The sequence below is a fragment of the Salmo trutta genome, chromosome 15 (genome assembly GCF_901001165.1).
Source record: "Salmo trutta chromosome 15, fSalTru1.1, whole genome shotgun sequence".
Classification (NCBI taxonomy): Eukaryota; Metazoa; Chordata; class Actinopteri; order Salmoniformes; family Salmonidae; genus Salmo; species Salmo trutta.
In genome coordinates this window covers 32,768,389-32,840,477 of record NC_042971.1, presented here as the reverse complement: position 1 = coordinate 32,840,477, position 72,089 = coordinate 32,768,389, and the positions used below count along the sequence as shown (strand labels likewise).

Genomic DNA, 72,089 nt, shown 5'->3' with positions numbered 1-72,089 from the left:
CGTTTCAACAACAGATTCTCCTCTTCACAAGAAAATATATTTAATTATTGAAGTAGCTGCAACTGAGAAAATTGCCAAATCTTTGGAGAAGGCATTCGTTGTAAATGCAGTTATCAACTGATAGGGACTCCATGATTCTTGTCACCTGGAATAACCTTGTCTTATCTGGCTATGATCTGGTGGTCATTAGGTCCTACCATCTATATCAAGCTGATGTCAATGGTTAGAGACAAACTGTCAAATTCCATTTTCACCTTTGGCGGTTTTGAGCACTCTGGGCAATAACAAATGAATGTCTGCATCCAATTCCCGGGAGATTAGAATTCATTTGCATATAACTTAAGTATATCTGGAGGATTGATTTCCATAAATCAGAGGAGCTTAGGGGGCAAGGCTTCAGGCCTTAACTGGGCTTGTAATACCCAAATAAAAAATGTATTTAATGGAAGAGCTAATTTAGGTGAAGAAAATTACTCCGACAAGTTAGATGGTGTTGGCACATTGAATTTAATGGAAGCAGGGCATATAGGAATACTAAGTATGAGAAGTGGTTTGTGTATACAGCTGAGTGTGAGTGCTGGATAAGGAAGCTCTAGCCATGCAGTTGTCCATAAGGATTTATCCTGAATTGTAGTTGCATCAGACCGTATCAGACACATCAGCCTTACATCCCAATAATTTCACACTAGAGTAAACCCAATGTGGAAGCATGAGACAAAATAATAATAAAATCATATGATCATACTTTGGGCCCTATACATTCCCACATGTTCCCACGGGCATGGCTATATTGAGTATTTATGTAATTACACTATTTGATATTTTCCTTCTTACTTTTCACTCTGTTGACTTGGTTATCTAAAGCTGAGGGATAAGTATTCCCAAGCCATTCCAAGAAATCAAATAAAATCTTTCTTTTTTCGAAACAAATTACCCAATACTGCCGTTCCGAATCCTCGAATCAGTAAGGATTTTTACCATTGTAACAAACAAATATTCCATAATCCGAACTGTGGGATGATCCATTGCAGAGTTTATATTGTTTGATGTGGGCATTATACAGAATGTCAGGTATGAAAGTTATGCACTTGATTTCGATGCATAATCACATTTACATTGTTAAATACTTGTAAAAACACAATGACGGACAGCATCCATAAAAGCAGCTTTAACAATGTAACCAGTAAATGCAGCTGCATTACTCTATTTAATTGACAGGGGAGGAGGCCCCTTTCTCGTATTTGCATCACAAACATTTCTAATCAGACCAGAGTCAAATCAAATCAAATCAAATTTATTTATATAGCCCTTCGTACATCAGCTGAAATCTCAAAGTGCTGTACAGAAACCCAGCCTAAAACCCCAAACAGCAAGCAATGCATGTGAAAGAAGCACGGTGGCTGGGAAAAACTCCCTAGGAAAAACTCCTGAGAAAGGCCAAAAACCTAGGAAGAAACCTAGAGAGGAACCAGGCTATGAGGGGTGGCCAGTCCTCTTCTGGCTGTGCCGGGTGGATATTATAACAGAACATGGTCAAGATGTTAAAATGTTCGTAAATGACCAGCATGGTCAAATAATAATAATCATAGTAATTGTCGAGGGTGCAACAAGCACGTCCGGTGAACAGGTCAGGGTTCCGTAGCCGCAGGCAGAACAGTTGAAACTGGAGCAGCAGCATGGCCAGGTGGACTGGGGACAGCAAGGAGTCATCATGCCAGGTAGTCCTAGGGCTCAGGTCCTCCGAGAGAAAGAAAGAAAGAAAGAAAGAGAGAATTAGAGAGAGCATATTTACATTCACACAGGACACCGGATAAGACAAGAGAATACTCCAGATGTAACAGACTGACCCTAGCCCCCCGACACATAAACTACTGCAGCATAAATACTGGAGGCTGAGACAGGAGGGATCAGAAGACACTGTGGCCCCATCCGATGATACCCCCGGACAGGGCCAAACAGGCAGGATATATCCCCACCCACTTTGCCAAAGCACAGCCCCCACACCACCAGAGAATGGCATGAGCGGCATTGTCACGTCCTGACCATGGTAAGCTGTTATTTTCTATGGTAGAGTAGGTCAGGGCGTGACAGGGGGGTTTATTCTATGTGTTCTATTTATATGTTGTTAGGTTCTAGTTTTTGTATTTCTATGTTGGTTTGTTTGGGATGATCTCCAATTAGAGGCAGCTGGTCCTCGTCGTCTCTAATTGGAGATCATACTTAAGTAGGGGTTTTTCTACCTGGGGTTTGTGGGTGATTATTTTCAGTAGTGTTTGTTTCACCTCTGTGTCACGGTTTGTTGTTTTTGTTTATTCAGTTTATTTATGTATTGCATAGTTTCACAGAGTAAATAAAATGTGGAACGACACACACGCTGCACCTTGGTCCTCTCATTCCTACGACAGGCATTACATAAACTACACACGGGATAGTAGGTTCATAATCTCAGCCAGCAAATTCAATTACTTGAAATCATGTTTCTTCCCTGAGGACCCTGACACACGTGTGACACAATCAGTCACAAACCCAGGGAGAGGGTGGTGGCTGAATTTCCACCTCATCCGATACCCACTGCTTCCTATCCCAAGGCTCCCCTAGGGGTATAGCCTAGAGAGTGCCAATCCTTCCTGCTCCCTTCATCACTTCTACTTCATGTACCACTAAGGACAGCTTGACAATGATTAAAGTCATGAGGACAGAGTATTCATGAGGAGAGTGCTGGTGGTAGTGGTGATGGTGGTTGAAAACAGTGACCTTCAGAGAGAAGGGCAGATCAGAAAGCAATGACATCTGGCACAAACATCACGACAGGATTTTACATCAAAACGGTGCACTACGCAGGTCAACTTTGAAATCTAATCGACTTTGTATAAATGTCGGTCTCTAAAGATGTAAACAGTCTAACATGATGGTAGCAGTGGCACTGCCATAGCTATAATCAGATGAATGTGTTTTGATACACTTACATATTCCTCACAAAATACATCAAACGAAGCCAAACGCAAATGTTTGTGTGAAATGTATGATTCATACATCAGTAGACGAGAAGCAACGAAGATGAAGCTCCTCTCTCATGGCTGGTGAATGATATCACATAAAGCTTTTGCTAAAGCATATTATACAGTGCCTTCAGAAAGTATTCCCACCCCTTGACATTTTCCACATGTTGCTGTGTTACAGCCTGAAATTAAAATGTATTAAATTTAGATTTTTTGGTTACTGGCCTACACACAATACCTCATAATGTAAAAGTAGAATTGTGTTTTTTTCTAAATTTGTACAAATTAATAAAATAAAATAAAACATCTGAAATGTCTTGAGTCAATAAGTATTCAACCTCTTTGTTATGGCAAGCCTAAATAAGTTCAAGAGTAAAAATGTGCTTAACAAGTCACATAATAAGTTGCATGGACTCACTCTGTGCGCAATAATAGTGTTTAACATGATTTTCTAATGACTACCTCATCTCTGTACCCCACAGATACAATTATCTGTAAGGTCCCTCAGTCGAGCAGTGAATGTCAAACACAGATTCAACCACAAAGACCAGGGAGGTTTTCCAATGCCTCGCAAAGAAGGGCTCCTATTGGTAAATGGGTATAAAGGAAAAAAGCAGACATTGAATATCCCTTTGAGCATGGTGAAGTTATTAATTACACTTTGGATTGTGTATCAATGCACCCAGTCACTACAAAGATACAGGCATCCTTCCTAACTATGTTGCCTGAGAGGAAGGAAACCACTCAAATATTTCACCATGAGGCCAATGGTGACTTTAAAACGGTTACAGTTTAAATGCTGTGGTAGGAGACAACTGAGGATGGATCAACAACATTGTGTTTCTCCACAATAGGCAAATGTAGGACAATCCAGGTGTGGAAAGCTCTTAGAGACTTACCCAAAAGGTTTGCTAAAATTTGTAAAAGCATGTTTTCACTTTGTCATTATGGGGTATTGTGTGTCGATGGGTGAGAAAAAACATATATTTAATCCATTTTGAATTCAGGCTGTAACAAAACAAAATGTGGAATAAATGGAATAAGTATGAATACTTTCTGAAGGCAATGTAAATACCTTCATCATCCTGTTTCAATGTCATGTTCAACATTGTACCCAAAAGCACAGTAACACTACTGAAAGATCAGTAAGAGACAGGAAATAGGATGTTACCGACTCACTGATACTATTACAGTTTCCCCCTGAGGCTCGGACGGATGGCCAGGACATCCATGCTGATAGGGACCGTATGGACTGAATGAAGTTGCAGCATGAGAATGACTTGGTATTAATTCCATGTCATTAACTCACAGGTCAGTGATTGTCCACAGTCATGGTGGGATGGTTGAGGAGTTGTCACGAGGCAGGGCGCTAGCGTATGGGTGATGTAATGTAGAGCTGATCCAGACATAGGGAAGGAATAGAAGAGTTACAGTGTGTGGCAATGGTAAAAATATATATTACAATTGAAAGATAAGTTTAAAGTGATATTTCCTCTCCAAAAAGCAACAGGTGGTGGTATTTGGCTTGATGCTAACTGAGCAAATGCAAAATCACACTTGTGTTTGTGTAGGTAAACTACCAATTCAAACCTTAAGGAAGCTGAAATGGTGAATTATACTTTATTACTTGAAGCACTTGAAGATCCGTTTTCATCCAACGTTTTCCATTAATCGAATCTCAAATCATGGGTTGGCCTAGCTGTTCTCAAATCGAATTGGTTTGCAGCTCACAATACTGTGTTGTTACTGTCTTAACCTGCAGTGAGCAGACATCAAAGAGTTCCTTGCAGATGAGGGTTAGACAGTTGTTATAGGCGAGGCAAGGGTTGGTAGTGATGGTAGGGGGGCCTTTGTTTACACAAGCCGATATTCCCTTGTGGAGATTTTTCTTGGATAAAAGCCTGGAGGATGTGCTTTCTGAAAACCCATTGCACAGAGGCATTCTCAATGAATGTACTGCTGAACTCTCGTGTTTGTCTGCAGCTGAATCCAATTCCAGGACTAAACGATAAAACAAAGCGTTATGACAGATGAAATGGTGGACTCATCCTTGCCAAGACCCATTTGATTTCCACGATTGATTCTCCACTCACCCTTATTTGGGGGTAATTGGTGCTCTGAGGCAAGAGAATGCTTTTTGTAAAAGGACATCAGCCAACCCTCTCAGTAATCTGCTACAGATGGACTGGTGTTTCTATATGTTGAGTGGAGTTTTGGAGATTTTCCACAAAAATGTAATTATCCTTGTCTTTCTTATTGTTTTGACATCAAGCAACAGAGAAAGTGGATCCCATCATACACACTTGACACCAAGAGACATGCATTAAGTCATCACATTAACAGTCAACTTCATTCATACACTACCATTCAAAAGTTTGTGGTCACTTATAAATGTCCTTGTTTTTGAAAGAAAAACACTTTTTTTGTCCACTAAAATAACATCAAATTGATCAGAAATACAGTGTAGACATTGTTCATTTTGGAAATGACTATTGTAGCTGGAAACGACAGATTTTTTATGGAATATCTACATAGGCGTACAGAGGCCCATTATCAGCAACCATCACTCCTGTGTTCCAATGGCACGTTGTGTTAGCTAATCTAAGTTTATCATTTTAAAAGGCTAATTGATCATTAGAAAACCCTTTTGTAATTATGTTAGCACAGCTGAAAACTGTTGTCCTGAATAAAGAAGCAATAAAACGGTCCTTCTTTAGACAAGTTGAGTATCTGGAGCATCAGCATTTTTGGGTTCGATTACAGGCTCAAAATGTCCAGAATCAAGGAACTTTCTTCTGAAACTCATCAGTCTATTCTTGTTCTGAGAAATGAAGGCAATTCCATGCGAGAAATTGCCAAGAAACTGAAGATCTGGTACAACGCTGTGTACTACTCCCTTCACAGAACAGCGCTAACTGGCTGTAACCACAATAGAAAGAGGAGTGGGAGGACCTGGTGCACCACTGAGCAAGAGGACAAGTACATTAGAGTGTCTAGTTTGAGAAACAGACGCTTCACAAGTCCTCAACTGGCAGCTTCATTAGCATCCCGGAGTCACCTCTTCACTGTTGAGGTTGAGACTGGTGTTTTGTGGGTACTATTTAATTAAGCTGCCAGTTGAGGACTTATGAGGCGTCTTTCTCACATGGAATAGCCTTCCGGAGCCGACAGAGATGGCCGCCTCGCTTCGCGTTCCTAGGAAACTATGCAGTATTTTGTTTTTTTATGTGTTATTTCTTACATTGTTACCCCAGGAAATCTTAAGTTTTATTACATACAGCCGGGAGGAACTATTGGATATAAGAGCAACGTCAACTCACCAACATTACGACCAGGAATATGACTTTCCCGAAGCGGATCCTCTGTTTGGTCCACCACCCAGGACAATGGATCGGATCCCAGCCGGCGACCCAAAACAAAGGTGCCGCAGAAGGGGCAGACGGAGGGGTCTTCTGGTCAGGCTCCGTAGACGGGCACAACGTGCACCGCTCCCGAGCATACTACTTGCCAATGTCCAGTCTCTTGACAACAAGGTAGACAAAATCCGAGCAAGGGTTGCCTTCCAGAGAGACATCAGAGATTGTAACGTTCTCTGTTTCACGGAAACATGGCTCACTCGGGATACGTTATCAGAGTCGGTACAGCCACCTGGTTTCTTCACGCATCGCGCCGATAGAAACAAACATCTCTCTAGTAAGAAGAAGGGTGGGGGTGTATGCCTTATGATTAACGAGACGTGGTGTGATCATAACAACATACAGGAACTCAAGTCCTTTTGTTCACCTGACCTAGCATTCCTTACAATCAAACGCCGACCGCATTATCTACCAAGAGAATTCTCTTCGATCATAATCACAGTCGTGTATATCCCCCCCAAGCAGACACCTCGACGGCCCTGAAAGAACTTCATTGGACTCTATGTAAACTGGAAACCACATATCCTGAGGCTGCATTTATTGTAGCTGGGGATTTTAACAAGGCTAATGTGAAAACATTAAACTACTAAAGTTGATTCAGCTGTGGGATCGGGGCACCACCAGTACAGAGCATGCTCAGGAATGGCAGCAGGCAGGTGAAGTGCATCTGCACGCACAGTGAGGTGAAGACTTTTGGAGGATAGCCTGGTGTCAAGAAGGGCAGCAAAGAAGCCACTTCTCTCCAGGAAAAACATCAGGGACAGACTGATATTCTGCAAAAGGTACAGGGATTGGACTGCTGAGGACTGGGGTAAAGTCATTTTCTCTGATAAATCCCCTTCCTGTTTCCGGTCACAACTTGCAGACTTGTTTACGTGCTGCTGTGCGTTTTTGTTGCCAATCTTACTTTGCTAACTGACTACTTCACGGTTTTTACTTTTTTATTACAGTATATTTTTAGTTTTTCCCTCACTCAACTTTTTTCATTCAACTTATTCACCCCGGAGGTTTTATCTGGAAATGGTTCGTCAGGACTTCAAACAGCCGAAGCTAAGTAACATTAACATGATGTCTTCTAATTGCAGTCGTTGTACTTATAACATACAGGAGAACGATCGCCTTACGGCGAGGATAGCTGTGCTGCAAGCCCAGCTTCAGACGCAATCGTTAGGCAAGGGCAATTTCAGTGTAGGAAAGGATGAAACAGCGTCTGTGCCACCAGTAAGTACAGATAGTAACGTTAGTATAAACCCCCTCGCACGGTCCCCGCAGCCGGACAACTTTCTCATGGCTTCTGGAGGGAAACGCTGTAGGAATGCTCAATCGGTGTCAGCCTTATTCAGCCGACAAAAACTTTCAACCGGTTCTCCCCATTAAGCGAGTCGGAGTCAGAGGCCGAGACTTCTCTGGTCTCTACTCCTCCCGTTGTGGGGTGAGAGGCCGAAGCCTCCCACCATTAGCTCTGACAAATTGAAAACCCTAGTCACTGGCGACTCCATTACCCGCAGTATTAGACTTAAAACGAATCATCCAGCGATCATACACTGTTTACCAGGGGGCAGGGCTACCGACGTTAAGGCTAATCTAAAGACGGTGCTGGCTAAAGCTAAAACTGGCGAGTGTAGAGAGTATAGAGATATTGTTATCCACGTCGGCACCAACAATGTTAGGATGAAACAGTCAGAGGTCACCAAGCGCAACATAGCTTCAGCGTGTAAATCGGCTAGAAAGATGTGTCGGTATCGATTAATTGTCTCTGGCCCCCTCCCAGTTAGGGGGAGTGATGAGCTCTACAGCAGTCTCACAACTCAATTGCTGGTTGAAAACTGTTTTCTGCCCCTCCCAAAAGATAGAATTTGTAGATGATTGGCCCTCTTTCTGGGACTCACCCACAAACAGGACCAAGCCTGGCCTGTTGAGGAGTGACGGACTCCATCCTAGCTGGAGGGGTGCTCTCATCTTATCTACGAACATAGACAGGGCTCTAACTCCTCTAGCTCCACAATGAAATAGGGTGCAGGCCAGGCAGCAGGCTGTTAGCCAGCCTGCCAGCTTAGTGGAGTCTGCCACTAGCACAGTCAGTGTAGTCAGCTCAGCTATCCCCATTGAGACCGTGTCTGTGCCTCGACCTAGGTTGGGCAAAATTAAAGATGGCGGTGTTCGCCTTAGCAATCTCACTAGTATAAAGACTCCTCCATCCCTACCATTTTTGAAAGAGATTGTGATACCTCACATCTCAAAATAGGACTACTTAATGTTAGATCCCTCACTTCAAAGGCAGTTATAGTCAATGAACTAATCACTGATCATAATCTTGATGTGATTGGCCTGACTGAAACATGGCTTAAGCCTGATGAATTTACTGTGTTAAATGAGGCCTCACCCCCTGGTTACACTAGTGACCATATCCCCCGCGCATCCCGCAAAGGCGGAGGTGTTGCTAACATTTACGATAGCAAATTTCAATTTACAAAAAAAACCCAATAACAACGTTTTCGTCTTTTGAGCTTCTAGTCATGAAATCTATGCAGCCTACTCAGTCACTTTTTATAGCTACTGTTTACAGGCCTCCTGGGCCATATGCAGCGTTCCTCACTGAGTTCCCTGAATTCCTATCGGACCTTGTAGTCATCGCAGATAATATTCACATTTTTGGTGACTTTAATATTCACATGGAAAAGTCCACAGACCCACTCCAAAAGGCTTTCGGAGCCATCATCGACTCAGTGGGTTTTGTCCAACATGTCTCTGGACCTACTCACTGCCACAGTCATACTCTGGACCTAGTTTTGTCCCATGGAATAAATGTTGTGGATCTTAATGTTTTTCCTCATAATCCTGGACTATCGGACCACCATTTTATTACGTTTGCAATCGCAACAAATAATCTGCTCAGACCCCAACCAAGAAGCATTAAAAGTCATGCTATAAATTCTCAGACAACCCAAAGATTCCTTGTTGCCCTTCCAGACTCCCTCTGCCTGCCCAAGGACGTCAGAGGACAAGAATCAGTTAACCACCTAACTGAGGAACTCAATTTAACCTTGCGCAATACCCTAGATGCAGTTGCACCCCTAAAAACTAAAAACATTTGTCATAAGAAACTAGCTCCCTGGTATACAGAAAATACACAAGCTCTGAAGCAAGCTTCCAGAAAATTGGAACGGAAATGGCGCCACACCAAACTGGAAGTCTTCCGACTAGCTTGGAAAGACAGTACCGTGCAGTATCGAAGAGCCCTCACTGCTGCTCGATCATCCTATTTTTCCAACTTAATTGAGGAAAATAAGAACAATCCGAAATTGCTTTTTGATACTGTCGCAAAGCTAACTAAAAAGCAGCATTCCTGTCACGTCCTGACCAGCAGATGGAGCTATTGTTTTAGTTTTGGGGTCAGGACGTGGCAGTTTTGTGTATGGGAATGTTTGTATTGTTGATTGGGACTTCCAATTGAAGGCAGGTGTGTTGAGTTGCCTTTGATTGGAAGTCCTATATAGGTGTGTGTGTTTTTCTTTGGGGTTGTGGGTGGTTGTTTTGCACTGCGTTTGTTAGCCTGCAAACTGTTGCTGTCGTATTATTGTTTCCTGTGGATGCTTTACTCCTTTTTGGGTAATTAAATATGAGTATTCACCAACCTGCTGCGCCTTGGTTCATTTCTGAAGACAGCCGTTACAATTCCCCAAGAGAGGATGGCTCTCACTTCAGCAGTAATGAATTCATGAACTTCTTTGAGGAAAAGATCATGATCATTAGAAAGCAAATTACGGACTCCTCTTTAAATCTGCGTATCCCTCCAAAGCTCCGTTGTCCTGAGTCTGCACAACCCTGCCAGGACCTAGGATCAAGGGAGACACTAAAGTGTTTTAGTACTATATCTCTTGACACAATGATGAAAATAATCATGGCCTCTATACCTTCAAGCTGCATACTGGACCCTATTCCAACTAAACTACTGAAAGAGCTGCTTTCTGTGCTTGGCCCTCCTATGTTGAACATAATAAACGGCTCTCTATCCACCGGATGTGTACCAAACTCACTAAAAGTGGCAGTAATAAAGCCTCTCTTGAAAAAGCCAAATCTTGACCCAGAAATTATTAAAAAAACTATCGGCCTATATCGAATCTTCCATTCCTCTCAAAAATGTTAGAAAAGGCTGTTGCGCAGCAACTCACTGCCTTCCTGAAGACAAACAATGTATACGAAACGCTTCAGTCTGGTTTTAGACCCCATCATAGCACTGAGACTGCACTTGTGAAGGTGGTAAATGACCTTTTAATGACATCAGACCGAGGCTCTGCGTCTGTCCTCGTGCTCCTAGATCTTAGTGCTGCTTTTGATACCATCGATCACCACATTCTTTTGGAGAGATTGGAAACCCAAATTGGTCTACATGGACAAGTTCTGGCCTGGTTTAGATCTTATCTGTCGGAAAGATATCAGTTTGTCTCTGTGAATGGTTTGTCCTCTGACAAATCAACTGTAAATTACGGTGTTCCTCAAGGTTCTGTTTTAGGACCACTATTGTTTTCACTATATATTTTACCTCTTGGGGATGTCATTCGAAAACATAATGTTACATTTCACTGCTATGCGGATGACACACAGCTGTACATTTCAATGAAACATGGTGAAGCCCCAAATTGCCCTCGGTAGAAGCCTGTGTCTCAGACATAAGGAAGTGGATGGCTGCAAACTTTCTACTTTTAAACTCGGACAAAACAGAGATGCTTGTTCTAGGTCCCAAGAAAAAAAGAGATCTTCTGTTGAATCTGACAATTAATCTGGATGGTTGTACAGTCGTCTCAAATTAAACTGTGAAGGACCTCGGCGTTACTCTGGACCCTGAACTCTCTTTTGAAGAACATATCAAGACTGTTTCAAGGACAGCTTTTTTCCATCTACGTAACATTGCAAAAATCAGAAAATTTCTGTCCAAAAATTACGCAGAAAAATGAATCCATGCCTTTGTTACTTCTAGGTTGGACTACTGCAATGCTCTACTTTCCGGCTACCCAGATAAAGCACTAAATAAACTTCAGTTAGTGCTAAATATGGCTGCTAGAATCCTGACTAGAACCAAAAAATGTGATCATATTACTCCAGTGCTAGCCTCCCTACAATGGCTTCCTGTTAAGGCAAGGGCTGATTTCAAGGTTTTACTGCTAACCTACAAAGCATTACATGGGCTTGCTCCAATCTTTCCGATTTGGTCCTGCCGTACATACCTACACGTACGCTACGGTGACAAGACGCGGGCCTCCTAATTGTTCCTATAATTTCTAAGCAAACAGCTGGAGGCAGGGCTTTCTCCTATAGAGCTCAATTTTTATGGAATAGTCTGCCTACCCATGTGAGAGACGCAGACTCAGTCTCAACTTTTAAGTCTTTACTGAAGACACATCTCTTCAGTAGGCCCTATGATTAAGTGTAGTCTGGCCCAGGGGTGTGAAGGTGAACGGAAAGGCTGGAGAAACGAACCGCCCTTGCTGTCTCTGCCTGGCCGGTTTCCCCTCTTTCCACTGGGATTCTCTGCCTCTACCCCTATTACAGGGGCTGAGTCACTGGCTTACTGGTGTTCTTCCATGCCGTCCCTGGGAGGGGTGCGTCACTTGAGTGGGTTGAGTCACTGACGTGGTCTTTCTGTCTGGGTTGGCACCCCCCCTTGGGTTGTGCCGTGGCGGAGATCTTTGTGGGCTATACTCGGCCTTGTCTCGGGATGGTATGTTGGTGGTTGGAGATATCCCTCCAGTGGTGTGGGGGCTGTGCTTTGGCAAAGTGGGTGGGGTTATATCCTACCTGTTTGGCCCTGTCCAGGGGTTTCATCGGATGGGGCCACAGTGTCTCCTGACCCCTCCTGTCTCAGCCTCCAGTATTTATGCTGCAGTAGTTTATGTGTCGGGGGGCTAGGGTCAGTCTGTCACATCTGGAGTATTTCTCTTGTCTTTTCCGGTGTCCTGTGTGAATTTAAATATGCTCTCTCTAATTCTCTCTTTTTCTCTTTCTTTCTTTCTTTCTTTCTTTCTCTCTTTCTCTCTCTCTCTCTCTCGGAGGACCTGAGCCCTAGGACCATGCCTCAGGACTACCTGGCTTGATGACTCCTTGCTGTCCCCAGTTCACCTGGCCGTGCTGCTGCTCCAGTTCCAACTGTTCTGCCTGCGGCTATGGAACCCTGACCTGTTCACCGGACTTGCTACCTGTCCCAGACCTGCTGTCCCAGACCTGCTGGAACCCTGACCTGTTCACCGGACGTGCTACCTGTCCCAGACCTGCTGTTTTCAACTCTCTAGAGACAGCAGGAGCAGTAGAGATACTCTCAAAGATCGGCTATGAAAAAGCCAACTGACACTTACTCTTGTGTTACTGACTTGTTGCACCCTCGACAACTACTATGATTATTATTATTTGACTATGCTGGTCATTTATGAACATTTGAACATCTTGGCCATGTGCTGTTATAATCTCCACCCGGCACAGCCAGAAGAGGACTGGCCACCCCTCATAGCCTGGTTCCTCTCTAAGTTTCTTCCTAGGTTTTGGCCTTTCTAGGGAGTTTTTCCTAGCCACCGTGCTTCTACACCTGCATTGCTTGCTGTTTGGGGTTTTAGGCTGGGTTTCTGTACAGCATTTTGATATATCAGCTGATGTAAGAAGGGCTATATAAATACATTTGATTTGATTTGATTTCCGATTGTTTGGGGCATCCGGAAAAAAGCTTGTCCGGAGAAGACAAGGTGAGTGCTACCATCATTCCTGTGTCATGCCAACAGTAAAGCATCCTGAGACCATTCATGTGTGTGGTTGCTTCTCAGCCAAGGGAGTGGGCTCACTCACAATTTTGCCGTAGAACACAGCCATGAATAAAGAATGGTACCAACACATCCTCCGAGAGCAACTTCTCCCAACCATCCAGGAACAGTTTGGTGATGAACAATGCCTTTTCCAGCATTATGGAGCACCTTGCCATAAGGCAAAAGTGATAACTAAGTGGCTCGGGGAACAAAACATAGATATTTGGGTCCATGGCCAGGAAACTCCCCAGACCTTAATCCCATTGAGAACTTGTGGTCAATCCTCAAGAGGCAGGTGGACAAACAAAAACCCACAAATTCTGACAAACTCCAAGCATTGATTATGCAAGAATGGGCTGCCATCAGTCAGGATGTGGCCCAGAAGTTAATTGACAGCATGCCAAGGCGGATTGCAGAGGTCTTGAAAAAGAAGGGTCAACACTGCAAATATTGACTCTTTGCATCAACTTTATGTAATTGTCAATAAAAGCCTCTGACACTTATGTAAGGCTTGTAATTATACTTCAGTATTCCATAGTAACATCTGACAAAAATATCTAAAGACACTGAGGCAGCAGACTTTGTGAAAATTAATATTTGTCACTCTCAAAACTTTTGGCCACGACTGTATATACTGTACTCTATACCATCTACTGCATCTTGCCTATGCCGTTCGGCCATCGGTCATCCATGTATTTTTTAGAGGTCGACCGATTATGATTTTTCAACGCCGATACTGATTGTTGGAGGACCAAAAAAAGCCGCTACCGATTAATTGGTCGATTTTATTTATTTATTTATTTGTAATAATGACAATTACAACAATACTGAATTAACACTTATTTTAACTTAATATAATACATCAATAAAATCAATTTAGGCTCAAATAAATAATGAAACATGTTCAATTTGGTTTAAATAATGCAAAAACAAAGTGTTGGAGAAGAAAGTAAAAATGCATTATGTGCCATGTAAGAAAGCTAACGTTTAAGTTCCTTGCTCAGAACATATGAAAGCTGGTGGTTCCTTTTAACATGAGTCCTCAATATTCCCAGGTAAGAAGTTTTAGGTTGTAGTTATTATAGGAATTATAGGACTATTTCTCTTTATACGATTTGTATTTCATATACCTTTGACTATTGGATGTTCTTATAGGCACTTTAGTATTGCCAGTGTAACAGTATAGCTTCCGTCCCTCTCCTCGCTCCTACCTAGGCTTGAACCAGGAACACATCGACAACAGCCACCCTCGAAGCAGCGTTACCCATGCAGAGCAAGGGGAACAACCACTCCAAGTCTCAGAGCGAGTGACGTTTGAAACGCTATTAGCGCGCACCCGGCTAACTAGCTAGCCATTTCACATCGGTTACTCCAGCCTAATCTTGGGAGTTGATAGGCTTGAAGTCATAAACAGCGCAATGCATTGCGAAGGGCTGCTGGCAAAACGCACGAAAGTGCTGTTTTGAATGAATGCTTACGAGCCTGTTGCTGCCTACCACCGCTCAGTCAGACTGCTCTATCAAATCATAGACTTAATTATAACATAATAACACACAGAAATACGGGCCTTAGGTCATTAATATGGTCGAATCCGGAAACTATCATCTCGAAAACAAAACGTTTTTCCTGTCAGTGAAATATGGAACCATTCCGTATTTTATCTAATGGGTGGCATCCCTAAGTCTAAATATTCCTGTTACATTGCCCAACCTTCAATGTTATGTCATAATTACGTAAAATTCTGGCAAATTAGTTCGCAACGAGCCAGGCGGCCCAAACTGTTGCATATACCCTGACTGCGTGCAATGAACGCTAGAGATGTGACACAATTTCATGTTAGCAGGCAATATTAACTAAATATGCAGGTTTAAAAATATATACTTGTTTATTGATTTTAAAGAAAGGCGTTGATGTTTATGGTTAGGTACATTGGTGCAACAACAGTGCTTTTTTCGCAAATGCGCTTGTTAAATCAACACCGTTTGGCGAAGTAGGCTATGATTCAATTATAAATTAACAGGCACCGCAACGATTATATGCAACGCAGGACACGTTAGATAAACTAGTAATATCATCAACCATGTGTAGTTAACTAGTGATTATGTAAAGATTGATCGTTTTTTATAAGATAAGTTTAATGCTAGCTTGCAACTTACCTTGGCTTCTTGCTGCCTTCGTGTAAAAGGTAGTCAGCCTGCCATGCAGGCTCCTCGTGGAGTGCAATGTAAGGCAGGTGGTTAGAGCGTTGGACTAGTAATCGGAAGGTTGCAAAAACGAATCCCCGAATCCCCCCTGAACAAGGCAGTTAACCCCCGTTCCTAGGCCGTCATTGAAAATAAGAATGTGTTCTTAATCTGACTTGCCTAGTTAAATAAAGGTGTAAAAAAATTAAATAATAATACAAATTTAAAATTGAAAAAAATCGGCAAATCGGTGGCCAAAAATACCGATTACCGATTGTTATGAAAACTTGAAATCGGCCCTAATTAATCGGCCATTCCGATGAATCGGTCGACCTCTAGTATTTTTATGTACATATTCTTATTCATTCCTTTACACTTGTGTGTATAAGGTAGTTGTTGTGAAATTGTTAGATTACTTGTTAGATATTACTGCATGGTCGGAACTAGAAGCACAAGCATTTTGCTACACTCGCATTAACATCTGCTAACCATGTGTATGTGACAAATAAAATTTGATTTCTCAGAACTAGAATAGACTGACGAGTTTCAGAAGAAAGTCTTTGTTTCTGGCCATTTTGAGCCTGTAATCGAACCCACAAATGCTGATGCTCCAGATACTCAACTGGTCTAAAGAAGGCCTGTTTTATTGCTTCTTTAATCTGCACAACAGTTTTCAGCTGTGCTAACATAATTTCAAAATGTTTTTCTAATGATCAATTAGCCTTTTAAAATGATAAACTTGGATTAGCTAACACAACGTGCCATTGGAACACAGGAGTGATGATTACTGATAATGGGCCTCTGTACGCCTATGTAGATATTCCATTTAAAACATCTGCCATTTTCAGCTACAATAGTCATTTCCAACATTAACAATGACTACACTGTATTTCTGATCAATTTGATGTTATTTTAATGGACAAAAAAGGTGCTTTTCTTTCAAAAACAAGGACATTTCTAAGTGACCCCAAACTTTTGAACGGTAGTCTAAGTGTGTACCACTCCAGGGACACAGCACACTGCCACACTCAAGTACACTTAGACATGGACTCTTGAGGAATGAGAAACTCAAATGATGTGCAAAAAGGATTTTGAGGAAGCACACTTTCTTTTTGCTCTCTGGCCTCTTTAATTTTCAAACCCTGTCTTCATGTTCCACTCATCTCCATCTTCTCTGTGTGAGTCCTGTGAAGGCTCACAGTGCTGCCTTGTTGTGGAGTGCTGCCTACTTCTACAGATGCTTCAGCTGTGGTGCTGCTGAGTGCATTTCAAGTCACCGATCAAGTGCAACAGTGTTTTTCTCTATTTCACATAATAAACACACTCGTATGTGCATGTATGCACACATACGTGATTGCATTTTCACACACATACACACACGAGCACTCACGTGTGCACATAGTACATGTGAACGCGTGCACTCATGCGCACACACACACACACACACACACACACACACACACACACACACACAGAGAGAGAGAGAGATCTGCATTCTCCCTGGCTGTTGTCTTTTGGCCTTGCTCTGTTTTCCTCTCCATCCCTCCCACTCTGTGCAGTCACAAATACTTAAGGTTCGGTGCATAAAGGAATGAGTTGTTGTTGCCTTATTTGTTTTGTCCTCTCCCTGTGCTGCTGTAGAAAGGAATGGGAAAGCCTTTGATGCTCCGTTGCCTAGCAGATGCTTTCAGTTTGCTTACTGAATCTCTATACTGAGCCCTCTCATTCTCCTTGGCATGACATGGGCTATTGACTGCCACTGCAGATGGGATAACAGGGGCCTGTGCATCCAAATACCGTTAGAGGATGTAAATAACTTCGACATTCCACACACATACTGCACGTGATGCAACAGAGGGGCCACTCCAAGACCCAGTTCAACAGCACCAAAAAAAACAAGTCTTGGAAATCTCACAGAGACAGAGAATGAAAGAAACTTGCAGTTTAGTTAGTGGATATATTTGGCTCTTTGCCAACCAGGGTGAATATTTTGCATGTCATTTGGCATGGCATGGAACAAAAGAATGCAATTACCACGCGACTTTGGGAAACAGACACTTTGGCTAACCTAAAAATGATTCTGATATACAATGGACTCCTTAAGTGCTATTGTTGTTGAATTTGTGCTGTAAATGGGGCATGCAGAAATAGAATATATTTGAAGTGGATCTAGTGAACACTGAACTGTACTGCTAATGTTATAACTGGCTAAGAAATGTGTCACTCTTTCACATAACAGACTTAACATCTTCTACCTGCCTCCGACAACAAGATGGAGGAAGCAACTGATCAATAAATCTTTCATGAGTTTCATTACTGCATATTTCATAGGGAGCCTGTCACTCTATAAATCAGCAAAGACAGCCCAATTCATCTTTGAAGTTCAGAGCTAAAAAGTGGAGCAGTGCAGTCAGACCAACTCATCTAGCATATTATCTTATTGCAACTAAGAGAGCCCAGTTATTACTATAAGCAAAATCAAAACACCAGTAGAATCTTGTTAGCTTATCTATTGTGGTGTGAAATTCACTTTTAAAGCTATTGGAAGACGGAACAACAGGAACAATAGATAACAGCTCAAGAATATCAGTGAATTAAATTGGGTTATGATAAATCGCAGAGAATAGTTAGTGAAACACACTTGCCTTATAACTCCTGTGAATCGTCAGAATGTCATGAAACTGAAAATATACTACAATCAACAAAATTGTAAGCATGTCTTTGATAGCTTGATGAATACGGTTGCTTCGTTACTATGCCGTTGTTTTCTTGTATGCAGTTACTATTGACATGGAGAAAGGACGCCCTATGTTGAATACAGTAAATGTCACTTGCACCACTAAAAATGGTACATGAACACAGTGACCATACCAGAGGTGCGTTCAACAAGGCTTCCGTTTGCAAACAGTCGTAGCGAACTATTTTTGTTTTCAACAGTTTGTTGATCGTTTTTTTAACACAAACATTCCATTCTGTTAGTTTTAGCTACTATTTCTGGTAAAACGATGGATAGACCATGTCAAATGTTGATTTTAGCTGCAGCTTCTGCAATAATCAATTACTTTTTAGACCCTGGTACTGATGTCATGGAGTGGGGACCAATTTTAAAGTGTGTATCGACAAGAAAAAGTGAGCAGCCGATTGGAAGAGATTCGAGTGTTATGTGGAGGAGGAAGTCGTCCCTCGTTACAACGACTTTGCCTTTTTCGCTCATTTTAGGATGAGCTGAGAAACCTTTCAGGTAATTTGCATGTCTATACGGTCTCTGTGTTTTGATTAAAGTAACCTAAATAAATAAATTCCCAATGATGTAGCTGGCTAACGTTATCTATAAGGAAGCACGAATGCAACCCAACCACTTAGTTAATTGACCAACCAGACAGCTGGGTGGGTGGGGTGTACAGTCAACCAACCAGACAGCTGGGGTGTGACAGCTGATATAATCAATCAAACGTTTATGTACATTAAGTATTTTATTTATAAGGCCCCTTATCTATCAACAGTTGCACAAAGGGCAAATACCCTAATTCAAATGTAAAAATGTTCAAGTACAATGTAAAAACAAAAGTACAATGTAGCCTACATTGTGAACAGAAAGCCTATAATGAACAATACACCATTGTATCATTGCTAATTGCCTCTGTCTTACACACAGAACAAAGGCAGGATAAAACTCGTAAGATGACAAAATCAAATTTTGCTTTGTTTTTTAGATATTGTGTGAGGAACTCAACTCTCTGGTTCCATACAGAGGAGAACTACTGGATTACTGGATTGGCTTCCATTCTATTAGTCTTACTCTGACTTACACGGCCTGGTGTGATAACATGCGTCTTATCTCTTGGCTGGTACATATGACTATAATGCTTCTATTAGGCTGGTTCAGTCGTGTGCTAATACGCTGCTCTTTATCGTGACCTATTTTTGCAAATACAGTATATTCCAGATAAGAGTTAGATAAAAGCCATCGCAGGGGGAAAAAAGGGAGTTTTTTTCAATCATGGCAGGATTCAATTTAATTTATTTTGGTTAATTTCAGTTTCAGGCTCATATCTCTTTTTCCCTTTCATGCTGTCTGATGTTCATATCTCATATAATCCAGAGAATTGGGAGCAATTTGCAGACAGAAACTAGTGTAGGCAAAGTGCATAATGTTTTAGAAATGGCTGTGAGGTCAGTCACCCCACACAAAACCGACTGTTTCAAATGGATTGACAGCTGGACTGGTCCAGGCCAAACCGTTTTAAAGATTTTGTTGAAGCTGTTCAAGGCTCAGATGTCAGAGTTCATTGGGAGGAAAGAAATTGCTTCAGGGCTATTTCTACTCACGTCTCTTTCTCAAAACATCTCTTTCTCAAAACCTAAGCAGTTAATATCAACATATGAGATTATTATCTATTCCATCTGCTGAAGTCAGAGGATTTTCATTCCATTCCTGCCACCCGTACCCAGAATAATCACTAGATTATATATTATTGCATTGTTCTGTGCCTGAATAAATAACACATGGGTAAAGTACTGCTGGTGTTCATTTCAATGATGCTGGCAGCCAATCTTTACTCAGAAGTTTCTGTGATTTGCAAAGGAAGTAAAAAAATATCTGTTTTTAGACATATTTATTACTATTTTTAAACACTTAATTTGTGAGCTCTGCAAGTTAGACTTCAAGGTCTACAATTCCAAACATTAAAAAGCAGGTTATAATGAGTTGGCACCCAATGTTTTCACCCTGATAATAATCAATTGTTTTGGACTGGGCCAATGAATCACTGTAGGTAAACACACAAACACACACAAGCACACACCTTTGGACCAACAGCAGTGAGAAATTGAGCTAATCTTCCACTGTTGAAGTGCATTTGTTCAAAGTTCTTCAGTAAGATAAGAGTGCCAGAGAAGCACTACTCATTCAGCCAACTCATAATTTGTTCTATACTTGAGGCTGATGAAGGAATTAAGTCATTAGCATATTACCCATCTTTGGTCAAATTCAATGAATCAGCCCTCAAAACACACACTGAAGAAAGAAGAGGTAGGAAGAGCATCACACTGTGCCTGTCCCTGTACTAGTTTGTCCTGTACTAGTTTGTCCCCCATTTGTCCCCTGTTTACTTCACTGAAGCCAAGTAAGTTACAGTCTGACTGCCATTTAACCTGAATATATTCAAATTTAATTTTAACAATGTATAGTAATTTCTAGAATACAAACCTGTTTCACAGGTAGGCAAGTAGGAATCATGTATGTAGAGCACATGCCATTAGGTGTGACTCATGAGAAATAATGAGATGTTTATTTAACCTTAGTATCAACTGGCCCTATAGTTATCCAATATAACCTTTAAACTGACAAAGTAGTATTTTTCTTGTTCCACCTCAGAGACCAAACAGTTGGCTCTGTAAAGGTTGTGCAACACCCCCACCAACTGGAAAGATAGCAGAATTACACCAAGTGGTGGAAAAAGTACCCAATTGTCATACTTGAGTAAATGATACCTTAATTGAAAGACACAAGTAAAAGTGAAAGTCACCCAGTCAAATCCTACTTGAATAAAAGTCTAAAAGTATTTGGTTTTAAAAATACTTAAGTATCAAAAGTACATGTTATTGCTAAAATATACTTGAGAATAAAAAGTATAAATCATTTCAAATTCCTTATATTAAGTTAACCAGAAAGCACCATTTCCTTGTTTTTTTTAATTTACAGATAGCTAGGTGCAAGCACCAACACTCAAGACATAATTTACAAATGAAGCATGTGTTTTGTGAGTCTGCCAGATCAGAGACAGTAGGGATGACCAGGTATGCTCTCTTGATAAGTGTGTGAATTAGACCGTTTTCCTGTCCTGCTAAGAATTCAAAACGTAATGAGTACTTTTGGGTGTCAGGGAAAACATATGGAGTAAAAAGTACATAATTTTCTTTAGGAATGAAGTAAAAGTAAAAGTTTTCAAAAGTATAAATAGTAAAGTATAGATACCCCCAAAAAACGACTTAAGTAGTACTTTAAGCATTTTTTACTTAAGTACTTTATACCACTGATTACACCCATTACCCCGAGTCAAATTCTACTTAATTTGCTAGATTGCCTTGTGCAACCCATATTCCAAGTGATTTTAAACAGAGATTACAACATGTTATTTGTTAAGATAAAAAATTCAAAAAGGCACTCGCACATCTAAGCCATCTCTGTTGCAGGTGCATGGTTGAATAAGATGAGAAAAATAAGAAACCCACACACTACTCATTAGCATCACTGCTCTTTATTAAGCTTTACATATCGGCCTCAAGGCCTTCGTCAGAGCTTTTTGAAGAAAAAATACGTAAAACTTAATAAAGAGCAGCGATACTAGCAAGAGCAGTGTGCAGGTTTCTACCTTTTTCAAATTTGTTAAGATACAACCACACAAGCAAACAACCAAATCAAGCCTTCCTTTAAACTGAGGCAAGTAGTGAAGTAAATAAAGATGTAAAAACCGAACACAATCCTCTCCTCACCTCCCACCATTGTTATCAAATACCACTGCTATCAGGTAGGGAAGTAACCACAAGGCCTATCTCATCTCTGAAACATCTTTAGGTTTCATCCAGTGTATTTTCTCTATGAAATAGAGGCAGTAGCATACTAGACACAAAATACCTCAACTCCCACCATCTGTGGTTGCCATCTGAGCAGCCCTTTGGTTTAGACCTCTCAACTAACTGGAAAATATTAGTTGTAAAGACCTGACTGGCACGACTAAATGTGACTTTCATAAGCCACACTCCCACTGGAGCATGGCCCCAGCATGGGTACAGACACCTCATCCCCTTCAGCCCACTTCTCATCCTCACACTTGGACATAGGGTGGACAGACACCTCAATGTCCAGGCTGTTTTCAATGGTACCATCAACACCATCACCATCCTCTCTGCGATGTGCTGCTGGGCCCTGCTGCTCCGCTGACATCTGGACCTCACAGGTTTTACCTTTCCCCTCTGGGTTGGCTGGCTCTATAGCTTTCTGGAGGCTTGTCGCCCCCACCGAGGTGTGCACCGTCTCCATAATCTCCTCCACAAAGGCCCTGCAACTGAGGATGGTCTGGGGAAGTGGCACACTGCGGGCCAGCTCCTCCATGTGGCGGGCAAACTCCATGGTCTTGAGCTGGGTGACCTTGGCCCACTCCATGGTCTTGGCTGAGGTGATGATGGGGATGCGCTTGGCTATCTCGTAGGCCTTCTGGAGCTTCTCAGCTCCCTCGGTGCGGAAGAACTCGTTGATGGCCTTCTCCGTCTTCTTCAGGTGACTGCTGACCATGCAGAGGCGCGTGACATTGAGGATCATGGTGATGGTGAAGGCGATGAGACACACGATGACGTAGTACAGGCCCAGGCCGCTGTGGATGTAGGCCACCCGTAAGGTGATGGTGTAGTTGGAGGTCCCTGCCGAGCTGGAGGCTATGCAGGTGTACCGGCCTCGGTCTTCAAAACTGACCGTTGTGATATTTAAAACGCCCTTGTCCTGAATCAGCCATTTCCCACCTTTCGGAAAGAAATCAAAAGTAAGTTAAACGTGCTTTTAATAATACAATGTAAAACAATTAATCAGATGTTGTAAAGGTTTCAGGTAACTAGAAGTTGATAGAGTTGGCTGTATGCATTACCTCCCTCTTCCGGATCCAGAACGTGCCCTTTGGAATTGTACCACTGAATGTCATCTGGCTTTCCAGTGACATTGCACTCAATTAGAGTGCTGGCTCCCTCTTTCACTACGATATCCCGGAGAGTAGGTAAACTGGCAAGGTGGTGGATGGATACCAGAGAACGGTTCTGTGTTCCATCTTTAGTGATCTCTTCTGCATGTCCAGAGGCAAAGAGTAGTGTGATGACCATGCACGCACACTTTGTAATCAGTGTGTATCTGTGTGCTTGTGTATGTGGCATGTTGGGGAGCAGTACTATCTTCAGTTCACATCAAGGGAAAGTTCTCTAAAACCTGTAGAACAGGAGTGGGGGGGGGGGGGGGGGGGGGAGGAACAGGTAGCAAGGTAAAAGCTATTGCAGCTAGGTCAACATTTCAATCACAGCCAACCAAAAATATATACATACACTGAGTATACAAAACATTAGGAACACCTGCTCTTTCCATGACAGACTGACCAGGTGAAAGCTATGATCACTTATCGATGTCACTTGTTAAATCCACTTCAATCAGTGTAGATTGCGGGGAGGAGACAGATTAAATAAGGATTTTTAAGCCTTGAGACAATTAAGAAATGGATTGTGTATGTGTCCCATTCAGAGGGTGAATGGGCATTACAAAATATTGAAGTGCCTTTGTTTGGTATACTTAGTGTAGTGGATCTACATCATAGCCAATTATGGATCATAAATTTTTAAAAACAGTGCAAGAAAATAAAACGAGCAAATATGCATAAAGTAATCAACAACTATGATACCTGTAAGGTACGTCAGCAGGTAGCTAACTAGCTAGCAAATGTCAGCTACACCTGTTGTTCAGTTAGCAAGCAAAAAATGCCCTGATGGAGAATAATAACAGAACACTAGATACCACAAAACATCTTAGATAAAATAATAAAAGTCATAACTACACCAGCCAACAAAAATAAAATGAACAATAGCCTTAGATTTGTTCTTTATCTACCTTCATGCACACAAACAGCAGCAACTGGTGACTTCCGCATTCAGCAGTGGGCGTGGTCAGAATCTGAAGAAACCAACGTTGCGCCAAAGATGTTCTCGTCTATCTGTGGTTGCGCTCTCTTCTTCAATGAGGTTTAACGGCGGTTGGTATCCATTAAATGTTGCATTACTGCCATCTATTAGACTGGAGTACAACTCCCTTATACTTTGCTTGAACAAAATAAATAAACAAATACCCTACCATCTTACACTACACTCACAAAAAAATAAAACCCTATAATAATAAAAAGTAACACCACCTGCTATTTATAATCCGCTATTTAAATCTATTTAGTCCTACCTCAGGCCAACAACCTGAAAGGATGGGACACCACCACTTAAAGTATTTCTTTTTAAAACACTCTTCTGATGTCAAGTCTCGCACACCCAAATACCTCTCTGCAGCTGCCACCACAACAATTTTCTATGACTTACGTTCCATCCCTGCAGTACAGTTAATAACCATTGCTATAAATGCTAAAAATCCAATCTGAATGAAACATATCACTTGTTGCCGTATCCCTGTTTACTGGTACAGATCTACTACTCACACCACTCCTCTGAGATAAAAGGAAAGGATCTCAGGATCCATCCCCCTTGACCCATCTTCCTCTACTTTCTTCACTGCCTCAGCATATGACAACTTCTGCACTACTCTAACCCTGGAAACCTCAACCTGCCTCTCTTGCACCGGACATTTCTGATCCCCAGCCCCGGTGGCACCCTTACAATTACCACCTACCACTACTTTCCCCAATGCTACACATTCCTTTGTCTCATGCCCTTCTGCACACCTAGGAACATCCCTCATACACACTGCTGCCACAAGCCTATAAGCTTGTTACCTGTAACAATGTAATGTATTCAGCACAACATCTCGTACAGGATAACTTATATATCCTAACATCACTTTGTCGGGCAAAGACTCAACATCAAAACTCAAAAGAACAAACAATGACTGTTTCACCACTCACGCCACCCTGTCTGTGCCGCACCAAACGACGAGCATCACAAACACTGGGACTCTTCCCCTTCAGTTGGTCAACTTTTACTGCTACCCAGTAATCACTCCTTTCAATGGCATTCTTGAGAGTAAAACAATTCACAACTCTTGTCCCCATTCATTTAACATGGAGCGCCTGCTCCCTTTGACCAGCAAAAACACAAACAATTATCACAAGACCACTTCTGCTTACCCTCACCAATTCCACAGCACCCAACTATGTTTTCACCCACGTGAAACCACAAATGGATCAGCCAAAAGGCAAGGGTCCACTTTTCCCAAAACCTTCACTATTACTGTCGCAGACTCATCTTTATCCTGACCCTCAGTGCAAGGCTCGGGCTCCGAGAACGTCACCATACCTACCACCTCAGATACTTTGCCCTCATTCACTTCAATTTCTCCTCCTGTCTTTAGCTCACTCTGCTTACACTTCCTACCATTCTTTTTTAACAAACTATCCTTTTTTGCCACAATTTTTAACCGACTAAAGGTCACCCTCCTCCTCTCTCTCTCCCTCTATTAGACCTCCTCTACCTCTCTTTTTCCCTCCATTCCTCCTCCGTATTCCAAGTATACGTCTCCTTATGATAATACTGCACTTCTCCTAACATACATCTTGTTCTTACCTTCTCCAGGGATGCCATTTAACCGGCTGTCACAATCTCCATACAATCAGCATTGTATCTCTCTCCAGCAATAATCTTCTTCTTCTTCTTCTTTAAGTTTTATTGGCGAATCACAACCAACCGACAGGTGCATACACCACCACCTACTGTACTGGAGTGTGAGGCCAGTCATGACCTATCTACAGTGTATTCTCTTAACCTGTCAAGGTGTAGGGGGCAGTATTTTCACGGCCGGATGAAAAACATACCCAAATTAAACTGGTTACTACTCTGGCCCAGAAACTAGAATATGCATATTATTAGTAGATTTAGATAGAAAACACTCCGAAGTTTCTAAAACTGTTTGAATGATGCGTATGAGTATAAAAGAACTCATATGGCAGGCAAAAACCTGAGAAAAATCCAACCAGGAAGTGGGAGATCTGAGAATTGTAGTTCTTCTTTTGAATCCCTATCGAAAATACAGTGTCTGTGGGGTCAAGTTTCACTTCCTAAGGCTTCCATTGGCTGTCAAAAGCCTTCAGAAAGTTTTTTCATCATTCTCCTGTAACCGGGCAGAGAATAGGAGCTCAGTCAATGAGTGGACTGCCTATGGACAAAGGACTTGGTGATGTGCGAGCCCGACAGCGCGCCCCTCCTTCTTTTTCTTCTGGAATGAATACGCTATTGTCCAGTTGGAATATTATCGCATTTTTACATTACAAATACCATAAAGATTGATTGTAAACAATGTTTGACATGCTTCTACGAACGGTAATGGAACATTTTTACTTTTCGTGTCTCGAATTATGCTCGCACATTTGGATAATGACCTGAACGCACAAACAAAACGGAGGTATTTGGACATAAATATGGATTATTTTGAACAAAAACAACATTTCTTGTGGAAGTAGCAGTCCTGGGAGTGCATTCTGATGAAGATCAGCAAAGGTAAGAGAATATTTATAATACTATTTCTGAGTTTAGGTGACCCCAGAACTTGGCGGGTGTCTGTATAGCTTGCTTTGATGGCGAGCTATGTACTCAGAATATTGAAAAATGTTCTTTCGCCGAAAGCTATTTTAAAATCTGACACAGCGGTTGCATAAAGGAGTACTGTATCTATAATTCTTAAAATAATTGTTATGTATTTTGTCAACGTTTATGATGAGTATTTTTGTAAATTGATGTGCTCATTCACCGGAAGTTTTTGGTGGGAATACATTTTCTAAACATCATGCGCCAATGTAAAATGCTGTTTTTGGATATAAATATGAACTTTATCGAACAAAACATACATGTATTGTGTAACATGATGTCATAGGAGTGTCATCTGATGAAGATCAAAGGTTAGTGCTTCATTTAGCTGTGTTTTGGGTTTTATTGACACATCTCCTTGCTTGGAAAATGGCTGTGTGGTTATTTTTGTCTATGTACTCTCCTAACATAATCTAATGTTTTGCTTTCGCTGTAAAGCCTTTTTGAAATCGGACAATGTGGTTACATTAAGGAGAAGTGTATCTTTAAAATGGTGTAAAATAGTCGTATGTTTGAGAAATTGAAATTATGATAATTCTGCTTTTTTGTATTTCACGCCATGCTATTTCACTGGCTGTTGAATAGTGTGGGATGGTCACGTCCCACCTAGCCCAGAGAAGTTAACTAACCCTAAATAAATAATTCCCTACGAACCTCAGAACTCCCATCACCCCCACCGAAAATACCATCCACTCCCATTCCGTCCAACCTCTCTGACTCTGTCAAACAACCTGTCCCTTTCTACGTCAATAATTTCACAAAATAATTATACATGTTCAACCATTACACATTCCAGTACCATGTTTCCCTATCAATTTCAAAGATAAATTAAATCCAGTAAACCCTAATCTCATCCTACACAACATAACCTCCTCCCTTCTGTTCCCATTATATGACACTATCTCCCGTACAGATTTCCTTATACTATAAAAATGTCTGCACTTACTTCTTTCATCCCATTGTCTCCGCTAGCAATCTAACCAATTTTCCAAATCAATGTTTCAATTTCCCCTATACCCAACAACAAATGTATATCCACAATATCATTTTTCACTGCTCTTTCTGCTATTATCCAGAACGCCGCAGCCCGTCTGGTGTTCAACCTTCCCAAGTTCTCTCACGTCACCCCGCTCCTCCGCTCTCTCCACTGGCTTCCAGTTGAAGCTCGCATCCGCTACAAGACCATGGTGCTTGCCTACGGAGCTGTGAGGGGAACGGCACCTCCATACCTTCAGGCTCTGATCAGGCCCTACACCCAAACAAGGGCACTGCGTTCATCCACCTCTGGCCTGCTGGCCCCCCTACCTCTGAGGAAGCACGGTTCCCGCTCAGCCCAGTCCAAACTGTTCGCTGCTCTGGCACCCAAATGGTGGAACAAGCTCCCTCACGACGCCAGGACAGCGGAGTCAATCACCACCTTCCGGAGACACCTGAAACCCCACCTCTTTAAGGAATACCTGGGATAGGATAAAGTAATCCTTCTAACCCCCCCCCCCTTAAAAGATTTAGATGCACTATTGTAAAGTGGTTGTTCCACTGGATATCATAAGGTGAATGCACCAATTTGTAAGTTGCTCTGGATAAGAGCGTCTGCTAAATAACTTAAATGTAAATGTAATTATATCTACTGTATCATTTCCATAAACATCTGTATGAGCCAGAATCCAACATAACTGAATTTCAATACCTGTCACGTCCTGACCATGGTAAGCTGTTATTTTCTATGGTAGAGTAGGTCAGGGCGTGACAGGGGGGGTTTCTAGTTTAGTTTTTCTATGTTGTTATGTTCAAGTTTTGTATTTCTGTGTTGGGTTGTTCTAGTTTTTGTATTTCTATGTTGGGCTTTGTTTGAGATGATCTCCAATTAGAGGCAGCTGGTCATCGGTGTCTCTAATTGTAGGTCATATTTAAGTTGGTGTTTGTGCCACCTGGGTATGTGGGAGATTAGTTTTGAGTAGTGTCTGTTTCACGTTTTTTTTTTTTTGGTCATTCAAGTTTATTTATGTATTGCATAGCTTCACAGTATAAATTTACATTTACATTTTACATTTACATTTAAGTCATTTAGCAGACGCTCTTATCCAGAGCGACTTACAAATTGGTGCATTCACCTATAATATCCAAATAAAATGTGGAACGACACACACGCTGCACTTTGGTCCTCTTCTCCTTTCGACAACCGTGACAATACCATTTCTTTGTAACCCCAACAGCAGCATCATTATTTCTAACCATAAATCCTCACATTCTGACTTTCCAGATCTTAAACTACACAAAATTAATGCAGAGTCCGAACATATTACTGCTCTTCTTGGTTGCACCTCCTCTATCCAACAATTATCACGACCATTTCTGATGAATATACAGATAAATAATTTGTTAGTCTCTTGCATAGATTCTTCACATCACTGTTTATTTTCTTCTATCAGGCTAAGATCAACATGTGGTCTTGTATAAAACCACAGTGGCACATTTCCTATTGTCACAAATGGCCCTATAACAATATCTCTGAGTCCATATTCATCAACCCTTTTTCCAATCTCTGGGCCAAAACCACTCTTTTGATATTGTTCATATTCCCAGCAGTCTTCCAATATTGTCAGTGTAGGATGATCTACCTTACTACCCTACAGTCTTGCCCAGTATGCCAGGGCTGGCTTAACTATTCTAAGGGATAGCGGCCTTTCCCCAGTATCTACTTGCACATCATGAGTGTCTTCACTTGCATCCTATCAAGGCGCAACAGTGATGTCACCGGCTTCATCAATAAGTGCATTGATGACATTGTCCCCACAGTGACCATAAGTACATACCCCAACCAGAAGCCATGGATTACAGGCAACATCCACACTGAGCTAAAGGGTAGAGCTGCTGCTTTCAAGGAGTGGGACTCTAACGCTTATAAGAAATCCCGCTATGCCCTTTAGACTAACCATCAAACAGGCAAATCGACAATACAGGACTAAGATGGAATCCTACTCCACCGGCTCCGATGCTCGTTGGATGTGGCAAGGCTTGCAAACTACTACGGACTACAAAGGGAAGCCCAGCCATGAGGAGCCCAGTGACACAAGCCTCCCAGATGAGCTAAACGACTTCTATGCGCGCTTCGAGGCAAGCAACACTGAAGCATGCATGTGAGCACCAGCTGTTCTGGAAAACTGTGTGATCACGCTTGCTGTAGCCGATGTGAGTAAGACCTTTAAACAGGTCAACATTTACAAGGTCGCAGGGCCAGACAGATTACGAGGATGTGTACTCCGAGCATGCGCTGACCAACTGGCGAGTGTCTTCACTGAAATTTCCAACCTGTACCTGGCCGAGTCTAATATATACAGTACATGTTTCAAGCAGACCACCATAGTCCCTGTGCCCAAGAACACCAAGGTAACCTGCCTAAATGACTACCGACCCGTAGCACTCACTTCTATAGCCATGAAGTGCTTTGAAAGGTTGATCATGGCTCACATCAACACCATCATCCCAGAAACCCTAGACCCACTCCAATTTGCATACCACCCCAACAGATCCACAGATGATTCAATCCCACCTGGACAAAATAAACACCTATGTGAGAATGCTGTTCATTGACTACAGCTCAGCATTTTAAACCATAGTACCCTCAAAGCTCATCACTAAGCTAAGGACCCTGGGACTAAACACCTCCCTCTGCAACTGGATCCTTGACTTCCTGACGGGCCGCCCGCAGGTGGTAAGGGTACACATCTCCACGTTGATCCTCAACACGGGGGCCCCTCAGGGGTGCGTGCTCAGTCCCCTGCTGTACTCCCTTTTCACCTATGACTGCGTGGCCAAGCACAACTCCAACACCATTATTAAGTTTGCTGACGACACAACAGTGGTAGGCCTGATCACTGACAATGATGAGACAGCCTATAGGGAGGAGGTCAGAGACCTGGCAGTGTGGTGCCAGGACAACAACCTCTCCCTCAACGTGATCAAGACAAAGGAGATGATCGTGGACGACGGTGCTGTAGTGGAGCAGATTGAGAGCTTCAAGTTCCTTGGTGTCCACATAACCAACAAATTATCATGGTTCAAACACACCAGGACAGTCATGAAGAGGGCACAACAATGCCTATTCCCCCTCAGGAGACTGAAAAACTTCTACAGCTGCACCATTGTGAGCATCCTGACTGGTTACATCACCGCTTGGTATGGCAACTGCTTGGCCTCCGACCGCAAGGCGCTACAGAGGCTAGTGCGTACGGCCCAGTACTTCACTTGGGCCAAACTTCCTGCCATCCAGGACCTCTATGCCAGGTGGTGTCAGAGGTGATGATGTCATAAATTTTTTTAAAGGAAATACTGTAACTTGGAAAGTACACACACTGCATAGCTGAAGTTTCCACACTATGGGTTGTGCGTATAATATGAACAATTATGAAAGTGTTTTAGTTACAAGAGGGATGTGATTTGAGATGTTATAAGATGTTCCATAACTTTGCAGAGTGAGTAATCACCGCCCAGGAGTGAGGTCAGGGAGCGTGCCAGCCTCCAGGAACCGTTCCTTTCGAGCAAAAGGTATAAATGATGTGTTAAGAAAAAAAAAACACATTGGACCAGAAAAAGCGTGAAGCGTCAGCTACACGTTTAAAATGGTTTTAACTTTGACAAAAAATTCACCTCCCTGACAGTCAGTGGTACAGCTGATTAGCTGTCCTAAGTAAAGTATCTTCGAAAGCTAATTTAAGTAGGACCATCCTGTTACTCTGCTCAAACCATCGTATTACACTACTCTCATCACCCACTGGGGAACTATCAATACGGCTGGCTAGCCTATCAAATAAGTATCTTCAAGAGCGAATGGAAGGAAGATCAACTCCGTAGTTCTGTTCAGAGCAACACGACAAGTCACCGGATACCGGACAACTACGAAGAAGGACAATAGTAGAAGAGTTGTTGGAACCATTTCGGACAAGCCGAGCCTTACAAGCGTCCGAGCCTTACAAGGCCCAACACTCTTTCCAAAGATGCCCCGTTCACCGAGAGATTCCCGGCGAGCCCAGGCATTTCACGTCAATACATTCATGACTTCTTGCTCAAAGCAGGCGGCAGTTCGTGTGCAAAGTATTTGGTTATTGTAGGTGAGAGTAGTTTCTGAATGTGGCAATGTTAAGTGTCTCTGTCCTTCTCTTCTTTAACAAGCATCCATGTTGTTGTCATTCAGCTAGGGATCTGTTTTCCGCGTATTACGTCTCCGGTCAATAACCGGTGCAAAGTGTGTGTTTATCCTGTGTTCCCATTTAATTAGCAATTAAATAAATCATTAAACCAATTTGTGTAGCACTGAATCATAAGTAAGGCTCTGGTTTTTGCAGATGCAAGGTTGCAAATGTTCCGAATTATATGATACGAGGTTATGATTAATAAGTTGACTGTTTATAGATGTGATAGGTAAAAACCTTTAACAGTTTAATTCGGGAGATGGTAACTCTTTAAAGAACCGCTCTCGTGATGCCCCAGATCCTAGTGATGAGTTCATTTTTATATGATTAATTTAATTGAAAACCTGTTGTTTTGCAATCATGTTGTACCTTGCAATCATGACGCAATATGCGCCTACACATGCAGACCATACTTGCTAAAAGTTACAGAAAGCTAAACCAACAACCACACAAAATGAAATTGGATACATTGTAAACAGACTTCGAGCTAGCAATGATTTGTTTTTGCAGAGATATACATTTGGAGCATCAGATGATGACCTATCTGTCACGCCTGCTCCCGCTCTTCCTCCCCCTGGCGCCAGGATCCCCAGCATTACGCACTCAAGCCACCATCAGTACGCACATCTGCCTTCCCCCCATCACGCGCATTATCGATCATTGGACTCAATTACTTGTGTCATTACCTTCCCTATATCTGTCTGTACCCTGCTTCGGGATTAATTGTCTCATGTCCGTGTTACGACGCTGTTCCTGTCTTGTTTCCTTGTCTGTTCCCGAATAAATGTCTGACTCCCCGTACCTGCGGCGGCCTTTAGACTATCGTGGTGATTACTGTTGCATTAAAGACGCGGGTGGCGCTATGCTGTCAAATCCTCCCACGTTTCTAGTTTGTCCAGATGTTTTCAGCAACAGGTATTTGTTTTTCTTCGGTTGTCATATTGGCAGGTTTGCTAGCAACAAACTATTTAGCTAGCTTCTAGACTAGTGTTTGATATGCAATGCAATCTCCTTGTAATTAAGTCAGTGTTGACGAGTGTACTGACGAGAAGGCAAACTTTTCTAGTTGTGCCAGGCAAAATCAGGCATTATCAGCTCATTGTTATGGATTTATCCAAATGAATAATGTCAATAGAAAATAGCTACTTTGCTGTTAATCTGGCTGCAGAGATTGTGACTGTGGTAGCCGTAGCTAGCTGGCTAGCTAGCATGCAAGGGATAGGAACATTGCCAGCGAGCAGAGATATTGAACTAAATCGAACGAACGAATGGGTCGCGTCGATAGCAACCAAAATATGAAAAAGTATGAATTTAATATAACTGGAAATAAACGAAAAACACATTTCTACCGATAAATCCAAAAGGCTTCTTAACAGCTACAAACAAGCCATAAGACTCTAGAACAGCTAATCAAATAACTCCCCGGACTATTTGCATTGACCCACTCCCCCCACCCCCTCTCTATCTATGCATATTCACTTTACCTCTACCTGCATGTAACGAGTGTCGTGTGTGTGGAGGACCAAGACGCAACAGGGAAGTGTATACTCATCTTCTCTTTTTAATATATAAGGAGAAACAAAATAAACACGTATACAATTAACAAAAACGACACTAACAGTTATGTCATGTGACAAGCACAAAACAGAATACAACTACCCACAATACAAACAAACCCTTAATTATAGGACCTTCAATCAGAAGCAACGAGGAGCCGCTGCTTCCAATTGAAGGTCCAGAACAAAACTGCACATAGAAACAGAGTGACTAGAATAAACATAGAACATATACCAAAACTCTAGACCACTCAAATCAAACACTTCTTGTCTATACACATAGACTAACAATCCCCGAAACAATTAAACAAAATACCCCCTGCCACGTCCTGACCATACTAAACACTAACAAATAACACCTTACAGGTCAGAACGTGACACTACATGTACACATTACCTCAATTACCTCGACTAACCGTATTTTTATTTTTATTTTTTTCAGTTCATTTTAGTAAATACTTATTTCTTAAAACTGCATTGTTGGTTAAGGGCTTGTAAGTAAATAAGCATTTCACTATAAGGTCTACACCTGTTGTATTCTGCGCATGTGACAAATAACATTTGATTTAAATGTGTGCTTTCATATTGTTTTCTTTGGCAACTGTGGTATAAGTGGGATAAACGCTTACTTAGAATTTATCTGCCCTGTATAGCTAGCCCGACAGTTTTAGAGGAATGATTGCATTATTTTTTTTAAATTAGCTGCCAATATGCTAACACTCCATTTGAACTATGCAGTCAATCCGAAGCCATACACTGGTTGAAATCAGTTGATAGTAGGACTTAGACAAGTTGTAAATGCAACAAGTACTAATATTGTATCATATAATAGCCCTCACAGCTTTCAGAGAAAACAAAAATGTAGACATTTATGGTCTGTTAACATATATTTTAGAAGCTATTTATACAGAAAATTGGTACTAACCCCGTATAAACTGTATTCATTATTATATTACAATATTTTAGGTTGACAATAATTCTATTAAAATATTTTGATTGTTACATGGCTTACTTTTATTTTCCTGCATAAGTAAAATCATGAGTATGCCTCTACTGCTGGTTTGGATTTCTCCCTGACCAATATGCTTGCCAATTTCATTCCATTCTGAAACTTTGAGGGTTTATGATAGCCCTTCTAGAAATCAAATAGGATCTCTATGCGTCAAACAACCTTGTGAACAATGATCATATCTGAATTGCAGAGGAGAGTGGTGCGGGAGGAGCTATATGAGGACGGGCTCATTGTAATGGCTGGAATGGAATAAATGGAATGGTATCAAACATATATAAACCACATGTTTGACTCCGTTCCATGAATTATATTCCAGCATTTACAATGAGCCCTTCCTCCTATAGTTCCTCCCACCAGCCTCCTCTGCTGAAATGTCATAGATACACTTCAAAATTAAGAAACATGACTGCAAGAACAGGTCACTCTGGAGTCAGATGTTAACAGATTTAATGATGCATTGTTCGTGAACAGCTCATTTTGAACAGGTCTTTTTGGTGAACATCGGGAACCGACTCACATCTGAGAAAGAGCCGTTCATTTAGGGTCATTCCATGAAAAGAGTGCGTGCCTTTTGAGTAGAATTTGTGCACCAATATTGCATTTTAAAAGCCTTCTATATTAAATGTAGTGCCCTATAATATAGGCCATTACGGGAATTCAATAAATCAATTTTTTTATATGACTAAAGATTTGCTAAAGTGCCAAAATTCTGCATTTTGACATGTCCCTCAGTGCACCTTCTGTGAATTATAGGAAGATTTTAACCCACCCCAACATTTCTTCAGGTTTTCACCATTATTGTAAAGCCATAGTCATGTTGCTTTGACAAAGTCATTTCTGAAGATCATTATTTATTTCATGTGATTAGTGATTAATTTACATCTGTCCCTTATTTTAAGGCCAACCCTGTTACATTAACTGAACTCTTGTTTTAATATGATTTCACTATTCCTTTTGAAAAATACATTTGCAAAAGAAACAATGAACATCAAATAGTCAAATCATAGTGTAAACGCAGGTGAGCTGGTTCTACTCTTTTTGACAATTTTCTGGTGTTATGTGTTGGAAAACTGAGCGGTTTGAGCATAACACGTCACATTGTCACGACTTTCGCCGAAGTCGGTCCCTCTCCTTGTTCGGGCGGCATTTGACATCACCGGTCTTCTAGCCATCGCCGATCCACCTTTTATTTTCCATTTGTTTTGTCTTGTCTTCCCACACACCTGGTTTCAATTCCATCATTACATGTTGTGTATTTAACCCTCTGTTCCCCCCATGTCCTTGTCCGGAATTGTTTATTGTAAGTGCTTGTGCACGTTATGTCTGGTGGGCGACAGGTTTTGTACCCATTTATTGATTGGTCTGTTTTCCGGTGGTTTTTACTATTAAACTGCGCCGTTGTACAACAGTTTTGCTCTCCTGCGCCTGACTTCTCTGTCGCCAGTACGCACCTCTTACACACATACACATGTTTAACAGATGTTATTGCCAGTGTAGCATAACTCTGTTACCCATAGACAGGCAAGAAATGTTTTAACAATTGACAATTTTTTGTGAAGCTTGCATTCAATTGCCATTCCCTGTTGGACACAACAACCTTCCATTCCCCGTGTCACAAGGGGATTTATGGCTGATTTAAGATGAAATTGTCAACCTTTAACGGCTGTCAAATAGAGTAGACCAAGGCGCAGCGTGTTTAGTGCTCATCTTGATAATTTTAATGAAGAAATAGAACACTTACAAAAGAAACAAAATGACAGCCAACTGTTCCGTCAGGATTCCAAACTACTAAACGGAAAACAACCACCCACAAAACCCAAAGGAAAACAGGCTGCCTAAGTATGGCTCCCAATCAGAGACAACGATATACAGCTGTCCCTGATTGAGAACCATACCCGGCCAAAACAAAGAAATACAAAACATAGAAAAAGGACATAGAATGCCCACCCTAGTCACACCCTGGCCTAACCAAAATGGAGAATAAAAACCTCTCTATGGCCAGGGAGTGACACAACCCTGTTATGGTCAACCCTGCTACTTTATTTGCCACTTAATAGGCACTTACTATAGTAATTTTTTTTTACCTCTTGAGATGGGAAACATGTTTTTATTTAGTTGAACATTGCTCTTTATGACAGAATGTTAGAATTAGGTGAAATCAAACGTTTTATTTGACCAACTTTCACTTGAATTATTCAATTATTTTCATTTTTTTTGCAGGACATCTAATAATTCAGTCAAGTAAAATGTAATTGAACTTTCATGAAAATATCTGACATAATGGTAGCCACATTTTCAGGTTTTACATTTACATTTTAGTCATTTAGGAGACACACTTATCCAGAGCAACTCTAATTATTTTCTACACTGAGAAAATTTCAGGTCTGCTAAGCGCAAACTTGAACCAAATTGTGTGCAACTGAGCATTTACTGTGAACACTGAGGCTGTGCCTTAACCTGTTTGGGATAGGGGGCAGTATTTTCACGGCCGGAAAGAAAACGTACCCGATTTAATCTGGTTACTACTCCTGCCCAGAAACTAGAATATGCATATAATTAGTAGATTTGGATAGTAAACACTCTAAAGTTTCTAAAACTGTTTGAATGGTGTCTGTGAGTATAACAGAACTCATATGGCAGGCCAATACCTGAGAAGATTCCATACAGGAAGTGCCCTGTCTGACAATTTGTTCTCCTTCTGTGACATCTCTGTCGAAAATACAGCATCTGTGCTGTAACATGACATTTTCTAAGGCTTCCATTGGCTCTCAGAAGCCGCCAGAAAGTGTAATGGGGTGTCTGCAGTCTCTGGGCGAAAAACAGCAGGAGTTTTTGTGAGTGGTCAGGCTGGGAACAGTGACACTGGAGATGCGCGTCCACGAGACGACTCCATTTTTTTCTTTCAGCCTTTGAATGAATACATCGTCGCCCGGTTGGAATATTATCGCTATTTTACGAGAAAAATAGCATAAAAATTGATTTTAAACAGCGTTTGACATGCTTCTAAGTACGGTAATGGAATATTTAGAATTTTTTGCCACCCTTCGGATAGTGACCTGAACGCACGAACAAAACGGAGGTATTTGAATATAACTATGGATTATTTGGAACCAAAACAACATTTGTTGTTGAAGTAGAAGTCCTGGGAGTGCATTCTGACGAAGAACAGCAAAGGTAATCCAATTTTTCTTATAGTAAATCTGAGTTTGGTGAAGCCAAACTTGGTGGGTGTCAAATTAGCTAGCCATGATGGCCGGGCTATGTACTCAGAATATTGCAAAATGTGCTTTCGCCGAAAAGCTATTTTAAAATCTGACACCGCGATTGCATAAAGGAGGTCTGTATCTATAAATAAATAATTATAATTATAAAATAATTATGTTTTTTGTCAACGTTTATCGTGAGTAATTTAGTAAATTCCCCCGGAAGTTTGCGGTGGGTATGCTAGTTCTGAACATCACATGCTAATGTAAAAAGCTGGTTTTTGATATAAATATGAACTTGATTGAACAAAACATGCATGTATTGTATAACATAATGTCCTAGGAGTGTCATCTGATGAAGATCATCAAAGGTTAGTGCTGCATTTAGCTGTGGTTTTGGTTTTTGTGACATATATGCTTGCTTTGAAAATGGATGTGTGATTATTTTTGGCAGGTTACTCTCCTGACATAATCTAATGTTTTGCTTTCGCTGTAAAGCCTTTTTGAAATCGGACAATGCGGTTAGATTAACGAGAGTCTTTAAAATGGTGTAAAATAGTCATATGTTTGAGGAATTGAAGTTATAGCATTTTTTAGGTATTTGTATTTCGCGCCACGCTTTACCATTGGATATTGGTGAGGTGTTCCGCTAGCTTAAATTACAGTTCCAGACAGTGGTCAAGTAGGCTACTGTGGCTAATGTAGGACTACCAGAGTGGCCAACAATTAAAGAACAATGGAGAAAATGCATTCCATAATATTTTAGCATGGAAATACTGTAGCAGTTCTATCATTCAGCCTACAGTAGCAGCCAATGTGTGTTCAATGTAGACCTACATTCCATGGGACTTTTGAAAAAAACATGCAGGGCTTGACATTAAGTAACCTCCGCTTCCATGTAGGTACTGTTAAGTGTACTACTCCAGTGGTCATGCCACCCTGGACTTTCTCTCACAGCTCATCTCTCTCTTATCTTTTCCAGGGACCATCCCTTACCTCCCTCATCAACACCACTGACATAAAAAATGACAGGTATTCTTTATTTTCTGTCTGCAATTAACATTATTGCATGTTTAATCAAACATTTAAATTCAATAATTCAATAACTGTATTTTTATGTACCTGATCAACCTGTACCCTGTGTGTTTGTTTACGTCTGTCTCCTACCCTGTTCCCTTTACTCTGCTCCTGTTCTCCAGGACCTAGGGGTTCTGCCTAACTCTCAGACATGGATCCACCTGATGTCCTCCATTACCAACCGCCCTCCAACATTTCATTACATCATCTACAGCTACTGTTATTGTCATGTTGTCATTATCTGCTAAGAAAGAGCAAGAAAACTATCATAATGGGCACATAATGTGAGATACACAGATTAGTTAAAAACACTAGCACTGCAAACACTCAGAACAAAGAGAGCAGCAGTGCCTGGACTTTGTAGTCACCCTCTTCGAGTCCCCCTTCCCGAGACTGACTGCCTGTTGAGAACAAGTGACAGGCAGAACCTCCCATCCACACAGCACGCACCTCCTCTCTACTCCACACGCTAGAATTCAGTATTTGTCTATGATTGCCATGTGAGACCGTTATATTTTCTAAGGCTAAGCAAACAAGGGTGGCATATTCTTTTTGCCCATCTCTATAACAAGGGTTAGACCTATATCCTCACATACCACCTCAATTCAAGCCCTGCTTTTAACCATAAGACATCTCCACAGAAATGTATAGCCTAAGGATTGCATGGTGATAGTGAATGTGTCTGTTAAACCGGCAAACTGGGAACTCTGGCGAAAAACCGAGGACGAATCAAAAACCGTGGAAGACTGAAGTCTGAAGTGGAAGTCAGAGATTGCAGAGTTCCGAGTTGTTTTGAATGTGCCACTAGAGACCTAGGCTACCTCTTATTACTGAATAGGGCTACCTCCAACAAAGAAGCCCTTGTGTCCATATTGATTTGAGAAAGAGGCATACATACACAGTAATGGTGGCTGGCTGCAAATAAACAAGCCTAATAATTTTTGTTTGAGGTGATATGACTATTTTAGCTAAATCGACAAATGATTACTCTGGCAATTAAAAATATGTTTTACAAAATCATATACATGTAGACGTTTCTAAGGCATTCATGGTGAGATCTTTAATAATAAACTAAAGAAACACTTAAACTAACATGTGAAAGTGTAAGGAGAGGGAGCTGAAGACAGGAGGAGAAATGGAAGTGAATGAGGGTGAAGTATCGCAGGTGGTAGATATGGTGAAGTTTTCGGAGACTGAGGTATGCACCGAGGATCAGAAATAAGATGAGTCTGTGATAGTAGGAGCGAAGTTTATGGAAAAAGTGGACTCTTGCCTTTTGGCTGATCCATTTGTGGTTTCACGTGGGTGTAAAAAGAGTTGGGTAATGTGGAATCGGTGAGGGTAACCAGAAGTGGTCTATTGATAATTGTTTGTGTTTCTGTTGGTCAGAGGGAGAATGCGCTCGGGGGGGTAAAACGAATGGGGGCAACAAAAGTGTATTGTTTCGCACTCAAGAAAAGGGCACCAATGAAAGGAGTGATTACTGGGGAAGCGGTAATATAAAAGTTGACCAGCTGAGGGGAACGATTCCCGGTGTATGTGATGCTCGTCGTTTGATGCGACACAGACAGGGTGGCGAGAGTAGGGAGTTTTGATGTTGATTCTTTGCCCGTCAAAGTGAAGTTAGAATATATAAGTTATCCTGTACGAGCGTATGTGCCGAATACATTACGACGTTACAGGTGTCAAGCTTATGGACGTGTGGCAGCAGTGTGTAGGAGGGAGGGTCCAAGGTGTGAAAAATGTGCAGAAGGGCATGAGACAAAGGAATGTGTAGTATTGGGGAAAGTAGTGGAACGTGTTAATTGTAAGGGTGCCAATGGAGCTGGGGATCAGAAATGTCCCGTGCGAGAGAGGCAGGTTGAGGTTTCCAGGGTTAGAATAGTGCAGAAGTTGTCATATGCTGAGGCAGTGAAGAAAGTAGAGGAAGATGGGTTGAGGGGGAGGAGTGGTGAGAGTACTAGAGATATACCAGTACAGAGGGATAGGCCAAAAAGTGATCTACGTTTCAGTAAGATTGGATTTTTAGCATTTATAGAAATGGTTATCAACTGTACTGCAGGGATGGAAGGGAGGGTGCAGAAAATTGAGGTTGTGGTGACAGCTTTGGAGAGGTATTTGGGTGTGCAAGACTTGACATCAGAAGAGTTACAGGGTGTGTTAAATGGTGACGTCCCATACTTTCATGATGATGGCACGAGATAGGAATAAATATATTTAATTAGTGGAGTAGGGTGGTGTTAATTTTATATAATTTAGAAATTAGTGAGTGTAGTGTTAGATGGTAGGGTATTTATTTAGTACATTTTTATTTTTCAAGCAAAGTATAAGGGAGTTGTACTCCAGTCTAGTAGGTGGTAGTAATGCAACAAATTGGATGTCATTGGCCGGTAAACGTCATATAAGAAGAAGAAGACAGTCCATGTTAATTCATGGCTGTATTTTATGGCGATAGGAACACATTAGGTGACTTGGTGATAGGTATCAGTAGTTTCATGAGGCTTAATTCTGGCACGAATCACCTCCCATACTACACGATCTACAGCCGACAGTGATGCTGAGCGGGCATGTGACCGTGCAGCGCGCATGCATTTCGACCTATCACACTCACAGCCGCCTACACGCCTACGTTCTATATGGAACACGATCTACTAACGACATACCGCTGTTAAGCCGACGTCGGTGAGGTGTACAGTATGTGTGAGCAGTAGAACTACTCCAACAATGGTTTTGGACCTAAAAGCAACTGGGAACTAATGTTAGTGTAATGTTCACTCCAGGTCAGCAGGTGGCGTTGTGTACTGTTTTTACCACTATAAGTACATGTTTATGCAGTAGAAGAAGAGATCCCTCACCGTAACAAATTATCGTGTGACGTGGCTAATCGGGGGTTTTGTAGCTATACCTTGCAAGATAACGAAGAAAATCAAGACTATTACACGAAATCTGGGATACAATTGGTTAGTAACGTCAGTAGATGGCATCAAAACCATGTGGCTTCTTTCTTAGACATTTGTCTATCACCTAGAAGACTTGGGAGCAATGACTTTAGCATAGCAAGCTAACAGCTAGTTAAGGGAAAGTGCAACAATGTCTAGCCATTGATGTGCTGTCACGGATGTTTTTTGGACACAGTTACGTTTGGCTCAGACAACTGTTATTTTAGCTAAACACTAACTATGAAAGTCTGAGTATCAGTCTCTAATCTCTGTAATTTAGTTTATCTAGGTAGCTAGATTTCATCTGCAAGAATAGCCTGTCACTGGACTTCTCTTGCCCCAGGGTGCGACCGGACTCAATTTGAGTAACGCCTGGGGCAATGTGAACTTCTATTGTACATCCCACTTGTTTTGACTTATTGATTGGATATAAATTATTTTAAAAGCTGTTTATGGTTTCAATGAAACATTACACAAGAAATTCTTATTTTCTTTTAATCCAATAACAACAGGTATGTGTTAAGATGTCAGACAGCGAAGCCCCTGGTGACCCTGCTGGGAGTTCAGAGGTCGCAGAGACAGAGGCCCCACCACTGCAGACCCCCACTGTGACGCCACCAGACAGTGCTCTACAGGCACAACCTGGAGAGAGCACCACATATAACTCCACAGATGTCCCCCCAACCAGGAACGGAAGGAAGACCAGGAAGAGACCAGATCCAAAACCTCCAGTTGAAGTCCACAAGACTCAGGAGGAGAAACCTAAAGTAGATGGAGAGCCAGCCAAGGTAAGACATGCATGGATACAGCAGAGTGAAAGATTCAACAAGCTTAACTTCTAACCTTGGGGCCTGGATATGGTTTAGTTTTTTTTTTATAGCAGTATAGGGTACAAATGGTAGTTAGGTACAAATGTTTTCTCCCTCCATCTCTCTCTCTCCTCCAGACATCCAGTGAGTCAACAGTAGTCCAGGGAGGATGGGGCTACTGGGGGAGCTGGGGAAAGTCCATAATGTCAACGGCCTCAGCCACTGTGGCCACTGTAGGTGAGGAGAACCAAAAATTGTGTGTTCTGTTTGTGGCCATTTTGTGTTCTCATTATGGTGTTATGTTAAACAATATGTTTGCCCTTTCAGTGAGCATATGTAAACTTAAAAATATCTAAAAATACATTTTATTATGTTTGTTTCATTCTAAGGTCAAGGGATCACCCAGGCTATTGAGAAGGCAGAGACTTCTCTGGGAATCCCCAGCCCCACAGAGCTGTCTGCACAGATTGGAGAGGAGGACAAACAAGAGGGTAATGATGGCATACATTGGTCATCAACATGATCAACACATGAGTCATCACTCTAGATTTAGCATCAGCCGTGATAAGCCTTAGTATATTTAGGATGTGTTTGTTGTGGAGATGTAAAGTGCTTCACTGTTGTAGCTATGCACATTAAGTTGATGTCTGAGATGTACAGTGGGGTCTGAAATTATTGACACCCTTGATTAAGATGAGCAAAAATGACTATAAAATATTAAATAGCTATATTGTATGCTACATTTTTTTTGTAAATATGTAATTGTATACTAATACAATTTCTCAGAAAGAGATTTTGACCTCTAACAAAGTTAGAGGTCAAAATGTACATCCCTGTTTTCAATATCCTTCAATAGCTCACCTTGCGAGGATAATGGCACTGAGCCTTTTTCTTAAATGTTTCATGAGTTGGAGAACGCATTGTGAGGGATCTTTGACCATTCCTCCATATAGAATCCTTTTAGATCCTTGATATCCTTTGACTGCACTTATGCGCTGCCCTCTTCAATTCAATCCACAAGTTTTCAATGGGTTTCAAGTCTGGAGACTGAGATGGCCATTGCAAAATGTAGATTTTTGTGGCCAATTAACAATTTCTTTGTGGATTTTGGTGTGCTTAGGTTTATTGTCTTGCTGGAAGATCCACTTGCGACCAAGTTTCAGCCTCATTGCAGAGGCAACCAGGACATTTTAGCCAAGACAATAACCCCAAGCACACATCAAAATCCAAAAGGAAATGATTATTTGGCCAGAAAATCAACATTTGCACTGGCCATCTCAGTCTCTGGACTTGAAACCCATTGAAAACCTGTGGTTTGAACTGAAGAATGTAGTTCATAAGCACAGACGAAATATATCAAGGATCTGGAAGGATTCTGTATGTAGGAATGGTCTAAGATCCCTCCAAATGTGTTCTCCAACTCATGAAACATTTTACAAAAAGGCTGTGCTGTTACCCTCGCAAGATGAAGTATTGAAAACAGGAGTGTCGATAATTTTGACCCATAACTTTTTGAGAAGGAAAAAAAGTATTACTTCTTAAACATAATCTCTTCCTCTGAGCAATTGTATTAGTATCAAATAATATAATTTCAGCAACAAAAAAATTGCAAAGAGTATAGCTGAGTATTTGAAATATTTACTTTATACAGACTTTTTGCTCATCTTTATCAAAGGTGTCAATTATTTTGGACCCACTGTATTTTTACTTCTAGGTGAACCCAGTAATGAGACTGCTAAAGGGGAAGGAGATGGTGCATTGGCTATGGGAAGCGCCATTGGAATGTTCTCATCCCTCAGCAGTGTTGTTCAAAGCACCGTAAGAAACAATGCTTCTTTGCTTTTTTTGGTGATTACCATCATATGTTGTTTATGGGCAAAAGTGACTTGGTTACTGACTAAATTAATATCTATATTTCAGGGTAAAACGGTCCTAATAGGGGGTTTAGATGCCTTGGAGTTCATAGGCAAGAAGACCATGGATGTCATAGCAGAGGGAGATCCAGGGTACAAGAAAACAAAGGGTCTGATGAACAGGACTAACACTCTTTCTCAGGTGAATATTGTTGAATGGATGTCAGAGAAGCCACCCCCAGTGTTGGGCTTACACCTTATTGGTGTTGGAAAGATTCAATTCAAGGTTTTTGTTTTGGCTGAAGGTCTTACGGGAGGCTAAGGAGAGAGAGGAGCAGGAAACAGCCAAGGAGATGTCCTCCGACACAGAAAATAAGGCCCATTACGGAATGCTGTTCGATGAATTCCAGGGCCTATCCCATCTGGAAGCTCTGGAGATTCTCTCCAGGGAGAGTGAGTCAAAGGTAATAATGAGCAAGTTCCACATTTTACTTTGTACAAAGAAACAAGTAAACAGCCTCTCAAAACATGATTGATTGTACACCGTGCACAGCCTACCATTGAAATCAGTACAACTTTTTGCTAGCTTTTAACGAAGGCCGATAAGTAAGCTTATTAAATATCAGTGATACTATCAAGAGCAGTGTGCGGTTTCCTTTTTCCTTCAACCTCTTGAGATATAAAAATGGATCCATGCCACTTTAAAATCCTCCTGGCTCCTTTTAGTAGATCCTATCTATGACTGAATCAGTTGTCTGTTGTGTGGTGTAGGTAAAGTCTGTTCTGACCACTCTGTCTGGAGAGGAGCTGGACCAACTTAAAGAGGACCTGGAGCTCATAAAGGAACCCTTCTCTCTGGTGGAGTTTGATGAGGAGGAGGTGAATGAAAAGAAAGGTAGCCTATCGTCACAGAACTGTCACACAAAGTCTACTATCACAATGTTACATTTACGTTCTTTTAGTACTCACAACAGAAACAAAATACTTTTGGTTTATGCTTTTCTTCTGTGGGTGATAAGCCAACTGAAAAACATCCAATGTGTTATCTTGTTTTTGTGATAATACAATGAACAAAATCAATACATTTTCTTTATTCATATTTATTTTCAGATGAAGATGGCGCTGAGTTTCTGAGGGAATTAACAGGGGCCCTGGATGGACTACACATATCCACAAAAGCTGACAAACTTGGCAAGGTTGGCACAATACATTTCCCTTTTGATTTCATTTAAAGCCAGAGATCTTTCTGTCTCATGCTAGTGGTCCAATATTATAGCAGTGTTTGTTGCTATCTTCTGAAGAGTTTTGGTAGAACTGAGTTTTAAATGGACTGAGTTCACTACTCGTCTTTGCGTTTTCTGCGTATTTGTGCCTGCAGCAATTTTTATATTCTATATATTTCTGCATTCATTGCAATTCAGGCAGCAGCTCTTCTCCAGTTGATAGATCACTAATCTCTAACCTATTTTCTCTCTGCAAACCACTTATCAGGTGAGTAAGAATGCATGTGACCAGATTGCCCAAATGACCAAACTCATAAAGGAAGAAGGGAATGAAGAGGAAGTGGCAAAAACCTATACTGTTGAGGTATGAAAAAATAAAATAAAAATGTGTATCAAGGTCATTATCTGACTGTGACTATTGGAATGGAGCTTTACTCCTTTCTGTTGTAACTACTGATGTGAGAGTTGTTGATTCCTCTCAGGATGTCCACTCGTCGGCCATCAGAAACCTGGCTGAGCTCACAGCCAGATCCATAGAGCAGTTCCACAAAGTGGCCGAGATGATCCTGTTCTGTACCAGCCAGGAGGTCACCACTCTGGAGCAGGCCAAAATCCTCTCGCAGTAAGTTCCAACACACGATCAGCCATCTACAGTGTTACATTACGAGTCATAGATACAGCCTTCAGAAAGTATTCACACCCCTTGACTTTTTCAGCCGGAATTTAAAATTGATTAACCTATTGAGGACAGACGTTCTGCTAGCGGAACCCCGTTTTGCTAGCGGAACCCCGTTCCGCCAGCGGAACCCCGTTCCGCTAGCAGCCAATCCCATCGCACGGTGCGAAATACAAAACCAACTAAAATACCACAATTCAATTTTCTCAAACAATCAACTATTTTACACCATTTTAAAGATAAGACTCTCGTTAATCTAACCACATTGCCCGATTTCAAAAAGGCTTTACAGCGAAAGCAAAACATTAGATTATGTTAAGGGAGTACATAGACACAAATAATCACACAGCCATTTTCCAAGCAAGCATATATGTCACATAAACCCAAACCACAGCTAAATGCAGCACTAACCTTTGATGATCTTCATCAGATGACACTCCTAGGACATTATGTTATACAATACATGCATGTTTTGTTCAATCAAGTTCATATTTATATCAAAAAACAGCTTTTTACATTAGCATGTGATGTTCAGAACTAGCATACCCACCACAAACTTCCGGTGAATTGACTAAATTACTCATGATAAACGTTCACAAAATACATCATTATTTGAAGAATTATAGATACAGAACTCCTTTATGCAATCGCGGTGTCAGATTTTAAAATAGCTTTTCGGCGAAAGCACGAGTACATAGCTCGGCCATCACAGGCTAGCTAATTTGACACCCACCAAGTGTGGGGCTCACTAAACTCAGAATTACTAGTAGAAAAATTGGATTACCTTTGCTGTTCTTCGTCAGAATGCACTCCCAGGACTTCTACTTCAACAACAAATGTTGTTTTGGTTCCAAATAATCCATAGTTATATTCAAATAGCTCCGTTTTGTTCGTGAGTTCAGGTCACTATCCGAAGGGTGACGCGCGAGCGCATTTCGTGACAAAAATGTTCAAAATATTCCATTACCGTACTTAGAAGCATTTCAAACGCTGTTTAAAATCAATTTTTATGCAATTTTTCTCGTAAAATAGCGATAATATTCCAACCGGGCAACGTTGTATTCATTCAAAGACTGAAAGAAAAAAAATTGAGTAGTCTCGTGAACGCGCATCTGTCTCACTGTCCTCAGGCTGACCACTTACAAATTCTGCTGCTGTTCTTTGCCCAGAGACAGCAGACACCCCATTCCACTTTCTGGCGGCTTTAGAGAGCCAATGGAAGCCTTAGAAAATGTCACGTTACAGCACAGATGCTGTATTTTCGATAGAGATGCCACAGAAGGACAACAAATTGTCAGACAGGGCACTTCCTGTATGGAATCTTCTCAGGTTTTGGCCTGCCATATGAGTTCTGTTATACTCAGACACCATTCAAACAGTTTTAGAAACTTTGGAGTGTTTTCTATCCAAATCTACTAATTATATGCATATTCTCATTTGTGGGCAGGAGTAGTAACCAGATTAAATCGGGTACATTTTCTATCCGGCCGTGAAAATACTGCCCCCTATCCCAAATAAGTTACATTTTGATGTTGTCACTGGCCTACACACAATATCCCATAATGTCAAAGTGAAATTATGTTTTTAGAAATGTTTACAAATTAATTAAACGTTATCATCTGAAATGTCTTGTGTCAATAAGGATTCAATCCCTTTTTTATGGAAAGCCTAAATAAATTCAGGAGTTAAAATGTGCTTAACCAGTCACATAAGTTGCATGGACTCACACGGTGTACAATAATAGTGTTTAACATGATTTTTAAATGACTACCTTATCTCTTTACCCCACACATACAATTATCTGTAAGGTCACTCAGTTGAGCAGTGAATTTCCAACAGATTCAACCACAAAGACCAGAGCGGTTTTCCATTGCCTCGCAAATAAGGGCACCTATTGGTAGATGGGTAAAAATAAAACAAAGCAGACATTGAATATCCCTTTGAGCATGGTGAAGTTATTAATTACACTTTGGATGGTGTATCAATACACCCAGTCACTACAAAGATACAGGCATCCTTCCTAACTCAGTTGTCGGAGAGGAAGGAAACCGCTCAGGGATTTCACCATGAGGCCAATGGTAACTTTAAAACAGTTAAAGAATATAATGGCTATGATGGGAGAAAGTTACTCTACAATACTAACCTAAATGACCGAGTGAAAAGAAGTAAGCCTGTACAGAATAAAAATATTCCAAAAAAAGCAACACGTTTCCAGGCATTAAAGTAATACTGAAAAAAAATGTGGCAAAGAAAGTAACTTTGTCCTGAATACACCACCTTATGTTTGGGGCAAATCCAATGCATCACTGAGAACCACTAAATATATTCAAGCATGGTGGTGGCTGCATCATGTTATGGGTATGTTTGTCATTGGCAAGGACTAGGGATTTAAAAAAAAAAATTGGATGAAAGAACAATAGAGCTGAACACGGGCAAAATCCTAAAGGAAAACCTTGTTCAGTCTGCTTTCCAACAGACACTGGAAGACAAATTCACCTTTCAGCAGGACAATACCCTAAAACACAAGGCCAAATATACACTCTAGTTGCTTAGCAATATGACATTGAATGTTCCTGAGTTGCCTAGTTAGTTTTGACTTAAATCTGCTTGAAAATCTGTGGCAAGACTTGCTGTTAAAGATGATCAACAGCCAACTTGACAGAAATGAATATATATATATATTTTTTTAAGACTAATGTGCAAATGTTGTACAATCCATGTGTGCAAAGCTCTTAGAGACTTACCCAGAAAGATTTACAGCTGTAATCACTGCCAAAGGTGATTCTAACATGTATTTACTCAGATGTGGGAATACTTATGTAAATGAGAGATTTCTGTATTTATGTTTCAATACATTTGCAAAATTTTCTAAAAACATGTTTTCACTTTGTCATTATGGGGTATTGTACAGAGATGGGTGAGGGAAAAATTATATTTAATCCATTTTGAATTCAGGCTGTAACACAACAAAATGTGGAATACGTCAAAGGGTATGAATCCTTTCTGAAGGCACCGCATAACTCTGGTTCACACCTCCGTAACCTGCAGACGTAATGTGTATTGATATCCTCATTGTTATCAATTAATGTTATCAATGTTGTCTCTACCTTCTTGCCCTTTGTGCTGTTGTCTGTGCCCAATAATATTTTTACCATGTTTTGTTCTGCTACCATGTTGTGTTTCTACCATGTTGTTGCCATGTTGTATTTCTACAATGCTGTGTTGTCATATGTTGCTGTCTTGCTATGTTGTTTTAGGTCTCTCTTTATGTTGTGTTGTCTCTTGTCATGATGTGTGTTTTGCCCTACCGTTCAAAAGTTTGGGGTCACTTAGAAATGTCCTTGTTTTTGAAAGATTTTTTTTTTTTTAAATGGCCATTAAAATAACATAACATTTATCAGAAATACAGTGTACAGTTGTGGCCAGAAGTTGAGAATGACACACATATTAATTTTCACAAAGTCTGCTGCCTCAGTGTCTTTAGATATTTTTGTCAGATGTTACTATGGAATACTGAAGTATAATTACAAGCATTTCATAAGTGTCAAAGGCTTTTATTGACAATTACATGAAGTTGATGCAAAGAGTCAGTATTTGCAGTGTTGACCCTTCTTTTTCAAGACCTCTGCAATCCGCCCTGGCATGCTGTCAATTAACTTCTGGACAACATCCTGACTGATGGCAGCCCATTCTTGCATAATCAATGCTTGGAGTTTGTCAGAATTTGTGGGTTTTTGTTTGTCTACCTGCCTCTTGAGGATTGACCACAAGTTCTCAATGGGATTAAGGTCTGGGGAGTTTCCTGGCCATGGACCCAAATATCAATGTTTTGTTCCCCGAGCCACTTAGTTATCACTTTTGCCTTATGGAAAGGTGCTCCATCATGCTGGAAAAGGCATTGTTCATCACCAAACTGTTCCTGGATGGTTGGGAGAAGTTGCTCGCGGAGGATGTGTTGGTACCATTCTTTATTCATGGCTGTGTTCTTAGGCAAAATTGTGAGTGAGCCCACTCCCTTGGCTGAGAAGTAACCCCACACATGAATGGTCTCAGGATGCTTTACTGTTGGCATGACACAGAACTGATGGTAGCGCTCACCTTGTCTTCTCCGGACAAGCTTTTTTTCCAGATGCCCCAAACAATCGGAAAGGGGATTCATCGGAGAAAATGACTTTACCCCAGTCCTCAGCAGTCCAATCCCTGTACCTTTTGCAGAATATCAGTCTGTCCCTGATGTTTTTCCTGGAGAGAAGTGGCTTCTTTGCTGCCCTTCTTGACACCAGGCCATCCTCCAAAAGTCTTCACCTCACTGTGCGTGCAGATGCACTCACACCTGCCTCCTGCCATTCCTGAGCAACCTTTGTACTGGTGGTGCTCCGATCCCGCAGCTGAATCAACTTTAGGAGACGGTCCTGGCGCTTGCTGGACTTTCTTGGGCGCCCTGAAGCCTTCTTCACAACAATTGAACCGCTCTCCTTGAAGTTTGTGATGATCTGATAAATGGTTGATTTAGGTGCAATCTTACTGGCAGAAATATCCTTGCCTGTAAGCCCTTTTTGTGCAAAGCAATGATGACGACACGTGTTTGCTTGCAGGTAACCCTGGCTGACAGAGGAAGAACAATGATTCCAAGCACCACCCTCCTTTTGAAGCTTCCAGTCTGTTATTCGAACTCAATCAGCATGACAGAGTGATCTCCAGCCTTGTCCTTGTCAACACTCACACCTGTGTTAATGAGAGAATCACTGACATGATGTCAGCTGGTCCTTTTGTGGCAGGGCTGAAATGCAGTAGAAATGTTTTTTGGGGGATTCAGTTAATTTGCATGGCAAAGAGGGACTTTGCAATTCATCTCATAACATTCTGGAGTATATGCAAATTGCCATCATACAAACTGGGGCAGCAGACTTTGTGAAAATTAATATTTGTCATTCTCAAAACTTTTGGCCACGACTGTAGATATTGTTAATGTTGTAAATTACTGTTGTGGCTGGAAACGGCAGATTTATTTAAAAATGGAGTATCTACATAGGCGTACAGAGGCCCATCATCAGCAACCATCACTCCTGTGTTCCAATGGCACGTAGTGTTCGCTAATCCAAGTTTATCATTTTTAAAAGGCTGATTGATCATTAGAAAAACCCTTTTGCAATTATGTTAGCACAGCTGAAAACTGTTGTTCTGATTTAAAGAAGCAATAAAACTGTCCTTCTTTAGACTAATTGAGTATCTGGAGCATCAGCATTTGTGGGTTCGATTACAGGCTCAAAATGGCCAGAAACAAAGTACTTTCTTCTGAAACTCGTCAGTCTATTCTTGTTCTGAGAAATGAAGGCTATTCCATGCGAGAAATTGCCAAGAAACTGAAGATCTCGTACAACGCTGAGTACTATTCCCTTCACAGAATAGCTCTAACCAGAATAGAAGAGGAGTGGGAGGCCCCGATGCCCAACTGAGCAAGAGGACAAGTACATTAGTGTCTAGTTTGAGAAACAGATGCCTCAAGTCCTCAACTGGCAGCTTCATTAAATAGTACCCGCAAAACACCAGTCTCAACGTCAACAGTGAAGAGGCGACTCTGGGATGCTGGCCTTCTGGGTAGAGTTCCTCTGTCCAGTGTCTGTTTTGCCCATCTTAATCTTTTCTTTTTAATTGGCCAGTTTGAGATATGGCTTTTTCTTTGAAACTTTGCCTAGTAGGCCAGTATCCCGGAGTCGCCTCTTCACTGTTGACGTTGAGACTGGTGTTTTGCACGTACTATTTACTGAAGCTGCCATTTGAGGACTTGTGAGGCATCTGTTTTTCAAACTAGACACTCTTAATGTACTTGTCCACTTGTTTAGTTGTGTATTGGGGCCTCCCACTCCTCTTTCTATTCTGGTTACAGCCAGTTAGCGCTGTATTGTGAAGGGAGTTGTACACAGCGTTGTACGAGATCTTCAGTTTCTTGGCAATTCTTCGCATGGAATAGCCTTCATTTCTCAGAACAAGAATAGTCTGAGTTTCAGAAGAAAGTACTTTGTTTTCTAACGCTCAATTAGCCTTTTAAAATTATACACTTGGATTAGCTAACACAACGTGCCATTGAAACACAGGAGTGATGGTTGCTGATAATGGGCCTACATAGATATTCCATAAAAAATCTGCCATTTCCAGCTACGATTGTAAATGACTGTCTTCACTGTATTTCTGATCAATTTTGTTATTTTAATGGGGGAAAAAATGATTTTCTTTCAAAAACAAGGACATTTCTAAGTGACCCCCAAACTTTTGAAAAGTTGTGTGTGTTGTATATAAATAATACACATATACACACACAGTTGAAGTTCGGAAGTTTACATACACTTAGGTTGGAGTCATTAAAACTCGTTTTTCAACCACTCCACAAATTTCTTGTTAACAAACTATAATTTTGGTAAGTCGGTTAGGACATCTACTTTGTGCATTTTTCCAACAATTGTTTACAGACAGATTATTTCACTTATAATTCACTGTATCACAATTCCAGTGGGTCAGAAGTTTACATACACTAAGTTGACTGTGCCTTTAACCCCTGTGCGGGACGGACATCCAGCGAAAAATCCTATCGCCATTAGCATAACAAAATGTAATAATTTTTTTCCCCCATTTTTTTTTTTCCCAAATTATATCGTTTTATAGATACACCTCTCCTGAATCGAACCACGTTGTCCGATTTCAAAAAGGCTTTACAGCAAAAGCAAAACATTAGATTATGTTAGAGGAGTATATCGTAAAAGTAGCCACATAGCCATTTTCCGACCAACCACATGCATCACAAATAACCAAAAAACAGCTAAATGCAGCACTAACCTTTTACAAACTTCATCAGATGACACACCTAGGACATCATGTTACACAATGCATGCATTCTTTTGTTCGATAAAGTTCATATTTATATATAAAACAGCATTTTACATCGGCACGTAACGTTGACTAACTATTTTCCCTCAAATGCATCCGGTGAAACAGTGCTACAATTTACTAAATTACTATTCGAAAACATTTTTAAAATGTAATATTGTCATTCTAAGATTTATAGATAGATGAATATCTCTTGAAAGCACCTGTAATGCCAGATTTCAAAATAACTTTACTGGGTAATCAGACTTTGCGATTAAAGGGGATGCGATACTCAGAACAATAGGCTAGCAATAGCAATAGGCTAGCCATCTTGGAACAATCGCATATCAAATCTAGTCTTGTATACTATTGTCAATAATCCCTTACCTTTGATTATCTTCATCCTTAGGCACTTCCAGGAATCCCAGGTCCACAACAAATGTATTTTCGTTCGAAAAAGTTCATCCTTTATGTTCCATTAGCTTGTTGTTGTTAGCGCGTTCTGAAGGCTGAACCAAAAGTTTCGACGTGCGCGGGGCTACTCTTTCAACAAAATGCATTTTTTTCTTATTTAGATTCGTTCAAACGTTGTATAACAAATCTGTAGGGCCTTTTTCAATGAGAGCTCCAATAAGATTCGAGGGGGACGATTGCATTGTGTTTGAAAACGTTTCGAAAGGGGAGGGTAACCAGGGGCGCCGGCGTCATAATGGTGATGGCCCTCTCCATGTGACCACGTTCCACAACGTGTCATTGTGTCAGTTTTCACAGTAGGAGACTCAAATCACTTTGTAAAGACTGGGGACATCTAGTGGAAGCAATAGGAAGTGCTCAATGAACCATAGCTCACGGTGTGATTAATAGGCAAGGTGATGAAGTTGAGTCCGCAATTCAGAATTCCACTTCCTGTTTCGATCTGTCTCGGGCTTTTGACTGCCATATGAGTTCTGTTATACTCACAGACACCATTCAAACAGTTTTAGAAACTTTAGGGTGTTTTCTATCTACAAGTATTAATTATATGCATATCCTAGCTTCTGAGTTTGAGTAGGAGGCCGTTTAAAATGTGCACAATTTTTTTTCAAAAATCGCTGTAGCGCCCCCTATCCTAGGGGAACGACAAGAGGTTAAACAGCTTGGTAAATTCCAGAAAATGATGTCATGACTTTACAAGCTTCTGATTGACATAATTTGAGTCAATTGGAGGTGTACCTGTGGATGAATTTCAAGGCATACCTTCAAACTCAGTGCCTCTTTTTGCTTGACATCATGGGGAAATCAGCCAAGATCTCAGAAAAAATTTGTAGACCTCCACAAGTCTGGTTCATCCCTGGGAGCAATTTCCAAACGCCTGAAGGTACCACGTTCATCTGTACAAACAATAGTACGCAAGTATAAACACCATGGGACCACATAGCCATCCTACCGCTCAGGAAGGAGACACGTTCTGTCTCCTAGAGATGAATGTACTTTGGTGTGAGAAGTGCAAATCAATCCCAGAACAACAGCAAAGGACCTTGTGAAGATGCTGGAGGAAACGGGTACAAAAGTATCTATAGCCACAGTAAAACGAGTCCTATCTCGACATGACCTGAAAGGCCGCTCAGCAAGGAAGAAGCCACTGCTCCAAAACCGCCATAAAAAAGCCAGACTACGGTTTGCAACTGGAGAAATGTCCTCTGGTCTGATGTATCAAAAATGGAACTGTTTGGCCATAATGACCATCGTTATGTTTGGAGGAAAAAGGGGGAGGCTTGCAAGCCAAAGAACACCATCCCAACCGTGATGCACGGGGGTGGCAGCATCATGTTGTGGGGGTGCTTTGGTGCAGGAGGGACTGGTGCACTTCACAAAATAGATGGCATCATGAGGATGGAAAATTATGTGGATATATTGAAGCAACATCTGAAGACATCGGTCAGGAAGTTAAAGCTTGGTCACAAATGGGTCTTCCAAATGGACAATGACCCCAAGCATACTTCCAAAGTTGTGGCAAAATGGCATAAGGACAACAAAGTCAAGGTATTGGAGTGGCCATCACAAAGCCCTGACCTCAATCCTATAGAAAATTTGTGGGCAGAACTGAAAAAGCGTGTGCGAGCAAGAATGCCTACAAACCTGACTCAGTTACACCAGCTCTGTCTGGAGGAATGGGACAAAATTCACCCAACTTATTGTGGGAAGCTTGTGGAAGGCTACCTGAAACGTTTGACCCAAGTTAAATCATTTATTGGTAATACTCAATTAGTATTTGGTAGCATGTAAACTTCTGGCCCACTGGGAATGTGATGGAAAAAAATAAAAGCTGAAATAAATATTTCTCTCCAATTATTCTGACATTTCATATTCTTATGTATTTGGTTAAGGTGTATGTAAACGTCTGACTTTATGTATGCATGTTTTATTTTTTTTATTTTTATCCCAAGCCCCCGTCCCCACAGGAGGCCTTTTGGTAGGCCGTCATTGTAAATAAGAATTTGTTCTTAACTGACTTGCCTAGTTAAATAAAGGTTATAAAAATATAAATATCCTAGTACGTGATTATGCTCTAACTCAACATTTTGTACTCCCCTTACAGAATAACAATTGTTTTGTGTAAAGAGATATCACTACTTTCCAAGAAGTTCACCTCCTGTTTAACTACAATAGGGGTAAGATGGTAATTCTTTACGAACCTATATCACAAAGTATATTTAGCCTATCTCTTAGCTTACACTCTTCGAAGCTACATTCACAGAACTCGGCTTCAGATGTTAATATTCAAGGTCTTGCACAGCAACTTTTCATCATGGAACTTGTGTACTGCATCACTATGACAACTAATAAATTGTATTTTGAGTTTCACAAAGTAATCAACCTTACTTTAAAGCAGTGGTATTCAAAGTCGTGGTCATGACCCCTAGTGCGTCGCGGGGGAATTGAAGTGTGGTCCCTAAAATAAATGAAAAGATTATTGTATGGGACAATATACAAATGTGTTTGGGAATGATAAGTTGATTTAATGAGATGAAAATGTAATTATTTGAAGGTTATTTGTTGATTTTTAAAAATGACAGATTTTAAGGTTGTCCTGAGATTTGGAGAGGGGTTGGGAAAAAGTGGAAGTCAAATTTCAGCTGGACCTTGTGTGCCATTGGCCAATAAAGTGATCTTCAACAAAAAATATGGTGGTGGATCTTGATTTTATGGGGCTATTTTGCTTCCACTTGTCTTGGGGCCCTTAAGGTCAATGGCATCATGAACTTGACCCAGTACCAGGATATTTTATCCAAGACAATAACCCCAAGCACACATCAAAATCCACAAAGAAATGGTTAATTGGCCACAAAATCAACATTTTGCAATGGCCATCTCATTCTCTGGACTTGAAACCTATTGAAAACCTGTTGGCTAAATTGAAGAGGGCAGAGTATAAGCACAAATTAAGCATATCAAGAATCTGGAAGAATTATGTATGGAGAAATGGTCTAAGATCCCTCCCAATGTGTTCTCCAACTCAAACATTTTAGAAAAAGGCTCAGTGCCGTTATCCTTGCAAGGTGCGGTATTGAAAACGAGTGTCAATTTTGACCCTTACCTATTTGACAAACTTGTTAAACAAAATCTCTTTCTCGGAGCAATTGTATTAGTATAATGTAAAGTAAGAGTACAGATTGTTGTACTTTTTTGAGAAAGATAAGTTAAGAGAGATGAGAATTTTATTAATTGAAGGTTACTTGTTGATGTAAAAATCTAAAATATACAGATTTTAAGGTTGTAATCAGATTTGGGTAGGGGTGTGGTCCCAGAAATGATGGCATAAGAAATTGGGTCCCTGCTGAAAAAGTTTAAAAACCACTACTTTAAAGAGCTTCAATCCATTAAAAAATTAGTTGCAGGGTGGTCGGTAACAAGTTGATGCAATCTTTCCATGCTGCAATGCTGACATTAATAATTCTAATGGAGATTCCTTTAGTTAATTAGACCCATAGAGTAGTGTAAATCAGTCTGAATATGTGTATAAGATTCCTGGTTCACTGAGTCCAGAGACTAATAAGAGCAAAACATTTTGTTTTGCAGTCAAATAAAAAGGGAGATGTCCTCAATCCACTCATAACAGGAGTATTCTTGGAGGTTTGTATTATTGTGCATCGCTGCATATCACATAATTCTGTCTTAAACCTGAACATTGTGTGTGTGATGTACAAATGTGGTGCATTGTTTAAGTATCTACAGTATGTATCTCCTTTTCTTTAGGCTTCCAACAGTGCATCGTACATCCAGGATGCCTTCCAGCTCCTCATGCCTGTATTGGAGGTGTCCCACATTCAAAGGAGTGCTGACTCCAGCCAACAGTGACCGTATCCCTCTCTCTGCTGTGCTAGCAAGGGACACTGACAAACAAAAGCATTGACATGTCATTGCTGTTTTAAAAACATTTACTTCCTCAGCTTTCATTCATATTTAGTTTGAAGCTTAAACTAAATTGTCATGCCTCAGAAAAAATGCACCTTTGATAGTGTTTACTCGTCGTGGGGTATTGTAATGCTTTTGCTGTTGTGTAGCACAGTAGATAGACCAATGCACATTATTTGAGGAGTCGAGCTGACGTGTTTGAATGACACTGACATCTGCATTTTTCACGTGTCCATGTCTCTATTTAACAATTACTATGATTCAATTCATTATTCATAACACCAGGATTCAGGATAACCGCAAGTACTTATCTGTAATACAGACACCTGTATACTTTGTTGAGTGTGATATCGCTTTGCCATACCTCCCTATTTATCTGCAGATGTAATGTATGAACAGAATATTAGTAATTGAATGAATGAACTATTTTTGTGTTTTAATGTGAAAAGTGGTAACTTGTGTCTTGGAACTATATCAGGTTTTCCTTAGACATTTGGAGCTATATAACCGTCAGGTATTTTATGCTTTCCAAATCAAAGTAATGTCTTAAACAAAATCCTATTACAGCTTTGTATTTGTTATTGTGGAATACCAAAGCCCAAATGAAGATTTGAATAAATATGACACTTTGTAAAGCATTTAGTATGTAAAAACCTTTGCAAAGCCAATGAACTGGATAATTGGGTCTTTATTGTGCTGAAAACTTACTGTACATGGGGGTCATGACGACAAACCACATTGGCAACAATACATTTCAAAACTATAGATATGTAGCTAGCTATAATAATGTAATGCATTTTTTGGGGGGAAATGGCTGTATATGCTCCGCGCTTTTTAGCGACTACAATCAGGCTATTTGGGTCAGAGCTTCAAGTGAGAGTGAAGGTGCGCTTTTTTTCTTCACTGCGCCTGCGTAGATGTTTCTTTGACTTCCGATAACAACTAGTAAGCCAACGTTATCCAGTAACGTTAGCTATCAAGTACTATCAGTAGCCCCAGCAGAAGTACAAGATCATACGACGGATCAGGTAAACATTGTTATTTGTGGTTTATACGGTTCATAGTAGTCTAGCTAATACCATAATATGTGAGTCCAGCAAATTACCCAAGTGAGTTGGCTAGCTATCCTGCCGTTTTCCAGCTAACGTTAGCTTGTCATCTTCATACTAACCAAACGAACCAACGCTAGCAAACTGAGAACGTTAGTTAGCCATTTCGCTAGCTAGTCTAAACTAATTCGACTAGTTACTGTTGAATGTGTTATGGAAGATTGCAGCGATGTGACAAGTTCGTAATTGGATATCACCAAATTGGGAGAAAAGGGGGGTAAAATAAATAAAATGTTATGGAATATTGACGAGGTAGTTAACATTAACCTCCAGTGTGGCTAGATAAAATGTTATCTACCATTAACATACTATGTTTCCCCCTGTAACTGAGTTAGCTGTTATCATTGTGGTAGTTAGCTAGCAACCTAGCTTGTCCGTCATTTCATTGTTGCGAGCTAGCTAGTTAACCAAGTGTTTGTACAAGAAACGCTCACAATTTGCAGAAAACAAAGTGGAGTCGTTTATCCAGCCAAGCTCGCTTGCTCTTGAACTACCAGCTAGCTAACATCCCTCATATCGCAGTGATGATATCCCGGCCAGTCAGGTTTTGATTTAAGCGCCCAGCCATGAAGTGGGTTTGATGTTGAATCCAGCTACTGCACACAGTTTTAACTAGCTATCATTTTGCATATGAAATGTAATGGTTGATTAGCGGAATGGCCTACATTAATTTAAACCTCTTGTTCCCAGAAAGTTTTTTTTTTCTTCACCAGACTGCTCCCTGAAGGTGCTGCAGAATTATCGGTGTTTTCAGTCCTTTCCTCAACCTGCAAAAATGCCAGCCGCACTTGCAGATACCAGTCAGATTATCTGTGAGGTCTGGGCAAGCAATGTGGAGGAGGAAATGAGGAAAATCCGACAGATAATTCAAAGCTACAACTCCATTGCCATGGTAATCTATCGTGTCAAATATGCCTATACCCTATTTATAATTTATGCATAGTAGGTCTGGGAAGGTTTTGATATTTATTGCATTGAAACATTTTTTCAGTCATTTAATGATGTCCTCCTTATTCCACCAGGACACAGAATTCCCCGGAGTAGTAGTTCGACCCATTGGCGAGTTTCGCAGCACAGTAGATTACCAGTACCAGCTCTTGAGGTGCAATGTGGACCTTCTGAAAATCATCCAATTGGGACTGTCGTTTATGAATGAGGATGGAGACTATCCTCCTGGAACAACAACATGGCAGTTCAATTTCAAATTTAATTTAACGTGGGTGTTATTCCTTACATCCGTTTTACAATACAGCATAGCCAGTGATGAAATTAAAACTAGCATGCTTATGCTTATTTGGGTAGGATTTGTTGCCTCATTAGAAGACTTGAGTAATAGTTTGTTTTGCTCCTTTCTGGAAAAAAGACTGATGTTCTTTTGTAAACAGAGAGGATATGTACTCCCAGGACTCAATAGACCTACTCCAAAACTCCGGCCTCCAATTCAAAAAGCACGAGGAAGAGGGGATCGACACACTCTACTTTGCTGAGCTCCTGATGACATCTGGTTTAGTGCTGTGTGAAAATGTCAAGTGGCTCTCCTTTCACAGGTAGGGATGTGTGGAGAAATGTCAGTGGGCCTAGGCCCTAGTTTTTCCTGGTGACCAGGTTAAACTCTGGGCCCAAGTTATTAAAACTCACAACAGTGCCTCAATTGTCATTTGAGAAATGTTATAATGATCTACCTGCTGTTCTTCTCATTTGCAGCGGGTATGATTTTGGCTACTTGGTGAAGCTCTTAACGGACACTCGCCTACCCGAGGAGGAACATGAGTTCTTCCAGATCCTCAATCTCTTCTTCCCTGCAATCTATGATGTGAAATATCTGATGAAAAGCTGTAAGAACTTAAAGGTAGAGACACATTCCTGGTCATTTGCTTATTCATTATGTTATGGTATTAGCAAAGCCAATGAAAGCACTGTTGGCTGTAAAGTGTGTCCGACAGTTTGAATCTGAGTCTCATGCATGCCTCAACTTTGTTGGCATGCTTAGCTTGATTAGCTAATGCAAGTCTTCGGGTCTCAGACAAGGTTACTCATCACACAAGCATGGCTCACTGAACCGCTTCAGCTACACAACCAATGGTGACCTATTGGTAAAGAAATGTGACTGACATGAAATGTCATTTGACTTCCCCAAAGGCTGAGGTAGAGCATATGGCTCCAGTTGGCTGACTGTTATCTGTGTGTTTGTTCAGGGAGGACTCCAGGAGGTGGCTGACCAGCTGGAACTGAAGAGGATTGGGAGACAGCACCAGGCTGGTTCCGATTCACTGCTCACAGGGATGGCATTCTTTAGGATGAAAGAGGTACCTATTCTATTCCTAATGTCTCCTATCTTCCATGACATTTTCAACATTTTGCTTACACCTGTCAAGTCTTTTCAAATCAGTGGTCAGGAAGGAAAATAACCTTTTTAAGATTGACAGTCCCAGTTCAAGGTGTAGAAACTATCCTTGATGATGGGGACGTGCATCTTGGGAGAAACTGAGTCTGACGATGTTTCTGTTACTTGAAACTTCTGAAGTAAGTTGTCTTTTGCAGCTTTTCTTTGAAGACAACATTGATGATGCAAAGTATTGTGGGCGATTGTATGGATTGGGCTCTGGGTCCACTCAAAATCAGAACGGCATCTCAAGCTCTTCCCAAGAGGAAACTAACAACAAGCACTGACCGACCACGAGGCCATCAAGTGGAAGACTCACTTGTTTTATCCCATCCGGTAGATGTTTCTCTTCTCCCCTCACTCCCAGAAGAAAACATGAGATTAATTTCTGTATCGAACTTCACCAGCTGCAAAAAGGGCATTGGTTACCACAGACTCTCCTCTTGAAACCATTTTGTTCTGTCATAGTTGATTTTACTGCGTATTGTCACCATTCAAATTCCCTATTGTACCACCATTGAGCCTTTCTAGCGCCCATCTCACAGGTCAAGTATTTGGAAACCTTTTATCTGTGTGTTACAGCATTGCAGTAACTACCATTATTTTAAAAGCATGGGACCAGCTCTTGTATTGTACTGCAAATGATAAGTGTAGCATTTAAGTGCTCAACGTCAATTCCCTGCACTCCTGCTTTTCATAACGACAAACTTTATTTAGACCCAAATGTAACTCAAGCATCGGTAGGTATTGTTCCCAAATCATTTCAGTGTTGGATACATGCTTGTAGGGATTGGACACTTAAAAAAAAAAAAAATTATGCTGGACAGGTATGTAAACTAAAATGTAAAATTTCACTGCAGCCAACCTGTTTTAACATTTTTCCTTTCAGGAAGGAGATTTTTAGGTGGGTACCAGGTTGGTCTGCGTATGAACTTGTTACAGGGGCACCCTGCAGTTCTGTGTAACATTTGCTTTTAATTTGTTCACTGCTCAGTTTAAACAGATGTTTTTGGTTGCTATTGTTTTTACAACATACATTGTTTGAAACAGTTGTATATTAAAACATTTTCTATTTTCAATGTGACATTTTTAGTATTTTGTCATGTCTTGTTTTAAGGCATGCCCTAAAATGTATTTCCTATATTTAGGCATGCCTTACTGAATCAATTGTCCCTGTTTAAGGTTGAATTGGGTTACATAGTTGGGCTACATTCTGTCACGTAACATAGCTACTTGACGTTTCATCCATATTGTATCCTCTTCATTATTGTGCCTAGGCTAGCATACATTTCTTCTTCCCAGACCAAGCTTTAGCTGTTAAAAACTGACAGAGCAAGACCTGCATCTGATTTAAAAAGGGTCTAAGTTGACTTGGACAGGTTCATTTCCACCCTGAGGTAGTTGGATCCTCTGCATAATTAAGGCTTTTCCACGTATTCCTCAACATGAGGGATACTCGGAGCAAGGTAATGTACACAGAATTGCGTGCCATTGTTTTGTAAATATGGGGTTCTAGGACATTGCACATAAGTGCAATAAGTATCAAACAGCATTACTTCAGTCATTTCATTCCAGACTAAAATGCTACACCTGATGAATCAGTACATCAATTTATTTCATATTGTTAAGCTGGTGTTCATATACCCAAATCTCATGTAAGTCAGATGTATTTTGAAAAGGTTTACTGATATACAGTGCCTTCGGAAAGTATTCAGACCCCTTCACTTTTTCAACATTTTAAGTTACAACTCTTATTCTAAAATGGATTTAAGAAATCCTCAGCAATCAACACACATTACCCCATAATAGGAATGTTAGCTAATTTAGAAAAAGTATTCAGACCCTTTGCTGTGAGACTTGAAATTGAGCTCCATTGCACCCTGTTTCCATTGATCACCCTTGATGTTTCTACAACTTGATTGTATTTCACCTGTGGTAAGTTCAATTGATTGGACATGATTTGGAAAGGCACACACCTGTCTATATAAGATCCCATAGTTGACAGTGCATGTCAGAGCATAAACCAAACCATGAGCTTGATGGAATTGTCCAGGCACAGATCTGGGGAAGGTTACCAAAACATTTCTGCACCATTGATGGTCCCAAGAACACAGTGGCCTCCATCAATCTTAAATGGAAGAAGTTTGGAACCACCAAGACTCTTCTTAGAGCTGGCCGCCCAGCCAAACAGCAATTGGGAGAAGGGCCTTGGTCACTAGTCAGGATCGAGGCAGAGATGAACAGAGCAAAGTACAGCGAGAACCTTGATGAAAACCTGCTCCAGAGCGCTCAGGACCTCAGACTAAGGCGAAGGTTCACCTTCCAACAGGACAACGACCCTAAGCACACAGCCAAGACGACGCAGGAGTGGCTTCGGGAAAAGTCTCTGAACTCCTTGAGCCTGGACTTGAACCCGATCGAACATCTTTGGAGAGACCTAAAAATAGCTGTGCAGCAACACTCCCCATCCAACCTGATAGAGCTTGAGAGGATCTGCAGACAAGAATGGGAGACACTCCCCAAATGCAGGTGTGCCAAGCTTGTAGCGTCATAGCCAAGAAGACTCCAGGCTGTAATCGCTGCCAAAGGTTCTTCAATAAAGTACAGAGTAACGGGTCTGAATACTTATGTAAATATGATATTCAATGTTTTTATTTTGAATAAATTAGTGAAAGTGTAAACCTATTTTTGCTTTGTCAGTATGGGGTATTGTGTGTAGATTGATAGGGAAAAAATGATTTAATCAATTTTAGAATAAGGCTTGTCGTGGTAATTATTCTAATCAAAGGAGAGACTGAGAACCTGAGTAGAATGGGTCAAAAGATTAGGATTTGTATGAAAGAAATTAATAATTCACAGCAGACAGTATCTGCTGTGTAGACTATTCTCATTGTAAGGAAACCAGGGCTTGGCCCCCAAGATGAGGGTCCTCTCATCCATACCCGAGCCATCTCCTCCCTGGTATCTCATAGTACACAAACACCAACTCATTCTATGGAATATTGTCTTATCACCAAGCCATTGTAAATCAACTGTCAGCATTAAGCCTCAGACGCTTCTCTCACAGACACATGAGTGTTCTCAGAAAAATAGAGTGAATTACTAATATTAATATACTAATATGAAAGTATTGTGATTAACATGTTGTAATTCTACCACATTCCCCCATTTTGAGACTCAGTCTCAACTTTAAAGATTACAACTTTAAAAAAGACATTCATAAAAATAAAACATCAAAGAACTAACAAACATATAGGATCATTTTTCCCCCTTGCACTAGTATATTACCATCCATTGGGTCACTGAGCTTATAACCTTAACCTAGTGCATAAATTCTTCATAGAACAAGAAACATTAAAGCAATAATGAATTGCATGGGTTCCTGCATGTGACCGGCTGCTATTGCACGGGCTCAGCTTCCTCCGAAGAAACTGAGCACTGTCTCCCGACTTCCCCTCCAACACATATTCTGAGCGTTCTACCGATTTCTTTGGTGAGGTCATGATACAGTCACCTGCACGAACCCATGAAGAAAAACAAAAGATACATACAGTTTATATGATTCAAGGCTAAATCTTCATAGACAGTGACAAACAAATATTTAATTCATAATGCAATGCATGCAACACTGGATTTTAATAAAATAAGCTTTAGTTATCTAGCACACTCCAATGGATCAGCATGGTGGAAACAACTATTTCCATTCCTATAGTACCATCTGTAGAAACTAATCTTGTTGGACAAATCCAGGTAGTGACTCCTGGTTTAAGTAACATTTACTCAGTTTGGTGCCTAATGAACAAGACCCAGGACAAGTATTATGATTCCACTATTTATAACGCAACGACTATGTATATGACAATTAGCATAAACCTGCCATAGTTCCTGAGTATTATCATCAAAAATGTAATTTGGTAATGGATATAGGTCAAATAGATTAGGCTTAGTTTCACTCTCAGGATCAGAGTTCACCCTCTCCATTCACCAGGGCATGCTGAGAATAGAGTCAACATCTTTAGTACACACCTTCTTTACCCATGTTAGCATAACAACAAAACAATCAATCCATAATACATTAATTGCTCCACTCATATAGTTATCAATATACTAAAACTTACTCAAATCAGTAAGTTTAAAAAATGATTCAGTTTCCATATCATAATCAAAACTATCCATCCCAAATTCAGAATGAAAATGCTCAGTGATTCACATTGGTCCTACCACTCAAAGTTAAAACCCTCAACTTAGCACACATCGACACTGGCAGAATGTACAGAATGTACATTTATATTAACATACAGTATAATTAATCTTATTCTAACATTATCTTTTTCATTACAATTTATAATTACAGATCAGTATCTCAATGCATTCTTAGTCTAAATTACTATACATTTAGCAGTGTTTAGACCTCAATCAACCTGATACCCCAAATAACAATTTTAGACAAGTCTAAATCAATTATGGCAACAGTTGACCAACTCCTTCCTTCCCCAGCACTCAATCTTCTGGCGTCTCTTCATTTTCTTCTTCAGATAGATTTACAGTCCAAAGTGGATGGCCCATGATAATGTCCCAATTTCAATGTCTCACCTGAGCCGCCACCATCTATACCACCCATTATGTCTTGTCCATTTGTCAACCAGTATACCACCAACATGAGAGAAGCTTGGAACAGATCTTTCTACATGCTCACTCCACATGGACTCCTGTCACACTCCCGAGAGAAAAGGCATGAGAGAAAAAGCAGTTGATAGCTTTGATTGGATGCTTTGTACAGGTTACTGACTCAGGTCTCTCTGTAGAAGAGGTGCAGGATCATACTGAACGCCATTTTCTTCTTCAGCTGGTCAGAGGGGTTTTTAGGTTCACACCGTTCTCGGCCGAATTATCCCTGCCATGCATTAAGACACCATCCGTAGTTACCTTCACCATAACCTTGAGAGAGAACAGATCAGAACAACAGTTTAGTTTATTTCTGATTCAGGAAATCCAGACAATCATTGACTAAATGACAAATTATTACTTTTACCAATATTCTTAATACAAATTTCTAAGACAAATGTCAAAAAGAGTAACACATTCTGTAGAATCTTTTTCCAAATTGGCTTATACACCCCTTATCACACTGTCGACCTCATCGCAGAGCCAAAGGATCAGGAAGTTAGAACTCCCAACAATCCAGCAGACCCAATCTGGTGAGATTTGAATCGGAACAAAATAAACAAAACAACAATACTCTCCATACACTCAAGGTGTGTAAAATTCAATCCAAAAACTCACATCGTGATTAATGTGTAAAAAAACACAGCAAATCAAATTAGAATTACTACCCATAATAACTCCACCAATTTTTTTTTTACCCATATGTCAAAGGAAAATAGACTTAAGACAGTCTCCCCTTATTCAAGGATAGCCCTCTCTTTCCCCCGTGGACCGAATAACAAATATGGTTATGAACTATACACTTCTTCATAATTATCAGTATTACATATGACCTTTAAATCACCCAATGTCTCTCACCTTCCCAGTGAGGGTGATCAAACCACACTAGAAAGCCAGGACAGAGGTCATTCAAACCCTTCAAATAAGTGTTTCTTTCTCTATTAGACTAATTAGAGAAACATTTCATACATTTCGTATCCCAGGTTTACAGTAAGTTTCTTCAGTACATTTCTTATCAAAACAATTCACGTGTTTAATGAAAACTCAGAAAATAAAAACTTAAGAAACTTAAGATCAATATGTGTGCCCCTTTAAGATACCTCTTCTCTAACCCATGAAAAACCCACTAAAACCAAATGAAATAGACCACTCACAATAAATCAGACATAGTATTACAAACACCAACAAATATTCATAACAAGTGTGTTGTGTGTGGGTGCCTGTAAACCATATGGCAAAAACAAACAAAAATGGCTAGGCCTTATTTAATTTGGTAGCACCCTTTATGGCCAAATCCGGATACCTTTATACTTATAAAACTGCCCAATTTCACTAACCGCTCTCCCAAGACAATTCACTAACCGCTCTCCCAAGACAATAGTCTCGGGAAACATTTCAAAGTGAGAGAAAATGACTACCCCATTCTCCTGGAAGAGAAAGTGTACATGTCGTTAATATTCACTATACTACCTCTTAATCAGCAACCCAAATATTTTAATTGCAAACAAAACATGAAGATAATTCCACTGTACTCCCTCCAATCATACATTGGTTTAATCTACCCCAACGTTTATGTGCCCTTAATTTAACATGCGCTACCCTTATACACGGCAACATGCATCTCACCACTGAGTCTAACAATTCACTCCCGTACATGACTGGTCTCCCTTTCCAGTAATGTTATAACTTTAACCTTTTGCATTGATTTAGTAAAAATATAAACCTGTTGTTTAACCTGTTATGGATAGGGGGCAGTATTTTCACGGCCGGATAAAAAACGTACCCGATTTAATCTGGTTACTACTCCTGCCCAGTAACTACAATATGCATATAATTAGTAGATTTGGATAGAAAACACGCAAAAGTTTCTAAAACTGTTTGAATGGTGTCTGTGAGTATAACAGAACTCATATGGCAGGCCAATACCTGAGAAGATTCTATATGGGAAGTGCCCTGTCTGACCATTTCTTGTCCTTCTATAGCCTCTCTATCGAAAATACAGCCTCTATGCTGTAACGTGACATTTTCTAAGGCTTTCATTGGCTCTAGGAAGGCGCCAGAACGTGGAATGATAGCTCTGCAGTCTCTGGGCGAAAAACAGCAGGGGTTTTGGTGTGTGGTCCTTCTGGGAACAATGACACTTACATTTACATTTACATTTAAGTCATTTAGCAGACGCTCTTATCCAGAGCGACTTACAAATTGGTGCATTCACCTTATGATATCCAGTGGAACAACCACTTTACAATAAAACACTGAGGCGCTCGTGCACGAGACGACTCCATTTTTTTCTTTCAGTGTTTGAACGAATACGTCGTCACCCGGTTGGAATATTAGCGCTATTTTACGAGAAAAATTGCATAAAAATTTATTTTTAAACAGCGTTTGACATGCTTCGAAGTACGGTAATGGGATATTTTGATTTTTTTTGTCACGAAACACGCCGGCGCGTCACCCTTCGGATAGTGACTTGAACGCACGAACAAAACGGAGCTATTTGGATATAACTATGGATTATTTCGAACCAAAACAACATTTGTTGTTGAAGTAGAAGTCCTGGGAGTGCATTCTGACGAAGAACAGCAAAGGTAATCCAATTTTTCTTATAGTAAATCTGAGTTTGGTGAGTGCCAAACTTGGTGGGTGTCAAAATAGCTAGCCGTGATGGTCGGGCTATGTACTCAGAATATTGCAAAATGTGCTTTCACCGAAAAGCTATTTTAAAATCGGACACCGCGATTGCATAAAAGAGTTCTGTATCTATAATTCTTAAAATAATTTTTTGTCAACGTTTATCGTGAGTAATTTAGTAAATTCACTGGAAGTTTTCGGTGGGTATGCTAGTTCTGAACAAAACATGCTAATGTAAAAAGCTGGTTTTTGATATAAATATGAACTTGATTGAACAAAACATGCATGTATTGTATAACATAATGTCGTAGGAGTGTCATCTGATGAAGATCATCAAAGGTTAGTGCTGCATTTAGCTGTGGTTTTGGTTTTTGTGACATATATGCTAGCTTGAAAAATGGGTGTGATTATTTCTGGCTGGGTACTCTCCTGACATAATCTAATGTTTTGCTTTCGCTGTAAAGCCTTTTTGAAATTGGACAATGTGGTTAGATAAAGGAGAGTCTTATCTTTCAAATGGTGTAAAATAGTCATATGTTTGAGAAATTGAAATTATAGCATTTTTAAAGTTTTTCGTATTTCGCGGCAGGCGCTACCATTGGATATTGGTGAGGCGTTCCGCTAGCGGAACGTCTGTCCCTAACAGGTTTTAATATAACTTTAGTTGTTCTATAAACATTGAGCCCACAGACTAAAACATGGAAACTCTTCTACTCTTACCAGTATAAAAAAAAAATTCTGTGTTTACCTCTATCGTAAGGTTAAAAAACAAAACTTGACAACTTTCTCTTCTCCTTCTGCTTCACACTCATGAAATGTCCATGACTTAAAAATTAACATGTAATGCGCCGAATTTATAAAATACATCAGTCAACCCATAGAGAAAAATATACATTTCAGAATACAAAAGCCTCTTCCTGCCCACAACTTCAATTCATTGCTGTTGAAGCCTTGTTTTATCATACAATAATTAATACCTATGTTAAGTTATCAATTAAGATCATGGTCACAGCTCTATCGCAATTGCATATCCGCTAATATTAGAATGCATTAGATATAGGTAACAGTCCATTCTGATTAGACTACAGGTAATAAAACAAACACTTGCTGTTGTTGACAAGCATATATTCAATTCGTATTAATATTCAATTTAATGAATGAAATTACGACCCTATTTTCAGTAGTTTCCAGCAGCAAACCATTAGGCAACACAAAAAAAGATTAACTTGACTGAGAAAATCCCATAAGCTTTTTATAGTTACATCGGTTAGGGTAAGTTAACCAAAAGTGGACATACGCCAATCAGTTTCTGAGACTATTGCCCAGACTTTGTAGACAGTCATAATGCTTAAACCTTAGAAAACATATAGATTTTTTCACCCCTGATGTACGTCTACGTTTGTACACACATGCAATTTGTCATATATTCACAGAATCCATATATAACCTTAAAATCTTAGGTACTCACATTAATTAACCACCCCATTTGCATTTCCAACGACTCTCCATCGCCCTACTCCCAGCAGAACCCCAAAAACGTTGGTTTCCGGGACACTGCCCAGTGGGTCATGGGAATAATGCTCCACACGTATTCTCAATGGTCCTCTAACCTCCCAGAAACCACAGACGTGCCGCTACTGTCTAAAATAACATCCCACACTTAATAATACAAAATTATATTTACTATGATAGGCAGTAGTGGACTGAATCCCAAGATAACGTTATATATCAAAACTTATTATCCAAATCTAAATCAGATTATTATACACACTATTCAATACCTTATTATCCAAAACGCAGATTAAGACTTATTTCCACATTCACACATCTCTCATATCACATTCACACAATGCTATTCCCAAACACACTTAATATGTGTATAACCTGCAGGAATATTTTCCTCTATAACAGGGCCCAAATTTGGAACATTTTATCATAACCAATAATGTGATTAACATAGTGTTGTAATTCTACTACAGTCTGTAACCTAACAAAATGTGGAAAAATTCAAGGTGTCTGAATACTTTCCGAATGCATTTTTACATTAACAAAAGTCATAGACAGAAGAAAATAAACATCTACATCTAAACCATTAAGAGGCTGTAGTTCCATAACTGCGGCAGAAAGCCACTGCTTCTTACAGGAGGTAATCAGGAACGATAGCAGAATTGAAATACAGAAGAACTAAGCAGTACTCCAGAACATTTGGGTATGGATATTTCTGAAATCAGAGAGCAAGAATATTAACAAAAAACACATATTTGGTGAACAGTTTTAAAAGATGCACTATGCAGAAATCGCCCCGCCATTTCCTGGTTGCAAAAATTCTAATAGTTTGCCTAATTTCAGTTTGTGACAAAACAAGCCAGTGTAGTGCAGTGAATCATTGTACGATCTAAACCGCTGTGAAATATCTTTTGCATAAACAGTTGGCAATTCTCCAACCGGGAATTCGGGAAAACCAGGGAATTTATTGAAAGCTCCCGGAATTTTGCAACCCTAGTTTTAAGTATGAGACTGTCTTACTTTGACATAGTCTGGAATTTCAGCCAGCTCTTTGTGTTGCCCAGAAACCATGGCGATCAAGGGATTAGAGATTCAGTGTCAGGTCTGAAAAACAAAATCGTACATGAACTCAAATCAGCAAAAAATATCTGACGGTCATCCCTAGCTTTCACTTACACCAACTACAGTGAGCTACAAAAGTATTTTGTGGACAGTGGCACATTCTTGTTTGTTTTGCCTCTGTACTCCAGCACCTTGGATTTGAAATGATACTTGAATAATGAAGAGTGAAAAAGTTACACGCACAAATATCATACCCCCCCAAAATGCTCCCCTTTTATTGTAATGGTCTTGGAGGTATGATATTTGTGTGTCTAACTTTCTCACTCAGTCCTAAATTAATAGTTAAACATATATGTAATCATGGTAGCATCCAGATTCATGTAGATGTGTTTAGAAACATTATATTCTTATTTACAACAAAAGTGACTCCAAAACGACACAATACATTATTTACCATTAATTTCAATTGGGAACAAAATAATCGATAAAGCAACCAAAACAAACCGCAAATGCATCCAACAAGTTTGTAGTCACAAGCCTGATGTAATAATCATTATGTGCTAGGAATATGGGGACCAAATACTGAATTTTTGACTACTTTAATACACATAAATGAATTTTTCCCAATACTTTCAGTCCCCAGAAAGGGGGGGGGGACTATGCACAAAAGTGCTGTAATTTCTAAACAGTTCACCTCGATATGGATGAAAATACCCTCAAATTAAAGCTGACAGTTTGCACTTTAACCCCATATTCATGTATCATTTCAAATCCAAAGTGCTTGAGTACAGACCCAAAACAACAAAAAATGTGTCACTGTCCCAATACTTTTGTAGCTCCCTGTTTTTCTATGAAAACACAATTACAGGATCAGACTGTCAAGTAACAAATTCTTGCAGTTCTCCTTTTAGGCTGAACATCTAACCCTAAAAGTCCTAATGTCCAAAGACATATGATATAACCCTCTGGGTGGCCTGGCGTGGGGCTCAGACAGCAGGACCTGGCAAGCCTTCACACACACTCTCCTCTTCACGTCCCAATTCTGAGCGCTCACACACACTTCTGTCCCATCTCTATTTGGAGTGTCAGTAACGAGGCTGTCTGACCCGTTTGGTTTTCGCTGGCTGAGTACAGTCCATTAGTCATGTTGCTCTGAGCCCCCAGGCTCTGAGCTGCAGCCAAGGCCTTCTCATCCGAGGGGTCCACCATATCAGTCAATACCTACC

At 40.5% G+C, this 72,089-nt stretch overlaps 3 protein-coding genes across 7 annotated transcripts; 2 read left to right on the top strand and 1 right to left on the bottom strand.

The window, feature by feature from the left end:
• Positions 1-21,385: 21,385 nt before the first annotated feature.
• Positions 21,386-24,112, bottom strand: LOC115148833 (microfibrillar-associated protein 3-like). 2 transcript variants are annotated; one of them, XM_029691093.1, is made up of 3 exons: positions 24,028-24,112; positions 23,027-23,358; positions 21,386-22,904 (listed from the first exon to the last, which is right to left on the bottom strand). In XM_029691093.1, exons 2-3 carry the CDS (start codon positions 23,304-23,306, stop codon positions 22,123-22,125), a joined length of 1,062 nt encoding a protein of 353 aa, XP_029546953.1. In that variant the 5' UTR covers positions 23,307-23,358; positions 24,028-24,112; the 3' UTR covers positions 21,386-22,122. The 2 variants fall into 2 exon arrangements, with proteins under 2 accessions (XP_029546953.1, XP_029546954.1); XM_029691094.1 differs by having other exon boundaries at positions 23,822-24,049.
• Positions 24,113-41,569: 17,457 nt separating this feature from the next.
• LOC115148830 (protein FAM114A2) lies at positions 41,570-58,184 on the top strand. 2 transcript variants are annotated; one of them, XM_029691088.1, is made up of 14 exons: positions 41,570-41,711; positions 42,203-42,478; positions 42,637-42,736; positions 42,889-42,990; positions 44,214-44,317; positions 44,420-44,554; positions 44,658-44,816; positions 45,124-45,247; positions 45,463-45,548; positions 45,844-45,939; positions 46,058-46,197; positions 55,691-55,763; positions 57,172-57,225; positions 57,349-58,184. In XM_029691088.1, exons 2-14 carry the CDS (start codon positions 42,215-42,217, stop codon positions 57,448-57,450), a joined length of 1,539 nt encoding a protein of 512 aa, XP_029546948.1. In that variant the 5' UTR covers positions 41,570-41,711; positions 42,203-42,214; the 3' UTR covers positions 57,451-58,184. The 2 variants fall into 2 exon arrangements, with proteins under 2 accessions (XP_029546948.1, XP_029546949.1); XM_029691089.1 differs by lacking the exons at positions 55,691-55,763; positions 57,172-57,225; positions 57,349-58,184 and adding an exon at positions 50,847-50,890 and having other exon boundaries at positions 41,571-41,711.
• Positions 58,185-58,411: 227 nt separating this feature from the next.
• On the top strand, positions 58,412-62,083 carry LOC115148832 (CCR4-NOT transcription complex subunit 8). 3 transcript variants are annotated; one of them, XM_029691090.1, is made up of 7 exons: positions 58,412-58,535; positions 59,307-59,508; positions 59,639-59,832; positions 60,002-60,163; positions 60,321-60,465; positions 60,812-60,922; positions 61,158-62,083. In XM_029691090.1, exons 2-7 carry the CDS (start codon positions 59,392-59,394, stop codon positions 61,284-61,286), a joined length of 858 nt encoding a protein of 285 aa, XP_029546950.1. In that variant the 5' UTR covers positions 58,412-58,535; positions 59,307-59,391; the 3' UTR covers positions 61,287-62,083. The 3 variants fall into 3 exon arrangements, with proteins under 3 accessions (XP_029546950.1, XP_029546951.1, XP_029546952.1); XM_029691091.1 differs by having other exon boundaries at positions 58,413-58,535; positions 59,330-59,508; XM_029691092.1 differs by having other exon boundaries at positions 58,441-58,535; positions 59,311-59,508.
• The last annotated feature ends 10,006 nt before the right edge of the window (positions 62,084-72,089 follow it).

Coding starts and splice junctions, on each gene's coding strand:
- LOC115148833 (XM_029691093.1), bottom strand. CDS start 23,306: ATGCCACATACACAAGCACACAGATACACACTGATTACAAAGTGTGCG. Junction 22,905..23,026: donor TCTGGATCCGGAAGAGGGAG/GTAATGCATACA, acceptor TCTTTCCGAAAG/GTGGGAAATGGCTGATTCAG.
- LOC115148830 (XM_029691088.1), top strand. CDS start 42,215: ATGTCAGACAGCGAAGCCCCTGGTGACCCTGCTGGGAGTTCAGAGGTC. Junction 44,318..44,419: donor GCAGTGTTGTTCAAAGCACC/GTAAGAAACAAT, acceptor TCTATATTTCAG/GGTAAAACGGTCCTAATAGG. Junction 57,226..57,348: donor TAACAGGAGTATTCTTGGAG/GTTTGTATTATT, acceptor CCTTTTCTTTAG/GCTTCCAACAGTGCATCGTA.
- LOC115148832 (XM_029691090.1), top strand. CDS start 59,392: ATGCCAGCCGCACTTGCAGATACCAGTCAGATTATCTGTGAGGTCTGG. Junction 59,509..59,638: donor GCTACAACTCCATTGCCATG/GTAATCTATCGT, acceptor TTATTCCACCAG/GACACAGAATTCCCCGGAGT. Junction 60,923..61,157: donor CATTCTTTAGGATGAAAGAG/GTACCTATTCTA, acceptor TGTCTTTTGCAG/CTTTTCTTTGAAGACAACAT.